Below are 60,948 nucleotides of genomic sequence, written 5' to 3' on the forward strand. Positions count from 1 at the left end.
AGGGCTAAAACAAATTATTGTCTGACAGCAGAATTTTTTGAATGATATATAGGCTAAAGATGGCAAACATTTAAAGCATTCTTTATGCACTGTAAACATCTGACATTGTCTTTTTCAGTTTGCAGAATGAGTTTGGTGCCAGTCTAGACGGCGCCAAGATGGCGTCAGTCAAGACAGCGCCATCTTGGCTGACGCCATCTTGGATGGGGTATTGTTATGCTAATGTATATGCTAATGTTTATGGTGCCAGCTGAGGCGGCGCTGGCGCCATCTTGGCTGGCTGGAGAATATATCAGAATAAGAGAATGTATAAAGCTTTGATGTCTATTGTTATGCAAATGTATATGCTAATGAGTTTGGTACCAGTCTAGACGGCGCCAAGATGGCGCCAGCTGAGACGGCGCCTCCTTGGCTGACGCCATCTTGGATGGGGTATTGTTATGCTAATGTATATGCTAATGTGTATGGCGCCAGCCGAGGCGGCGCCGCCTTGGCTGGCGCCATCTTGGCTGGCTGGAGAATGTATAACGCTTTGATGTTATTGTTATGCAAATGTATATGGTAATGAGTTTGGTGCCAGTCTAGACGGCGCCGAGATGGCGCCAGCCGAGACGGCGCCATCTTGGCTGACGTCACCTCGGATGGGGTATTGTTATGCTACTGTATATGCTAATGTGTATGGCGCCAGCTGAGGCGGCGCCAGATGAGGCGGCACCATCTTAGCTGGCTGGCGCCATTTTGGCTGGCTGGCGCAATCTTGGATGAGGACATGTATGGGGCATGTATTATAGCTGCCAGGTGTTGGTGCACCTAATTTGACATTCAATATTTAGTGGGGTCCGTTCAATAGTTTGAGTTTGCGGGGTCATAATCGTCTCCAAGAGTCGAGTCGTTAAAGTGCCAGCATTTACTAGCTGAGAATAAGAGAATGTATAACGCTTTGATGTGAATAAGAGAATGTATGATGTTTTGATGTCTATTGTTATGCAAATGTATATGCTAATGACTTTGGTGCCAGTCTAGACAGCGCCATCTTGGATGGATGGATTGTTATGCTAATGTGTATGCTAACGTGTATAGCGCCAGCCGAGGCAGCGCCAGCCAAGGCGGCACCATCTTGGCTGGCTGGAGAATGTATAACGCTTTGATGTCTATTGTTATGAAAATGTGTATGCTAATGAGTTTGGTGCCAGTCTAGATGGTGCCAAGATGGCGCCAGCCGAGACGGCGCCATCTTGGCCATCTTGGATAGGGTATTGTTATGCTAATGTATATGCTAATGTGTATGGCGCCAGCCGAGGCGGCGCCAGCCGAGGCGGCGCCAGCCGAGGCGGCGCCAGCCGAGGCGGCGCCATCTTGGCTGGCTGGCACCATTTTGGCTGGCTGGCACCATCTTGGATCGGGACATGTATGGGGCATGTATTATAGCTGCCAGGTGTTGGTGCACCTAATTTGACATTCAATATTTAGTGGGGTCCGTTAAATAATTTGAGTTTGCGGGTTCGTAATCGTCTCCAAGAGTTGAGTCGTTAAAGCGCCAGCATTTACTGGCTCAGAGTCGTCTATGTATAATGTTTGTTGAAAAAAGGTATCTGAAGGAGACAGGCCATGTGTTGGTGCACCTAATTTGACATTCATTAGTCTGCGGGGGGTCGTAGTCGTCTCCAAGAGTCGAGTCGTTAAAGCGCCATCAGAATCATTGGCTTTAGCAGAGCGTTTTTGCGTCACATGACCCCATAGGCGTGGTCTTTTCTCCACCAAGTTTGAAGGACGGATGACCACCGATCATTTTGAGAAGACAAGCCAGCGCATGAGCTCTGATCAGCTGAGTCGGAGTGCACCAAATATTGTTTCGAGATGGTTAAAGGTAGGTAATGTTACTATTTTATCAGTATAATAATGATAATAATAATAATAATAATACATTAGGTTTATTATAATACACTAGGGTTAATTGTAAAACATGATGTAATGTTTATGTATTGTCATGCAGATATCGTTTTTGCTGATGCTCATGCACCCTTCGACGATGACTTCAGTGGCTTCTAATGCAATCAGACGACGGTGAGTCAGCCGTTCATCTATGGTAGCTAATATGAATGCTACTAATTTGTGATTTATTTTATGTATGTAACAGATCTCGTAGCCGCAGCCATTACGACAGAAGCTGATTTCAAAACACAGAGTCCAGTAGGTGTCTCTGGACGACATTTTGAATTACCAGAGCCAACCGCATCAGAGCCAGCGGAACCAATCGCATCAGAGTCACGTGCTACCATTGAGACCAATCAACTCATGCCCCACGCAGACCAACAGGAAGTTGTCACGAACATAGAGGTGGAGCCGGAAGCATTCACGGACACAGAATTGGGGCATGCTTTATCTGCATACGAAGGCGTGAACCACCCTTACGAGTCGGCAAACAAAGTTAGAGGTATTCCCTTCTAATTTTTCTCTTTCTATGTTATCATTCGACTAGCTATTTTTGGTAATATAACGGTTTAACTGATTTTAAATATCTACTTCCAGTTAAGCATCGTTACACGGGGCAAGGGATTCAAAGAGGAAGGAGGAGGAGGAGGGCAGCCGTATACAACACGAGCCATCCAACCACCAGGGGGCTTGAGCCGGCATGCGAGGGTCATCGTCATAAGAATAGGAGGCGTCCAGTAAAGTGCGGTGGTAATTGCATCTACAAAAGTCGATTACAAGAATGTTGTAGGGTCAAAGTCAAAGTCTCCTTTATTGTCAATTCCTCCGCATGTCAAGACACACAAAGAGATCGAAATTACGTTTCTCACTATCCCAGGGTGACAAGACAGAGTTCACAACGCACATACAAGTAAACAACACAGGAAAAATAACATAAGAAGTCAACATCAATGAACAATAAGCGTGATAGCACGCTAGCCGCTCCCGATGCACAGCAGAGTCCGGTAAGATGACAGTCAACCAGGCCACTGTGAACACGAGCACACAGCAGGCACGCACTGTCCGGTTCGTGGATCCTATCAGGCGAACGCAACCCATCTTGTCGTCCCGCGAACGAACGTACGCCAGGAGAATGGAAGGCACGGATGGGCGAGCTGGGTTGGCCGCAAGCCTGGCCCGACGTCTCCGCGCTGGCCCCTCTTCCGCTGCCTCGCAGACCCGCTGCCGACGCATCCCAACAATGCTCCAGGACGGAGCAGTCCGAGCTCAGGACGCAGTCCAACCGGGGGAGGAAGAGCAGGCCAGTCCGGCGTCGCTCCATGACGAAGCAGTCCGAGCGCTAACACCAGCAGCAAATCTCTCCACACCAAAGTCCAGAACGCCATAAAACCCACTTCCGCCGATGTTGAGCAGAACATGCCCGCCGCACTAGTAGCACGACGTATCACACGAGACGAATACACACAAAACTGCCAGACAAACACTCAGTAAACACTCACAAAACACCGAACGGGACAGAGAGTGGCCGCTGCGTGTGCACGCGCCGCCATCTTGAACGCATCCTGACAAATTTGGCTGAATCAAGATAGGTCTGTTTTTTTTGTTTTTGTTTTTTTTACTATTCAGTGTTGCTTCTGTTAGAGATTTGCTCACTCCAACTTATTTTGCAAGAACCACACGGGAGACAAGCAAGTCTTTAGACACCTGCAGGTGGAGAGTTCACTCGCTCAAGGAATGAAATCTGAAAGTGGACCAGCTCAGTGGCCTAGTAGTAGAGTGTCCGCCCTGAGATTGGAAGGTTGTGGGTTCAAACCCCGGCCGGGTCATACGAAAGACTATAAAAATGGAACCCATTGCCTCCCTGCTTGGCACTCAGCATTAAGGGTTGGAATTGGGCTAAGGGAGTCAACCCCTACAGAAAATCAATTTCCCCTTGGGTTGGTGTCAGGAAGGGCATCCGACTGTAAAAACCTTTGCTCCAAAAATATTCTCAGTATGGCATTTCACCCACTGGCCATGGACCACCTCCAGTGGAAGAAAGCCATATTGAGAATCCAGTCCTACCCAGCGGAATCTGGAAAGTGGACTTTAAAAAGAAGAGAAAAAAAAAGTCTCCTTCCTGCATACTTATTAGGAGGAACAGAGTGGGGGTGAGAGTGGACAGGTTTGGTGAACCCCCGGCCTCTGATAAGATCAGAGCAGGGGGTGTTTTATACTGTTGTGGGAAACAGAACAACTTTGATTGCTTCCTCTGCAGCTGGTCACTCAAGCAGAGGAAGCAACCACTTCATTTTACTGCATTGTGAGAGCAAGACAAGATTGGTTAATCATTATAGTCTACATTCCAACATAATCCTACGATAAAGATAACCTGGAAAACCCTAACATCTCCCTCCTGTTTTATCGTATGATTATGTCACCCCAAACAACAAAGACAAGTAAGAAAAAACATATATATATGTATAATGAAAAAAGAAGAATAGTAAAAATAAAGAACAACAAACAATGATAGCAACACTTTCCAGTGAAGATGAGGCATTACCTCAATACCCCAGGTCAAACTTATTGTGTAAGCGAAAAACCTGCCGGACAGATGTTATTAGCAGGAAAATTCTTACATGGTCCCTCTGCCTTAGGCGACCAGAATGCTATCAATAAAAAATAAAAAGAAAAACACAGAAACAGTACGTCATTGTATCCATCACTTGCGAAGCATTTTCGATGGTCAAATCAACAAGTTTCTGTAATACATGCTCAACAGAACAGCATCTACGCAATCCACGTTTCATTATCATTATCACATCTATCACGTCTAAGAAGTTGTGTATATGTGCTCGTGTTTTCATCAGCTGATGATGTTCTAGTCTGTAGGTGTGTTCTGTCACACACACTGGCGCACACACTCGTGTCCAGTTGGCAGGCAGCATCGGACAACTCCGGTGACCACAAAACCACAATCCGTTCTGAACAGGCACGTGCACTCATAGGATGCAGGTGAGGCAGTGCCTCTGAACTTCCGGATGAAGTAGCCCCCGTCCGATGGTGCAGCCATGTTGGTAGTAGAGCCCTTACACCTTGAAAACGGCCCTCTCATCCTGGCACACAGCGGTGATGTCCAAAGCTCCCATCCAGTTTCCTCCTGGAAAGCAGTTGTCGTTAATGCATTTGTGGGTCCTGCTACCTTGGATGTAACATGTGTAATTCACTCCAGCTGGTCTCTCCGTGTAGACCACGTGTGGTATTGTTCATCCTCTAACAGTCACATTGAGATTTGCCAAGAAATTTTCATCATAGGCACCGTCTGCAAGTCCAGAGTGGGATGGGTCGGCATCACTGATTGTGACTGCTCGGCGTTGATATCCAATTCCTCCCATGGATGCCATACGTTTCGCTTCAGTGACATTCATTGCTCTGGCCTCCAAGCGACCTAGTGTGGAGGAAGAGGGGAGTTTCGAACACACATAACACCCCTCCCGTCGTGGCTGGCCCATTTCCTTCTTTTGATGACCTCGATGTAGACCCAGTCTCCTGGATTGATGGGGTTGTCGACCTGTGAGGAGGAAAGATCAAGCGGCAGTAAATTTGTCTTTGACACAGTTTGAGCGTCCTGATCATATAATCTGCCAAGGACTGCTCTTCATCTGTTGTTTGCAACTCTCGTAGTCAATTGTAGTGCCCATTTAACTGGCAAATAGGAATGTTTGCGGGAAGAGTTTGAACACTTCCTAATGATTCCCTTTAACCAAAAACTATTTATGACAGGGGCGTTCCCATTTATTGCCTCCTGGTGTAAAAGAGATTGTCTTATCCATGCCTTCTTTCTCCTCACACGCTCGCACCCACACAGGGTGTGAACACACACACACACACACACACACACACATCTGCACGCACACATACACAAAACGGCATACAAAGTTCAGACGAACGACAACAATTTTACAGAGATTACTCACAAACAGAACACACAGACAAAGAGATTCTAATCCATCTCTCATGTAGCTTCTTTTGATAGAATCTCCTATCGGTAACTGTATAGCAGACGTTTTAGCATATAATCCCATACTCTGCTCTCTCGCTTCTACTTTTTCATGTCGGTGCAGTCGTAGGTGGGCCCTATTGCAGTCATTGTCTTGTTAACTGTCGCCGTGTGGCTCCTATGCATGATTGTGTGAATGTCAAAAATTGAACGTACCTAACTTTCTGACCATCCAACCTCCACTGTGGTGCAAAAAAAACTTACTATTGTATTGAGTAGGTACATTGAGCAACCTAGCTTCCTCCTGACTGCCAAATGTCCTGTTCTAAAATTTATATAACTCGACCTCTACGTCTTAAGCTTGATGAGCCAAAATATAAGATCTTGCTCTTGTTTCCTACCGTTTTAGCCTATTTGTTTTATCCAAATCCGTTCAATCTCTGATTATAATCTGTAGCTCTACGTATTTTTCAAATTTTTATTTATTTATTTATCAAATCTCCTCAGTTCTGTCAAACTCAGTGCACAATGAACCTCCCTTCCACTTTGAACCAAGCTCCACCAAATTTGGTAACGCTAAGGAGTGCGATTTGGTTGTCGGACACTCCAAGTCCATATCTTTTTGCCGCACTTCACCCTATCAAGTTGGTGTTCTTTTGTTGTTGCTTCAGAGCGACCCCATCCATCACTCTTGAATGAGTCCATTGTTCAAATGAGTCAATTTTCATCATTGTGAGTTCCTCCGCTTTTCACTGTCTTTTCTCGTCCCCGAGGATGTTGTCTGTCCTCCGGAGTGTACTTGTCCTCCTCCAAGCACAACAGCAGTCTTTTCTTGTCCTTCGCCAAAGGTCAAAGGTGCTTCAGAGCCAGGCACCATTTTGTAGTTGTTCACGGCTGCAGGCGAAGACTCGGATTGGGTTTCAGGGGCCCTGACACTGAGAATGACAGGCTGGGACGTCAAACTTGTAAGACTATCTCCAAATGTAGCTGCGCCATCAATTTGCTGGTAACATTGTTTACCAAACTTCAAATTCTCCTAATAACAGCGGTCTCGTTTTTATATCGTAAATCCTGCAACTCATCCTATTTTTTTGAGCTACATTTTATCTATAGTTCCAATTTAATCGGACATTATGTTGTCTTCAGTATCATTATTGAAAATCAACTCATCGAGGTCTGCTTTCCACATCAAGCCCTGATCTGTATGTCTTGACCTCTCACATGTTATTGTCATGCTTGCTCAAAAATGTGACTTAGAGTATGGTGCTGTGAATTCTCAATCTCCCCAATGAAATTGGATCCCACCTCGTAGTTCTTATCGTTCTCATGTTCCTGTTAGCCTACAATTGTCCAAATCAAAAATGTTTTCTTTTAACTGTCTTTCTTTTGAACCTCTAAATCTCTCGTGTTGCTAACCTATCTACACAAGAACAAAAAATTTACCACAATATAACACCAAATGTATTCGAAAATTCATTGTCATAAAGTGTTGTATTATTACTATCTTCCACTATCTGTCCTACTCACTCCCCCCCTTTTGAGGCTTGGCAACGCCCATGCCTCACACCTTGACAAACTTTTTGGGAGAATGCGTTCTTTACTACATACGATTCCATCATCATTTAATTTGACTTTCTTTCCAAAACGCTTCTCAATTTCTCAGTTCACACATCTTCTACATGTGTTACTGGTTCTCCAGTTTTTCTCTAGTTAATTATCAATCCAAAAGCTATGTGTTTCTTTCTAACATTCAACCTGCTCAAAATCACTCTTTCATCAAAGTCGCTCTACTAATTTTCTATAGTAGTCGCCAACAACTTCAACCATTCAACCTGTAATTTCTTTTCATTCAGGCTATCATTCATCAATGTTCATTTGCATCTCACACGCAGTCTCCAAAAAGGAGTCTTTCTATCACATTGGTCCCAATTCATCCAAGCTCACCACACAACATTCATATATCATTTTCAACTCAGGTTTCCTGGTAGAACAATCCACCAATCTAAAAAAACTTAACTAAAACAAACAATTGGCAAATTAATCTAAATTTTTTCTTTGTTTTTAAATTTGAAGAACTCAATCTCTCAGATTTAGCTTGCATTTAGAATTTTATATAATCTTATAACACAACCAATCAATTATTCCTATTAAATGTAGCATTGCAAAATCTTAAATTCACAATTTAGCTTCTTCCAATTCCTGAAAGCATGTTCCGTCGTTTTTTTTTTTTCTCATGTGGGCTCGACACTTAACATGCACTAGTGTGGATTAGTTTCTGCTCGCAAACAAATTTCTCTCTTTTTCCTCTCATTTTTATCTTTCAAAATCATTTCTGTTCTGCGGTGCAAATTGGATAGACCACAGTCTAGCAAAAAAAAATTTATACTAAAACTTTAGCCAATGTTCATCATTTTAACATATACGCACACATATGCACAGCTCTCGCATGCAAAAGGTAGGTCTCAGCAACAATGATTCGTCACAGGCTGGCCATTTCCTGTGGTCGATCATGAGCTGGTCCCTCCCATGCACACGAGGACAGCACATTCTAATTTTATTTATTTATCTTCTAGAAGCAAGTTGCATTCCTTTACCACTTGATTTGCATATTTTAACTTTAGTGTAACACAATTTGAGCTCTAGTCATTTGTAATTTGGGCATACAAACAGCATTGTCATACTTCTTGGATGGACAGGACTTCTAATAATCTAAAAAAAATTCTAATAATCTGACAATGACATGTTTTGCTGTCATATGGGCATCTATTCTTTCTTTCTCTGTATGAGCATAAGCGGTCAAAGAGGAGGAAGCTTGTCATGCTAAAAATTTGGCTTTTCCTCTGCTCCTTCCTCCACCCTTTGATATTGTTTTGCAAAACGACACACTCTTGCATAGTGGCATAGTGTCCTCGTCTCCCACAGTTCCAACAGTTGTCTGAATCTGATAGGGGTTTTGATCTGAATGGTGGCTTGCGACCTTGTTGGTATCTAACTCTTCCTCTGCCCCTTTGGGAACTTTGGAAGAAGATCGTTGTATCTTCATTTAGCTCATTATCATCATCTAGATGAAACACATCAGAACTTTTGCCTTTCTCAAACCCTTTATCAGCGTCTCCGGGCCACTGCATGTTTTTTGTAAACCAAGCAGTGTCCGCTTCCACCAAGTGTTTCCTCACCCAACTGACCAAGTCAGGGGGGAAACCAGTGAGGAGCGCAATTTTAAGATGTTGCTGATAAGAACTGTCATCTGCATCATTGAATGGGATGCCACTATGTACCCAGAATTCTTTTTCAAATCTCAATTGAATGGCGGCTTCATCACTCTTCAACTTTCTATCTTTTGGATTTGTTCTCTTCTTTCTTGTGAAGCTTTCAACCACATTTTAGCACAATCCAATTCACTCGCTCTTCTTTTCTTTTTCAGTCCATTTTTCTTTCTATCCACACTCTCTTCTAAAACATCAACTACTATCTTCCACACTTCAACTCTCAACTTCCCTTCTACTCCATACTTTTTCTTCCACTTTGGCATATATTGCATACAATTAAGAAATCTACTCGCCATGTACTTCTCATCTCCGTCAAGATGTAGAGATTTACCGTTTTTATTTCCCATCTTAATTCTAGTATTTTTAGGTTTTACAATCTCTTTGTCTCAAAAATATTATTATTATTATTATTACTATTATTACTTATTTATTTCTTTGAGGATCCTCAATGCAGTTTTAAATTGACCTTTCAACAAATTACTAGCCTGTATTATTGCCGTGGATCAATGCTAGAACTGCTTTTTTTTTGTCAATTTATCCTACCAGTCACACTCTCAACCACACAAACTCAAGCGCTTTTTATTTTTAGGCCTATTCAGGATGGGTATAAAACCCTTCCAAACAGCTTAGAAAAACGGACAAAAAAAAGAATCTACGCCCTTCTTCAATTAGGAAAAAGAAGCTCTTTTTTTTCTTAGCCCGTTTCTTCCACTGGGACTAGAATCCCAACTGTTTCATGGCTTGGAAAAACCAAAGCCGTATTCTCATAGCTCGGACAAACCAAAGCCGTATCTCATCTCATAGCCCGGACAAACCAAAGCCGTATTCTCATAGCTCGGACAAACCAAAGCCGTATCTTTAGCGCTTTAACTTACTTGTCCCCTGGTTCGTTGCACTGCCGGATCCCGTCAATCCACCTCTGTCAGACGAAGGCAGACCTAAGATGCTGGCCCAGCGAAGAATTCTCTTCCCAGGACTTTCTTTTCCAGGTCCTCCTAATGGACGCTGGCTTGTCGACAATGCAGCACGTCCTCCTTCGCCGGTCAGATGGTGGGTATGAGGATCCCGTGTTTCGGCACCAAAATGTTAGAGTTGTGCACACTCCAACTTATTTTGCAAGAACCAAACAGGAGACAAGTAAGTCCTCTTAAGCACCTGCAGGTGGAGAGTCCATTCGTCGCTGTCTGAACAGCGATGATCAAATGAAGTCTAACTCAGGCCTCTTGCAGGAGCATTTTTATTGAGAGAAACAGAGTGGGGGTATGGGTAGGCTGGCTAAAGCCCTTGTCCTCTAGTCTAAACATGTCAGGGGATGTTTTACGACCTTGTGATAAGGAGGACAAGGTAAGGTATTTATTACCTGTTGCATTCCAACATAATCCTACGATAAAGATAACCTGGAAAACCCTAACGTGTTTTATATATATATATCTCCGACAAAATCTCCGCCAGCCCCCCAGGGCTGCGTGCTCAGTCCATTGCTCTTCACCCTGCTGACGCATGACTGCACTACGACCTACAGCGACAACCGCATAGTGAAGTTTGCTGAGGACACGACTCTGGTGGGTCTCATCACGAAGGGCGACGAGACTCGGTACAGGTCGGAAGTTGACCTTCTGACCACGTGGTGCAGGGACAACAACCTCCTGCTGAACGTCGACAAGACCAAGGAAATCGTTGACTTCCGGAAGGGTCACACAAAACACCTGCCGCTGATCATCGATGGTGCTGTGGTGGAGAGGGTAAGCTGCACCAAGTTCCTGGGGGTGCACATCAGTGAGGACCTCTCCTGGTCCGCAAACACCTCGTCACTGGCAAAGAAAGCTCAGCGCCGCCTGTACTTCCTGCGGAAGATCAGGCGTGCATGTACTCCTCAGGCAGTCCTGTCTACATTCTACCGTGGCACCATTGAGAGCGTCCTCACCAGTTGCATCGCTGTCTGGGGTGGTAACTGCACTGAACAGAACTTGAAGGCCCTGCAGCGCATAGTGAATACGGCTGGTAAGATTATTGGTGCTTCGCTCCCCTCCCTGAAGGACATTTGCACCTCCCATCTCGCCCGCAGGGCAACCTCGATCGCGAGAGATGTGAGTCACCCGGCTCACTCTTTGTTTGACCTTCTGCCCTCTGGGAAGAGGTACAGGAGCCTGCGCTCCCGCACCACCAGACTCGCCAACAGCTTCTTTCTCCAGGGTGTTAGGACCCTGAACTCACTACCCCCTTCTGCGTAGCGTGCGGCACTGTTGCGCTATTTTCTGGTATGTCTGCTGTACGCTCACTTGCTCCTTATTTTTTGTTTTTGCTCCTCTTATTTATTTATTTGTTGTGTTATTTATTCATTATTTATTCAGCACGCTGTTGTTATACTTGTTTACTTGTTTGTCTGTTGTGGGCCATTTCTTGTCACCGTGGGATAGGGGGGAACGAAATTTCGGTTTCTTTGTGTGTCTTTGGCATGTGGAGAAATTGACAATAAAGCTGACTGTTAGATAAATTGTATATATATGTTATCATGCGTTCCCTAATGAGTACTTATTAATAAAGTTATTGCACAGAATGCTTGCTGTTTCGCCTTGCAGACTTCCACCAGTCCATAACAAGTCAAACGATGCTGTCTGGAGCTTCCTGACCTACATCTCTGGGAATCCAAGAAAGCTGTTGATAGCTCAAACTATTTTGTTGATGTCTGTGACTTCTTATTTCACGCTCAAAAAGGAGTAGGAAGAAGCATAGCTTTTTAGATTCCTACCCCTTTCTCACTTTATCCATTAAACCAATGATTCAACATATACTGTAATTCTACAACAGACCACAAGTAGATACACTTTCACACTTATTTTTCTGTTTCATTTTAACTTGTGTGTAGCTCTTTGGCACTTTTAGCCTTTGTACCCGCTAAACAACATATTTTTGTACATTCTTTTAAACTGGTGGATATTTGGACTTTGCTTGAGTTCCTCACTTAGATTGTTCCATAGTTTGACCCCAGTTATAGTGATGCAGAAACTTTTTAAGGTTGTTCTTATGTTTAAGATTTTGAAGTTGTGATTCCCCCTTAACTTATAACCTCCCTCCCGATTCCTAAATAAGTTTTGGATATTTTCTGGTAGTTGTTTTGCTTACTTGCTATACATGATGATTGCTGTTTGGTAAGATACTATGTCAGTGGATTTCAATAGTTTGGATTGTATGAAAAGTGGATTTGTGTGTTCCAAGTAGTTGACTTTATGAATAGTCCTTATTGCTCTTTTCTGCAGAATGACAAGTGGCTGTAGTGAAGTTTTATAAGTATTCCCCCAAAACCTCAGCACAGGGCAAGACAAGAGAACAATAAAGTGTACGAAGTGAATGATAATCCAGTAATTCTTTTGCTTTGTATATGACTGCCATGCTTCTTGAAATTTTAGACTTTACGTTTTTGATGTGTGGCCGCAACGGATGCTAACTGTCGTCAACCGTCATACCATCAGAGAAGAAGAAGGGGTGGCCTGTCCTTTTCGTCGTCCTTTTGTCGGTTACGGTGAGTCTCTGCGTTGCTCTCTTTCTGGAACCACCTTAAACGAGCACATGCGGTGATATTACCGTGTATTTTACCGACGTTTATCGTCGTTAAACAGATAGCGTTACTGTGTGTGTTTGTTTAGAGGACAAAAAGTTAAAATGCAGTTTAATTGGCAGTTTCCACGCCGGTACGCGTGGACGTTCCACATGTTAGTTGCTATGCTAAGAGTCTTCTGGTCAGTTTTACACCCCCACGCATTGGCACATTGCATTCCACGAGATTGCGATTTAGCCGAGAAAGGGGTTGGGGTGGCACGGTGACGCACTAGTTAGCACGTCCGTTTCGCAGTGCAGACGTTCTGGGTTTAATTCTGGCTTTAACGGTTCGACTCGCTTCCAGGTAACACTGCGATCAAGCCAGTCGCACGGGAAGCGTGCCCATATTATAGGCTTTACGTTAAAAGAGAGCGAAGGGAAAGCATTGCATTACGATAGCATGTAAATGCCGTTAAAGAGATCGAAGGGAAAGCATAGTGTGATAACATGTAAACGCGTCCGGTTTTTTTCCAAATGATAAATGTGTAAATCTCATCAGTGTATATCAAATTAACAAATTCTTAAAAAAATCTGAGGAGCATTCAACATGGGACTATCATCCTGCAATTTTTGCGTTCAAAACGTTACATGACCTGAGCTATTGAGTTAAAATGCTCATTTACAGTAATAAATCGGATAAAATAATAAGCATTCAACTGAAAATATGTATATCTCAACCAGGCCATGTGGGACGACCATCCTGCAATGTCACGGGCCATTAGGTCACATGACTCAGGAGCTATTGAGGAAAAATGCAAATATTTACAGTTATAAATTCATTTAAAATATTTGAAGCATTGGAATAAAGTTCTAAGTGGTGTATCACAACCAGCCCATGTGGGACTATCATCCAACAGTTTGGGGTCAATAGGTCACATGATCTGGGAGCTATTGAGGTAAAATTCTATTTCCAGTAATAAATTCAATTTTAAAACAAGCAGGCATTCAAATGAAATTCTAGGAGGTGTATCTCAACCAGCCCATTTGGGACTATTGTCCTCCACTGTTTTGGGTCAATACATGACCTGGAAGCTATTGAGCTAAAATTCTAATATTTACAGTAATAAATTCATTAAAAATATTTGAACCATTGGAATGAAATTCTAAGAGGCTGAATAGTTCCCAGGTCATGTGACCTATTGACTTCAAACTGAAGGATAATAGCCCCACATGGTCTGGTTGAGATGCACCTCTTAGAATTTCATTCCAAAGCTACGAATATTTTGAGTGAATTCATGACTGTAAATATTAGCGGTGTAGCTCAATAGCTCTCAGGTCATGTGACCTATTAACCCCCAACTGTGCAGGATGATAGTCCACATAGGCTGGTTGAGATACATCTCATAATATCATTCGAATGCTTCAAATATTTTTTGTGAATTTATGACTATAAATGTTAGCGCTTTAGCTCAATAGCTCCAGGTCATGTGATTTTTTGACCCCAAACTGTGAAGGATGATAGTTCCAAATAGGCTCTATGTGATGAATGCTTAAATTCTTTTCAATGAATTAATACTGTTAATAGCGTTTTTGCTCAATAGCTCCCAGGTCATGTGAGCCAATTATATTAAAACGCACTGCTGTGGCTATTTTGAATGTGTGCATCAAGATGGATGGATGAATGGAAGTATTGGAGTGTGTAGTGAAATTGTTGACATAAAATATTCTCTGCAGCTTTGCTTTGCAGACGACCTGCTAATCAACATGCAGAATGACGCTGGTGAATTTGTGGACCTCTACGTCCCTCGTAAATGGTGAGCAAATGTAATGGTTGTGGTACTTAAAATGCGCTTGTCGAACGTCAATCCTTGAAGGGGACAATGGTTGAGATATTTGGAGGCCAGGGTGGAAAGACTGGCTTCACACAATTGGCACACTGTCAACCCCCACGGACTAGCAATTTGCCCCGTTGACATATTTATGTGTGTGTGCCAGGGTTGTCACGATACCAGAATTTCAGTCGTCGGTACCAATACCTGTGATTTTCCACAATTCTCGATACTAATTTGGTATCATGGTAAAAAACAGAATCGACTTACTTTTAAAATCACTAATCCATCTGCTATAGCCAGGAAGACTTGCGCACATACCTTCAACATGTGCCCAAACGTAATTTTGCATATTTGAGCCTTTGTATGCGCACTTTGTCTATGTGTTTGACATTAACTACATCTGGCAACCAAATCACCCCAGCTGACTCATGCCAAAATGACGGCATTTAGGCATATTTGGGTTAACGTATTTATAACGTAACATGGCACAACAGTGATAGTAAACGGATGAATCTATAATTGCTCCGGTTGCATCCCCCTTGAATGAAAAAATTTTCCACACACGACTCTTTGAGCGACCTGGCTTCTCAACGACCCGCCATGTTGGACTTCCACTGCCACTTGCTGAAGCCATTATTATGAAAGACCGAAAGTTTTCTTCTTTTCAGCGCCGCTGACTGCTGCTCGCGTGCGTATACTGTCCTTTTCAGTTCCGGCAAGAATCCACAACTTGCAGAGTGAAAAGTTAAATATTCAGTTCTGACGGTACCACAAAAAGCAGGTATCGACGTAGTTTTTGCGTGTTGGTACCAAATTGGTACCGGAAGTATTGGTTCTTGTGACAAGCCTAGTGTGTGCCGCAATATTACCATATTTTCCATACTACAAGTCGGTCTGGAGTACAAGTTGCACCGGCTGTAAAATGCATAATAAAGTAGAAGGGAAAAAAAAGTGTCGCACCGGAGTACAAGTCACATTTTTGGGGTAACTTTATTGGACAAAATCCAACACCAAGAACAGACAGGCTAAATAATACACGCTATGCTAACGTTACATAAATACAAATGAGGAGCTGAGAACAAGCCTGCCGTAACATATTACAGGGATGAGAATTTTCCGCGGATCCGCAGATTTCCGTGTTTTTTTCCGTCGAAAGTAAGTAATCGTTTAAGTGAATCGTGAAATCCATTGGGAAAATGTTGTTTATATATGGGGGCAGATTAGATGCGGCCAGGCAACGTTAGCCTCGGCGACTCGCGAGCATTCGCCCGCCTGCCGCGACGGCATCTTACGGAAATCGGCTTTCCTCTCTAAACCTAACTGACTGGCAGCAGTATGCAACAACATCCGCCTTATTTTTGGCAGCATTTTGGCGCTACTTTCGTCACATCATTTCTGTTTGTTAACTTACGCGGAGAACTAAGTGTTTTTACACCGCCTCAATGTGAACTTGCGATTGGGTTTTCATCTCTTGTAGACGAGTTATTTAGTTAGATAGCTCTAGGGATATACATATCATCGGCCCGCCCCAGACCGGCTACTTTTCAGTGTTTTTTCACATTTGGCATTCTCATCCCCGTTTGATAAGCTATGTGGTTGTCGATGTATGATGCAAAAAAATGAACAGTTTTCATTAAAAGGAAAAACTCCAGAATTGATTGTGCCATTTTGATGTATTATATTCACCTTGGTAGCCAACCAAGCAGGAATATTTTTTTAACAAAACTGTTGAAATTGAGTGATAAAATTAATGGTTTTGGGGTTGCTATACTGGCAAAATCCAGGAGCTTTGCCCCCCTGGGCCCCCCTGGGCCCCCTCCGGGGCGCTGCCCCTGGCCCCCTGCGGCCCCCTAATGGGGGCATACGGCCCCCAGACACTGGCTACTTTTCAGTGTTTTTTCACATTTTCCGTTCTCATCCCTGATATTAACAGTTATTCAAGTAAGTATAAAATAAATAACACGTTTATTTATTAACACGTTATTTGTTCTTGTCACAAGCCTAGTGTGTGCTGCAATATTACCGTATTTTCCAGACTACAAGTAGCTCTGGAGTACAGGTTGCACCAGCTGTAAAAATGCATAATAAAGAAGAAGCAAAAACATGTCGCACCGGAGTACAAGTCGCATTTTTGGGAGTACAGACATGAATAGGCATCCCCTGATCTTAAGCTCCCAAAAGGGCAAGGAAAAACTCAAAAAAACCCTGCCAGGGGAAAATGAGAAACCTTGAGAAAGGACCACAGATGGAAGGATCCCCCTTTCAGGATCACCAGGTTTTGAATGAGAAAGGTCTCCTCTGCAAAACATGCAGTGAAGGCAAAGTGGCGGGCGAGTTTACGGAGGGAGAAATATGGAAGGAACGGAAGTTGGACTACCTCAAGCGTCACATTCAGCAGAAATGTCATTTGAAAGCTGTTGGAATTGTACAAAGACTCAAGATGGCACATTACTTTATTGCTTTATTGCGAGAGAGCGCAAAAGACAGACAGAAAAGGAACGAACTGTCACACAAAACAAAACCCGACCCCGAGCAAGTTAAAGTTCTCATTGACAATCCAGTCAAAACTCGGTTTTCGACCACAATCCGTTCCAGAAGGCGGTTCGAGAAGTGAATCGGTCGAATCCCGATCTATTTTTCCCATTACAAATAATGGAAAAAAAAATAATCTGTTCCAAGACTAAAAAAAACCCGCCCTTTTTAAGCATTTTTTTCATTTGCGCATTTTTGTCCGATCGCGCAACTCCAGCGCAACCATAGCGCGCCGCCGACCACGCAACTGCACCGCGCTGGTCGCAATATTGTGACAGAGCCGTCGCTGAAATCTATAAAATATTTGATGTAGTTTCCAAAATTTAAGTGGACCTCAGTGCGCAGGGATCTTAATTTGGTCCGATCGCGCAATCGCAGCGCGCCGGGCGCTCACTGTCGCATTGCTTTAAGAGCGTCTTTGTGTTTTAGGATGGCTTTACTGCTCCCACTTGTTTTCTTTGGAGGCATGATTAGGGGTGAATACAATCCTCAAAGTAACTAAAATACAATAGCTAACGGATTCAGTCGGCATCCAGGCCGCGCAGTCGGGTTTTCTCGGGTCCTTTCAGCTTATCTCGTGAGGTTCGACCTACGAATTTTGTTTGACAACCGAAGCAAAAAAAATCTCGAATTTTTTGTTCGAATTCCGATTTGTTCGAGAACCGGGACGTTCGAAAACGGAGGTTTGACTGTATTTTATTTATTTATTTAACCTGGTGTTGCATACAGTGGTCCACAGTGTGCACAGGGAGCTTGTGTTTGCACAGACACTTGAAAAATTAGAGCGAACACTGATGGTCATGTAAACAATGTTGGGTCTTCGTACAGTCCAACAGGAGAAAAATGAACTAAGCAAAAAGTAAAAACATACCAAGGATGCCAAGTTCCTCACTCAAAAGACCTGCAAGCCCACTCCGGTTGTGTTTTATCCCAGTATAGATACAGAGAAGCATTACACAGCTAGGGATGAGGACGGACGGCGATGATGATCATTTTCTCGATTTCATTGTTTTCCCCAAATCAAAGGCTCGGCATTCCATTGCACATAATGTTACGACACATTCCCGAAGCTATTTGGCTGACATGAGGCGTAGAGCAGTGTTTCCCAACCTTTTTTCATTCACGGCACACCTTTTCATTGGAAAAAAAATCTCGCGGCACACCGCCAACAAAAATCTGTTAAGCTTCTACATTAAAATCAGTTATATTACAACGAAAGACGTGAAGTCCTATTCCTATATATGTATGGAGAGTCGAATAACTTAATAGAAATAAATACTAAGTATTCTTTAACTTGTATTCCTTTTTTAAAATAAAAGTGACAGTTTTTTTTAAAACTTTAAATTTTAAAGTGATTGTGATTAAAATAAAAGAATCAACGTGATTTTGTTTACCGTTTTATACTAGGTCTATAAATATTGCAACAATAAGAAAAAAGTCACTTGCTGTTCTGACAGCAGCTCAGTGGCTATCATCACAGTCGAGGTGTCTCAACTTGACTGTTTATTTTATGTATGTGAAAAATAACCAATCCAGGTTCTCCGGATGAACTGTGTGCTCTGATTTCCATTGGACCACAAACGCACCACAACCGTCATAGTTGTCTGTCACTGTCAGCAAAAGCACACAGCATAAACTGAATATGTGCTGATGCAATACAATCAGACGGAGACAATATGAAATCTCAAGATTCTCCGATTCTCGATTAGCAAGTGGCTGACCAGGCCTTGCGCGAACTGACGAGTGGTTTGGCGATCCTGTTTACAATGCGCTCCGTAATTAATATTGGACAATCCCACGGCACAGCTGAACGTCTCTCACGGCACACCAGTGTGCCGCGGCACAGTGGTTGGGAAACACCGGCGTAGAGAATCAAAAGTTAATTTGAAGAGAAGCGTAAGCCTTTTTACATTGCGTGTTGACGAGTCCCAAGCAGATAAGTAACGCGCCACATTTCATGTTTAGAAACGGTAACGGCGTTATAACAATTACTAGATTAATTGAGATTATCCGGCACTGGAAAAGTATAATGGCGTTATAAACGTTGTTACCTCTCACGTCGTTAGTCCTAACACTTGTCTAAAACACGTTCAAACGTATTTGCGAGTACGCTCAAACTTGGACTTCCCATAATGCCTCATTGCATTGTGCATGCGTGAGTAAAAAGCTACTTTAAGCATTTTACATACCATTACCGTAATTTCCGGTATATAAACCACACCGGTGTATAAGCCGCACCAGCTAAAATTCGGGGATATTTTAGTTTTTTTCTTACATAAGCCGCACCGGACTATAAGCCACACGTGCACATGAGTTTTTTACAAAGAAAGACAGTACACAGAAAGCCGTTTAAATGTTTGAATAACATGCTTTAATATGTCTTTCTAAACATTGCCTGTGACGCAGCAGTAGTACCGCAGCAACACGGAAGTGTGCACGCGAGTTATTAACAAAGAAATACTGGACACAGAAAGCTTTTTTAAAGTTTTAATAACATACCTTAACATTTCTTTCCAAACACTGCCTGTGATGCGGCAGTAATACCGCAGCAACACGGAAGTAACACAGCACTAATGGGGTTTGATTAAATCAAACATACCGGTAAAAGTCACTGAGACGCGGCGGTAACATAGCAGCAACACGATAGCACAGCACTCACAGGGCTGGTTAAAGTAAAAGTAAAAAAAAGAGCTTCATCGTCTTCATCTTCCTCCTGTGCACTGAAACCATCAAAGTCTTCCTCCTCAATTACCGATTGGAATAGCGTTAGCTATCCTTCGCCACACACTTTCTCAGTATCTCTTTCATCATCGTTTTTATCCATTTCTTCTAGCATTTTCCATGATGAGGGTCTGTTCATGCTAATCTTATTCATGCACGAAGCGCTAAATTACATTAAACTAGCGAGCGACACGTATAGCTCCAGAGTAGACGGGACCACGAAATAAAGAAAAGGGTGCCGCAACACAATGTCATCAACATCGACTGCCTTTAGCTTAAAAGCGGCATCATATGCATTTCTTTTGTCCCCCATAATGACGGTTTGTGTATAAAAGCTTCCTTTCAGTAATGTCCGTCTGGATCGCGTTCTGCGTGATGCGCGGAATGTTGTAAACACAAACTAGCAAGTGTTCTTCGGCGCATTATCTCTTCTTCGTCTGTCTCGCTCTTGCTTCCTGCTAGAGCGCCCCCTGGAGGCCGGAGGCTGTAAAACTCCATAAGTACGCCGCGCCGCCATTTAAGCCTCAGGGTTCAAAGTAACCTTCTGAATAAAATGCATTAAAAGTTCACATTCATTACAACTTGTTTTTGATGAGCAAAATATCATAAGAATTGAATTTAAATGCTGATTGATTAGGTTTTAATACAATGCAGATGGTCCAAACAGCGCCACTGTTTTGTGTAATCTCTGAGTCACATGGCAGAGTAAGAGAAAGGGTTCAGAGCACAGGTGTCAAACTCAAGGCCCGGGGGCCAGATACGGCCCGCCACATCATTCTATGTGGCCCGCGAAGACAAATTGTGCATCAAATTCATGTGTCATTAATAGAATAGCAAATTGTCTTCACTTTTAATATCTTTTTTAAAAAATATTTGACCAGTTTTTACTCGTCTGATTTGAAAACGACTTATTTGTCAGTTTGTTTTGTAGCTTTTACTGTATATAATAGTGTTAAGAGTAAAAGTGATCAAGTCATCACAAAAATCACGAAAAAAATCTTATATAAGACGCACCTGACTATAAGCCGCAGGGTTCAAAATTTTGGAAAAAAGTCGCGGCTTGTACACCGGAAATTACGGTATGTGTTGGAAATGATATACTTTTTATCATTGGATTCTATGTATCTATTTTTGTGTGCAAGATTCTCCGCAGTATGTGACCATCTAGCCTTGTGAAAATGACTTGGGGGCATATGGCCGGCTAATGACTGGAGTCATTAGCCGCGCTATACAATAAGCCCCATAGTTAGCTAGACATGTTCAGATCATGATTGTCATGGGATGGGTGAAGCAGACAGAGGTCTTATTTAAGTTGAAGTCATGAGTACGGCACAGGGATGTATTCCCAGGGCCACTAAGACTAGGTCTTTGTTAAGCTAATAGTCATGAGACGTCCATACTGCTCCGTCCATAAGAGTATCCCATTTGTTCTGTGGTAATGAGATAACTATGGAATGTACTTCCTGCCTGGGAACCTACCCGATCATGTACACTTGCCCCTTTCTTTCTCTCTCAATAAAAGGCACGGCTAAATTCGAGCAGAGCGCGGATCTCAGCCACACTTGTTGCGTGTGTTTGGGGTGCGCCCTTCTGCGCAGAAGAAAACGCTAAGCCAAAAAGACCTACCGCCTCTGAGATTGATTTCAGATAAATGTTGTCAACCCAACAGTATGTACTACAATTAACCCAGTAAAACTTTTTATTTGGCAGCATGGTGGAGCACTGGTTAGCATGTTTGCCTTACAATGCAAAGGTTGTGGGTCCGATTTCGGCTACGGACTTTCTGAGTGGAGCTCGCATGTTCTCCCCATGCCTGCCTGGGTTTCCTCCTGGTATTCCAATGTTCTCCAATGTTGAATAGACGTGCATGGTAGGCCGACTGACGACTATAAATTGTCTGTAGGTTTGAGTGTTAATGGTTATTCGTCTATGTGTGTCCCGCGATTTGGTGACAACCAGTTCAGGGTGTCCATGACTACTGCCCAGAGTGCGAGGATGTGCTCCAGCAAAGTAGCACTACTCTGTGAGTAGGCATGTTCAGAGAGCAAGAGTGCGCTCCACTCCTATTAAAGGGTAACTCAACCCAACATTTTCTTTAAAATATGTTATATATGCCCACAGGAGCCGAAATACATCATTCTTATCAATATTGCGTCCTTGGAATGAGATAAGTAACAAAATTCACTCGTTCTTATCCATCACAGGGGGGCAACCATATTGCCACTCGCTGACGACTAAAAATGACATCACAGTTGCCAGGTCTCAAGTCAAAAACAATCGCAGTTCAGCTTTAGAAAACTGGTGAGCAAAATAGCCACCCGTTCAGATGGTGAAAAACAGGTGGATTTTAACTGTTACGTTCATATTCAACAAGTGAAAAAACATCCCTGCGTTTCAACTACTTGGGCAGCTGAGTCACGCCGAAAGTTACGTCATGCATCCTAAAAAACGGCCTTCGGAGAACGCACCCTGTGAATTTGGACACAGCTCCCGACTCCCAGCTGGCCTGGGAACTCCTTGGGATACATCGGGAAGAGCTAGAAGAAGTGGCTGGAGATAAGGAAGTCTGGGCTTTCTTGCTGAAAATGCTGCCTCTACGGCCCAACCTCCAGATAATCGGTAGATGATGTATGTACGGATGACAGGACAAAAATTCAGTATTTTTACTGGGATAATTATTCACTTTGTATTTGTAATCTAATGGACTTTAAAAAACAAACAAAACAAATGTGCTCTATGCGCTAAAAAAAATAAAATAAAATAAAAACCAGGACCAATAAAGCATTTGGATTTTGTTACATTTTATTTTAAAGATATCACTCAGATGTTCCTATGGAGAGAAAAATGCACATTATAACACAAGATACGTGCTGATGACAAAAATGTCATCTTACTTGGCAACAACACCATCATTCTTTGCCAGCCTGAGGATGGAATCATCAGACTCCCCCTGTTTTGCATTTAGGAGAGAACACGCACATGTAAAAAACCACAAGCATTTGAACCATTGACCACAATCCAGGATGACTCACCATTCTGCGGATGGCGCCACAGATGGCATAGGTCTTGAACTGACAGTTGAAACGACCCGTGACCTTGTCCACCTGTAGCAGACATAGTTGAATGAATGACTTTATTTCATACATAGAAATACGTCCACATTACATATAATACAGAACGTACATAGAGCTTGAAAAAGGACAAACTATATACAGTGTCTGACAGAAGTTCTGTCGCTTGTCCATGTTGTAGAAACAATGGCTTATAACCTGACTTTGACTCACCCAAATGAGGTGTAATGTATGAAAATAAATTTGCTTCACTGCAGAAATATTGATCTTTTAATGAACACAGAAAGGTCAGAGTTTGGCAAAACAAGTTTTGTCGCCTTGTCATACAATACACCCAATCCTAGCAAAACCTTTGCAAGTTAGAAGGCAATATCAACGTACTAAAATGTCAAGAAATATTAGCTACCTCTTCCCAATTGTTATGGTTTTTCAGATTATCCTTATCGTATGATTATGTTGGAATGCAACCGGTAATAAATAACCTACCTTGTCTCATCCTACACAAGGTCGTAAAAGTTCCCCCTGATATGGTTTGGGCTTCCTATTCAGTCTACACCAGCCCCCACTCTTTCTCTTAATAAATATGTCCTTGCAGTTGGGAGGGTTTTCAGACTTCATTCCTGAGCGAGTGAACTCTCCACCTGCAGGTGTCTAAAAGAACTTGCTTGTCTCCCGTGTGGTTCTTGCAAAATAAGTGTGAGTGAGCAAATCTCTAACACCAATCATAAAAGGTGTTAGAGTTGTGCTCACTCTAACTTATTTTGCAAGAACCACACGGGAGACAAGCAAGTCCTTTTAGACACCTGCAGGTGGAGATTTCACCCGTTGAAGGAATGAAGTCTGAACCCTCCTTCCTGCAAGGGCATATTTATTAAGAGAAACAGAGTGGGGGTATGAGTAGGCTGAATAGAACGCCCTTGTTCTAGATCAAGGTGCTCCAGTACTGGCCAGCCCAGTCACCAGACACGAACATCATTGAGCATGTTTGGGGTAGAATGATGGCGGACGCTTGGAAGACAAAACCAAAAAATCTTGAACTCTTGAGAGGCACGCAAGACTGCATTCTTTCCTGATGATTTCATCAATATGAATCATTGTCGAACCGCATGGATGCAGTCTTTCAAGCTCAAGGACATCAATTCAGCTACAGCTTTTCAATTGCCTGTGATGGGTGAGTCGAGTGACGTGACCGATATCGAACAGACACCGCTGCTATGCAAGTACGTGAACTCTAATGGGCCGCAAGAAGAAGTGATCAAATTGACACCACTATTTTTCTTTAGATTATTTTAATAGTAGGCATACAACTTATGTATTGACACTATGTTGCATTATAAAAGGCTCTTAGATTTTTAAGGCTCCAGACAGGTATGTTTTTTGTTTTTTTTGGGCCGATATGGCCCTTTGAACATTTTGGGTTGCCGAACCCTGGCATAGACAAAGAGACGTGCTTACGAGCAGTGTTCCCTCTAAGCTGCGCAATTGCGGACTGGTCGTGCAGTCTTGGCGCACATGAAGTTACATGCTGCGCACAAAATACAATTCAGCATAAACTGATTAAGATCTACTGTTAGACGTACTCTAATCTAATTAAGTGGATGAATGATTTTCTTTCTGTGCCTTTTTGTAGTGTAAATCAGTAATTGACAGTTGTCCAGCCAATGATGTTTCACTTAGGCTACATAGTATATGTTAGGGTTTTCCAGGTTATCTTTATCGTAGGATTATGTTGGAGTGCAACAGGTAATAAATACCTTACCTTGTCCTCCTTATCACAAGGTCATAAAACATCCCCTTACATGTTTAGACTAGAGGGCAAGGGCTTTAGCCAGCCTACCCATACCCCCACTCTGTTTTTCTTAATAAATATCCACGTGCAGGAAGGAGGGCAGATTTCATTCCTGTAGCGAGTGATCTCTCCACCTGCAGGTGTCTAAAAGAACTTGCCTTGTCTTCTGTGTGGTTCTTGCAAAATAAGTTGGAGTGAGCAAATCTCTAACATTTTGGTGCCGAAACCCGGGACCCTCATACCCATCATCTGGCTGACGGAGGACGACGCGCTGTACACCGTCGACGGGCCAGCGTCCATTAGCCGGACCTGGTAAAGAAAGACCTGGGAAGGAAATTCTTCGCTGGGCCAGCATCTTAGGTCTGCCTTCGTCTGACAGAGGTGGATTGACGGGACCCGGCAGTGCAACGAACCAGGGGACAAGTAAGTTAAAGGCCTGAAGTTGTCTGATTGTGTTGTGTTTGTGAAACGCGTAAAAAACCACAGGTGCACGAGAGATACGGCTTTGGTTTGTCCGAGCTATGAGATATGGCTTTGGTTTGTCCGAGCTATGAGATACGGCTTTGGTTTGTCCGAGCTATGAGATACGGCTTTGGTTTGTCCGAGCTATGAGATACGGCTTTGGTTTATCTGAGCTATGAGATACGGCTTTGGTTTGTCCGAGCCATGAGGCCTAAAAAAGCGCTGGAGTTACTGTGATTGAGTGTGTGACTGGTAGGATAAATTGACTAAATAGCAGTTCTAGCATTGATACAGGCTAGTAATTTGTTGAAAGGTCGATTTAAACCTGCATTGAGGATCCTCAAAGAGTCAAATAAATAATAATAATAATAATAATAATAATAATATTTTTGAGAAAAATAAATGGTATAACCTAAAATTACTAGAATTAAGATGGGAAATAAAAACGGTAAATCTCTACCTCTTGACGGAGATGAGAAGTACATGGCGAGTAGATTTCTTAATTGTATGCAATATATGCCGAAGTGGAAGAAAAAGTATGGAGTAGAAGGGAAGTTGAGAGTTGAAGTGTGGAAGATAGTACCGTAATTGCCGGACTATAAGCCGCACCAGCTAATATTCATGGATATTTCAGTTTTTTCCTTACATAAGCCGCACCGGTCTATAAGCCGCACGTGCACACGAGTTTTTTACAAAGAAAGACAGTACATAGAAAGCCTTTTTAACGTTTTAATAACATACTTGAACATGTCTTTCTAAACATTGCCTGTGACGCAGCAGTAGTACCGCAGCAACGCGGAAGTGTGCACGCGAGTTATTAGCAAAGAAAGACTGGACACAGAAAGTTTTTTTAAAGCTTTAATAACATACCTTAACATTTCTTTCCAAACACTGCCTGTGACGCGGCAGTAATACCGCAGCAACACGGACGTAACACAGCAAAGTCAGAGACGCGGCGGTAACGCAGCAGCAAAACGGTAGCACAGCACTAACAGGGCTGGTTAAAAAAAAACGTAAAAGTAAAAAAGAGCCGTCTTCATCTTCCTCCTGTGCACTGAAACCATCAAAGTCTTCCTTGTTAGTGTCCGATTGGAATAGCGTTTGATATCCTTCGCCTCACTTTCTCAGTCTCTCTTTCGTCGTCGCTTTTATGCATTGCTTCGAGTTCTTCATGCTTATCTTATTCATGCACGAAGCGCTAAATTACATTAAACTAGCGATATAACGTATAACTTAAAAGCGGCATCATGCATTTCTTTTGTCCCCCATAATGACGGTTTGTGTATAAAAGCTTCCTTTCAGTAATGTCCGTGTTCATCTCATTATGTATCTTCTTTGTGAGTGTGAGTGTGTGCGTGATGCGCGAGAAGATCAAAACACAAGCGAGCACGTCTTCTTCGGCGCATTATCTCTTCTTCGTCTGTCTCGCTCTTGCTTCCTGCTCGAGCGCTCCTTGGAGGCCGTAAAAATCCATAAATACGCTCCAGAGTAGACACAACACAATGACATCAACATCGACTGCCTTTGGCTTAAAAGCGGCATCATATGCATTTCTTTTGTCCCCCATAATGACGGTTTGTGTATAAAGGCTTCTTTTCAGTAATGTTCGTCTTGATCTCGTTCTGTCTCTTATTTGAGTGAATTATACTGCACTATTCGCCTGGCGGATGGACATGCGATCAACGCACCACTTTTCTCCCCAGTGACGTGTATAAAAGCAGGTGTCCACGTTGTAACATGAGATATTTACACAGAAAGATGATACACAGAATTTTTTTTTACAGTAATTTTTAATTACTGTAATTATATGCATTTTTTCCAAAAAGTGCACGGCAGTAACAGCAGCAACAAGGCAGTACAACGACAGTAAAACTGCAGTAACACATCTGGTTAAAAAAATAACCAGCCTACCAGAAAAGTAATCGATCGCTTACTGTAAATAAATGTCTTTTTCCAAAAAGTGCCTGTAACACGGCAACAACACAGCAATAACACAGCAGTACAACGGCAGTAACACCGCTGGTTAAAAAAAATAACCAGCCTACCAGAAAAGTCATTGATCGCTATCTTCATCTTCCTCCTGTGCACTAAAACCACTGAAGTTGTCTTCTTCAGTGTCAGACTTGAACAGACTCAGGATGACTTCGTCAGACACTTTTACACCGTCTCTCTCTTTTTCGTTGTCGCTGTCACTGTCACTTTCGTCTCGAGGCGAAGATGTGCTCGCACCGTTCTCTTCCTCACGCAGCAGTCCAGCCTTTCGAAAGCCGTTGGTGATCGTGGATTTTTTCACACTGCCCCACTCAGTCAGGATCCACTGGCAGACTTGAGCAAAAGTTGCTCTTCGCATGCGGCCAGTTTTGGTGAATGATTTCTCGCCGCTGGTCATCCACGCCTCCCACTCAACTCGGAGTGCCACTTTAAATGCACGATTCACACTGATATCGAGTGGCTGCAAATACTTTGTTGTTCCCCCAGGAATCACAGCTGGAATTGAGTTTGTCCTCTTGATGGCAGCTTTCACAGAATCTGTGATATGGGCCCTCATGCTGTCCAAAACGAGCAGTGTTTTTTTTCTGTGAAAAAATCCTTCTGGTCGCTTGACGTAGCACTCCGCCAGCCATTCCTTCATTAGGCTTTCCATCATCCACCCTTTCGTGTTTACTTTCACGACGATGCCTTTCGGGAGGTTTTCTTTTGGCATAGTCATTCGCTTAAAAATCACCATTGGTGGGAGCTTTTGTCCGGATGCTGTGCAGCTCAGAACACAAGTGAAATGCGTTCTCTCATGGCCAGTTGTTTTCAGCGTGACGGAGGATTCACCTTTCCTGTTTACAGTCCTAGTGAGAGGTAAGTCAAACGTCAAAGGCACTTCATCCATATTTATGATCTCGTCCGGTCCGATGGAATTCTCAGCTATCTTTGTTTGTGTGAATTTGTGGAAGTTTGTAACTTTTTCCTCGTAGTCGGGAGGGAGTTGCTGACACACAGTCGTGCGTGCCCTGATTGACAGGCCCTTTCGTCTCATAAATCTGAGACACCACGATGGTCCACCTTTAAAATCTTCAATCTTCTTTTCGGTGGCGATTGTTTTGGCTTTCAGTCGGATCTGCACGGTGGAAACACCTCGGCCGTCTGCTCTCTGTGTGTTCACCCAGTCTTCAAGAATGTTTTCAACTTCGGGCCATCTGCCTTTGTTGCCTCTGAAAGCTTTTGTCGTCTTTTTGCATTGTGTCAGTTCTTCACTCTGCCGTCTCCAACGTCTCACCATCGATTCATTGATGCCAAGCTTACGTGCCGCCGCTCTATTTCCGTCTTTGACAGCCAAATTGATTGCTTTTAATTTAAAAGCTGCATCAAATGAATTTCTTCGCGTGCTTTCCATGGTGAGGGTGTGTGCGTGATGCGCAAACTAGCACGTTTTCTTTGTCTGTCTCGCTCTTGCTTCCTGCTAGAGCGCCCCCTGGAGGCCGTAAAATCCATAAATACGCCGCGCCGCCATTTAAACCTCAGGGTTCAAAGTAACTTTCTGAATAAAATGCATTAAAAGTTCACATTCATTACTTGTTTTTGGTGAGCAAAATGTCAGAAGAATTGAATTCAAATGCTGATTGATTGGGTTTTAATACAATGCAGATGGTCCAAACAGCGCCACTGCTTTGTGTAATCTCTGAGTCACATGGCAGTGTAAGAGAAAGGGTTTAGAGCACAGGTGTCGAACTCAAGGCCCCACATCATTGTATGTGGCCCGCGAAGACAAATTGTGCATCAAATTCGTTGTTCATTACTAGAATTGCAAATTGTCTTCACTTTTAATAATAGCTTTTTTTTTTAAATATTTGACCAGTTTTTACTCGTCTAATTTGAAAACGAGTTATTTGTCAGTTTGTTTTCTAGCTTTTACTGTATATAATAGTGTTAAGAGTAAAACTGATCAAGTCATCACAAAAATCACGAAAAAAATCTTATATAAGCCGCACCTGACTATAAGCCGCAGGGTCCAAAATTTTGGAAAAAAGCCGCGGCTTATAGTCCGGCAATTACGGTAGTTGATGTTTTAGAAGAGAGTGTGGATAAAAAGAAAAATGGACTGAAAAAGAAAAGAAAAGAAAGAGAATTGGATTGTGCTAAAGTGTGGTTGAAAGCTTCACAAGAGAGAAAAGAACAAATCCAAAAGACAAAAGATAGAAAGATGAAAGGTGATGAGGCTGAGACTATGTTTGTCAGGCCGGAAGACAATGAGGCCGCAGTGCGCAGGCGCACTGCCGCGGCCACGGCGCCAGCCGACGCTGAAGGGGCAGCTCGAGCAGAGGCGCAAGAGGGGCCTTCCGCTCGTACGCAAAACTTGTATCCAAGCTTAACAAACCTGCAGCCCCCCCAGCAACAGCAAAAGAAGTCAGGGTCACATTACTAGAAGTCCTGTACAAACAAGAAGTTTGACCACTGCTGCTAGATTTTCTCAAAATTTAGACAAGGTTGATGTGTGCCCAATGATACAGGTGCCAAACCCTATTGTAGGCGAAGGCCAACCCCCACATACATATGTTTTCCGGCCATGGACTTTGGAAGAGGCAAGAAAAGCAGTTGAAGGGGTTACCCCTGTTGCTGAAGACCCAGCTATATGGGCAGAGGACATGGCTGGAATTATACATTCCTATAGACTGAATGGACATGAGGCAGGAGAAGCTGCAATGTCCTCCTTGGGAAAAGACTGGGCAAAGGTTAGAGGAAATTATACAGGTAGAAATAATCAAGGGCCTTTTCCCTATCCCATTGAGGGAAATCAATTGGGAGGGGAGTATGCAGCACAATGGAATGGTCTTGTGCAAAGAGTGCAAACTATATTTCAAAGACGAGCGAATTATGGTCATTTGGCAGGAATAAAACAGAAGCCTGGCGAAGATACTGATGATTTTCGTTTGAGATTTGAAAAAGAATTCAGGGTGCATAGTGGCATCCCATTCAATGATACAGCTGAGAGTGCTTATCAACAACAGCTTAAAAATGCGCTCCTCACTAATTTCCGCCCTGAAATAGGCAACTGGGTGAGGAAACATTTGGTGGAAGTGGATGTTGCAAGTGTGACAACAACTATGCAATGGGCCAGACATGCTGAAAAAGTGATAAAAAAAGGCAAAAGTTCTGATGTATTTCATCTAGATAATGATGATGATGAACTAGATGAAGATACAACAGTCTTCTTCCAAGGGTCCCAGCAAGGCAGAGGAGGAGGTAGAGGCCAACAAGGTCACAGGCCGCCATATAAATCAAAACCCCCATCAGATACAAACTGTTGGAACTGTGGGAAACGAGGACACTTTGCAAGGGAGTGTCGTTCTGCAAAACAATATCAATCAAAGGGTGCAGGGAGGGGCAGAGGAAAGGCCAAATTCTCAGCATGACTAGACCCCCCCCCCCCCCCCCTTTGACCCCTGGTGCTCCTATAGAGGAAGAAATAGTAGATGTCCATACAGCATGGGACATTCTGAGTGCATTAAAAGAAAAACCATATGTTACTCTAAACATTGGAGGCAGTGATGTCGAGTTTTTGTGCGATACTGGGGCTTGTAAAACCGTGATAAAAACTAAAGTCCCAAATCTAAAGGCCTCCCAAAATACTATTTGGGTAAAATCTGCTGATGGGCAGGTACACAAGGAGAGTATCTCTAATCCAGTTGAAGTGAGAGATAAGGAAACTGGAAGCATGGCTTCAGTTTCGATTGTCCTATCTCCAAAATGTCCCATAAACCTGCTGGGACGAGATCTGATGACTCGGTTGGGAATTGCAATAATTCCAGTAAAGGATGGCATGCGAGCATGTAGAGTGAGAGATGTGGACTCATATGCTGCACAGGCAGGTGAACAGATTTGCTGCTCCTATGCCATCCCTCCTGAACGAAATCCTAAACTCCCAAGCAGATTGCTGGCTGAAGCTCGAAAACAATTGTCCCAACCTGAATCAGAAATGACTTGTACTGAATTACATGTCACCATGAATATTCTCACTGATCCACAAGATGACTATATTGGAAGTTTTCTCAGCGACACAGAAGTAACTTTAACAATCACTGCTCTGTACACTGATCGCAGGTCATTTGCGGCTGCTGCTGTACTCTTGCCCGCTCCTCAGAAAGACAGATACAAATTGTCGGCTGTACCCCACATCTCATTGTTTAAACCTCACAGTATAACGTGGGCAGATGTGGGTTCCCGAATTAAACTTGCTGGATCTGTGACTGATTATGAGGACAAAGGTGATGGGTGGAGCTACAGTACCAGTTGTGACGTGTGGAAGCAAACAGTGTGTGAAGTGGCTGTAGGCAGAGCAGGCGCTTGTGCGCTTCCCTGACTAGTTGACATTTGTTTGAGTGAAAAGGAGGAGGGGGAATTGGCTGGGCTTCCTGAAAAACTGTGGACCAAGGGCCCATCTGATGTAGGACTTTTAAAATCCATTTCCCCAGTACAGATCAAACCAAGATCAGAGTGGCGTCCAAGAGTTAAACAATATCCTTTAAAACAGGAGGCAATGAACGGGATTGCCCCTGTTATAAATGATCTTTTGACAGGAGGAATCATAAGGGAGTGCTCGGATTCTCCTTGCAACACTCCCATTTTTCCAGTCCAAAAGGCCGACAAAATTAATTGGCGAATGATACAAGATTTACGAGCAGTGAATGATGCAGTGCAAACAAGAGCACCCAATGTGCCTGACCCACACACACTTCTGAACACTTTGAAACCTAATCAGAAGTTTTTCACAGTAATTGATCTCAGCAATGCATTATTCTCAGTGCCAATTCACCCAGACTCACAGTTTTGGTTCGCTTTTACCTTTGAAGGACAAAGCTATACATACACCAGATTGCCACAAGGATTTGCTGATAGTCCAACTATTTTCGTTCAAGCTATCATGGCCTGTTTGGCTGATTTTCAGATGTCAAACAAAAGCCAACTTCTAGTTTATGTAGATGATCTCCTGGTAGCCTCTGAAACTGAAGCTGCTTGCAAGGCAGACTCCTTAGCATTGTTACACTATCTCTGCAAAACAGGGAATAAAGTGAACAATAATAAGTTACAATGGGTCAGACAGGAAGTGAACTATTTAGGTCACACTTTGTCGGCTTCTGGAAGACAGATACAAAGAACCAGAAAGCAGATTATTTCAGATACACCGAAACCTGAAACAAAAAAACAAATGATGTCATTTTTGGGGCTCTGCAATTACTGCAGGGCATGGATCCCATATTATGCGGAAAAAACACAACCGCTGCTGGATATTGTGCATGGAGTTCCCATGACAATGACAGAAAAAATCATGTGGACACCAGCAGCGGATGATGCTTTTGTAGTGCTGAAACAGGCTCTGATAGAAACCACAACTCTTATCTTGCCAGACTACAATAAAACCTTTGTGCAAACAGCAGACTGCAGGAATGGTTTTATGACCTGTGTTACTGCAGAGTCATGGCAGCAAACTAAGACCAATTGCATTTTATTCAAAAAAACTGGATCCAGTGGCTCTGTCTTTGCCAGACTGTGTCCAAGCAGTATGCGCGGCGGCGCTTGCAGTGAGACAATCTGCAGATGTGGTGCTCTTTCACAAAATGGAGCTGCTGGTTCCACATGCTGTAGATGTGTTGCTGCTGCAAAGCAAAATGAACTTTTTGTCACCAGCCAGACATCTGTCCTACACTGCTATACTTCTGTCACAACCACACATTGTGATAAAGAGGTGCACAATCCTTAACCCAGCAACGTTGATCCCGTTGCCAGGGGATGGAACACCACATAACTGTTTGGATGCTACAGAACATCTACAGCTGCCCAGAGAAGATTTAAGTGACACGCCACTTGACAAGGGGGAAAAGTGGTTTGTGGATGGATCATGTTCAAAGGATCCTAAAGGAAACAATCAAAGTGGTTATGCAATTGTGAAATTGCCAAACCAGATTGTTGAAGCAGAGAAGCTTCCATACACCAGGTCGGCACAGGCTGCTGAGCTGATTGCTCTAACAAGAGCTTGTCAATTAGCGGAAGATAAGGAAGTCACTGTATACACAGACAGTCAGTATGCGTTTTCTACTCTGTTCTATTTTGCGAAACAATGGGAGCGCAGAGGGATGACAACATCAACCGGTAAGCCGGTTACCCATGCCTCCTTGTTAAAAGACTTGTTACAGGCCATTCTTTTACCTGCTAAACTAGCTGTGTGTAAATGTGCTGCTCACACCACTGGCAGAGATGAAGTCTCAAATGGAAACAGATTAGCAGACAACATTGCAAAAGAAGCAGCTGCGGGGAGACATGGCCATGAAATTTTTTTAATGGGTTCAGAGGACACACAACTCATAGATAAGACTGTACTGACAGATATGCAGGGCAATGCTCCAATGGTGGAAAAACGAATGTGGACGACAAAAGGTGCAATAGTGGATACAGATAATATCCACCGCATCAATGACAAACCTGTTTTACCAAAATCACTTTTTAAGGCAGCAGCGCTTGCGACACATGGGCCTTGCCATGTGTCGACAGGAGGGATGAAGTCCATCATAGATCAACAATTCACTACCTTTGGTTTAGATGCTTACTTAAATTTTTTTTGTAAAGCATGTCCTGTTTGTGTGAAACATAATCCACAAGGAAACATGAGACCTAAGAGAGGCTCATTTCCAAAACCCTCTTATCCATTTCAAATCATGCATATGGATTTTATTGAACTCACACAAAGTGGACCTTACAAATACTGCCTAGTGATGATTGATGCATTTTCAAAATGGGTGGAAGTAGTTCCATCTAAACGCGCAGATGCCTTAACAGTGGCAAAAGCTATCTGCAAAACCATCATACCAACTCATGGCATCCCCCAAACCATTTACAGTGACAATGGTCCACACTTTGTGAACCAAGTTGTGCAGAACATGGCTGTACACCTTGGAATAACGTTAAAAAACCACTGTGCTTGGCATCCTTCGAGCGCAGGCCTGGTTGAACGGGCAAACTTTACCATCAAAAGCAGGTTGAAAAAATGCATGGAAACAACAGGCAGACCTTGGCCAGAGTGCCTCGAATTAGTGAAGCTCTATATGAGAATTACTCCCACTTCAGAAGGACTAACACCTTTTGAAATCATACATGGGAGACCATATAGACTACCAGTGTTCCCTGCAGATTTGCAAAAAGCAGATGAAGAACAGACCTTGGCAGATTATCTAATCAGGACGCTCAAACTGAAAGATGTGTCCAATGCAAATTTACTGCCGCCTGATCTCTCCCCCTCACAGGTGGACAACCCCATCAATCCAGGAGACTGGGTCTACATCAAGGTCATCAAAAGAAAGAACTGGGCCAGCCCGCGGTGGGAGGGACCGTTCCAAGTTTTGCTTGCTACTCCCACGGCGGTAAAAATTTCTCAACGGCCCAGCTGGATTCACCTCAGCCACTGCAAGTTGCAGAGAGTGCTGGACCCCTAATTCGGAGTGGTGGGGAAGGCTGACTACAAAGGGGCCCCGTCGTTTAGGGTGAGGCGTCTCAATGTTGGTGAAGAATTCATCGATCCCCACTCCGCTAGGCGAGGGGATGTCCCAGTGTCTCTGCCATCCTAGTAGCAATGGGGCTCCATATGCCAGATGGATCCTCTGCTGCGTTGTGGTTGGAGCGTGCTATGGTCTATTGACTCATCTGAACAGACCAAATGACAATGTTGCCCGTGGTAAACGATGGTCACATGATGAGAACTTTGAGGACTGGTCATTGGACCCCAGAAACCCATACGAAACCAACACTTGGTACCGGTATGTCAGGTTCACTGTGAGAGCTCACACACAGGAGGGATGCTATGTGTGTTCGAAACTCCCCCCTTCCTCCACGCAAGTTCGCTTGGAGGCCAGAGCAATGAATGTCACTGAAGCAAAATGTATGGCATCCATGGGAGGAGTTGGATATCAGCACCGTGCCGTCGCAGTCAAAGATGCCGACCCTTACCGCCCTGGACTTGCTGACGGTGCCTGTGATCAGCTGTTCTGGACAAATCTCAATGTGACTGTTAGAGGACGAACAATACCACAAGTGGCCTACACAGAGAGACCAGCTGGAGTGAATTACACATGTTACATCCAAGGTAACAAGACCCACGTCTGCATTAACGACGACTGCTCTCCAGGAGGAAACTGGATGGGAGCTCTGGACATCACCGATGAGTGTCAAGATAAGAGAGCCATTTCAGGTGGGGAGGGCTCTCCAACCAACATGGCTACACCATCGAACGGAACATACTTCATACAGAATGGCTGGTGGCTTTGTGGTCACAAGGTTTATCCGATGCTGCCCGCCAACTGGACAGGAGTGTGTGCACCAGTGTGGGTGACAGACCACACCTACAGGATACGACATCATCTGCTGACAGGAGCACACAACTCTTCTGGACGTCGACGCAGAGCAGTTGCAACCTTTGACCCTCATGACCCTGTCTGGGGTGCGAACGTTCCAGAGGACCATAAAGTATGGTCTGCCGGAGACAAAGTTGTCCTTGCGCTCTTCCCTCAGATTGGGGTTGGGAAACTATCGCTCTTCATCGAGACACTGAACTATCGTTTTCAATCCTTTGTGAATCTCTCACTGCAAGTCAACGATGGACAAAATAGAGAGATTCAGGCTATTAGACTGATGGTCTTGCAAAACAGGATGGTTCTGGACTTGTTGACGGCAGCACAAGGTGGTGTGTGCCACATCATTGGGACTTCCTGTTGCACATACATACCAGGAGAAAATGACACCCACATAAACGACGCCATGAATTCGCTGAAGAACTTACAGCAGGCCATGTCTAAAGACAAGGTCCCACATCAGTTTGATTTCTTTTCATGGCTATTCTCTGGCAACTGGTGGCAACTGCTGTTGAAATTGCTGTCTCCTGTGCTTGTTGTGCTGATGGTGTTGTGCTTGTTTACGACCTGCGTTATCCCATGTTTGAAGTCTGCTGTGTCAAAGTTTGTGTCCTCTACTGTAGCCCAGGTTCATATACAACTCCTTAGAGATGACGGATGTGATGACGATGATGAAACATGGATTCCGTAGATGCTGTTCTGTTGAGCATGTTTTACAGAAACTTGATGATTTGACCATCGAAAATGCTTCAAAAGTGATGGATACAATGATGTACTGTTTCTGTGTTTTTCTTTTTATTTTTTATTATTCATAGCATTCTGGTCGCCTGTGGCAACGGGGCCGTGTAAGAATTTTCCTGCTAATAACATCTGGCCAGCAGGTTTTTCGCTTACACAATAAGTTTGAGGTAATGCCTCATCTTCACTGGAATGTGTTGCTATCATTGTTTGTTGTTTTTATGTTTACCATTCTACTTTCTTCATTATTCGTATATATGTTTTTTTTTTCTTGCTTGTCTTTGTTGTTTGGGGTGGCATAATCATATGATAAATCAGGAGGGAGATGTTAGGGTTTTCCAGGTTATCTTTATCGTAGGATTATGTTGGAGTGCAACAGGTAATAAATACCTTACCTTGTCCTCCTTATCACAAGGTCATAAAACATCCCCTGACATGTTTAGACTAGAGGGCAAGGGCTTTAGCCAGCCTACCCATACCCCCACTCTGTTTTTCTTAATAAATATCCACGTGCAGGAAGGAGGGCAGATTTCATTCCTGTAGCGAGTGATCTCTCCACCTGCAGGTGTCTAAAAGAACTTGCCTTGTCTTCTGTGTGGTTCTTGCAAAATAAGTTGGAGTGAGCAAATCTCTAACAGTATATGTATGACACATATGTGTCCTGCCTATCCATGCAGTGCGGCAGAGTCACGCGATGCAAATGCTAAATTAGCTAATCATGGCGAAACGAATGAGCAGCGACACATCCACTCGCCAAGCCAAAATAAATAAGAGATGCTTCTTTTAAGTTTGGATGGCTGTCGGAGTGTGTGCAACTACAAGAGGAAACAGTGAAACTGGGTGAGATTTTCTCTTTTTGAATGAGAAAGGTCTCCTCTGCAAAACATGCAGTGAAGCCAAAGTGGCGGGCGAGTTTACGGAGGGAAAAATACGGAAGAAATGGAAGTTGGACTACCTCGCGCGTCACATTCAGCAGAAATGTCATTTGAAAGCTGTTGGAATTGTACAAAGACTCAAGATGGGAGAGCGGATCGGTACGTTATTGCAAAGAACGCAAAAGATCGACAGAAAAGGAACGAGCTGTCACACAAAACAAAATCCGACCCCGAGCAAGTTAAAGTTCTCATTGACAATATTTATTTATTTATTTATTTGTTCATTCATTCATTCATTCTGGTGTTGCACACAGTGGTCCACAGTGTGCACAGGGAGCCTGTGTGTTTGCACAGTCACTTGAAAAATTAGAGGGAACACTGCTTACAAGGCACAATTAGAGCTTTCTGGAAAGCCAGGATCATTGCAGAAGAGCAACGTGACGACAAGACAATATGGAACTTGGCATGTTTCATGGCAAACTTGCCCAATTGTTTAATTTGGATACAGAAGTCATGGACTTGGACGGATTTGCATATAAATATCTATTAACAATAATGTGAGTACATAGAGTACATGGTTAAACAGTAGAATAAAGTGCAACCAATCTCAGTGTCTTGGTCCTATAACTTTTTGTTTACCATAAGTCATGCCATAAATAGGCCCGATAATGCGCTCTATGTGTGGATTAAATACAAAACAGACCCTGCAATTGTGCCTTTTAACCCCAAGTGCCTTATTGTGCCAAAAATACGGTAAGTTGGAAAAAGATTACCTCTGCTATGTTGATCTGTACGGAAGCGTGGTCCTTGGCTCCGATGATCCGGTTGCTCACAGAGCTTTAAAAAGAAAATAAAAATAATAATTTAAAAAACAGTGTTTCCATTGATTAATAAAAATACAGTCAAACCTCGGTTTTCAACCACAATCCGTTTCAGAAGGTGGTTCGAGAAGTTAATCGGTCGAATTCCGAATCTATTTTTCCCATTACAAATAATGGGAAAAAAATGTATCCGTTCCAAGACTAAAAAAACCCCGTCTTTTCTAAGCATTTTTTCATTTGCGCATTTTTGTCCGAACACGCAACTGCAGCGCACTGCCGAACGCGCAACCGTAGCGCGCCGCCAACCGCGCAACTGCACCACGCAACTGCACCACGCAACTGCACCGCGCAACTGCACCGCGCTGGTCGCATTATTGTGACAGAGCCGTCGCTGAAATTTAGAAAATATTTATACTGTCCTGATGTACTTTCCAAAATTTAAGTTGACCTCAGTGCGCAGGGAGCTTAATTTGGTCCGATCGCGCAACCTCAGCGCGCCGGGCGCTCACTGTCGCATTGCTTTAAGAGCGTCTGTGTTTTAGGATGGCTTTACTGCTCCCACTTGCTTTCTTTGGAGGCATGATTAGGGCTTAATACAATCTTCAAAGTAACCCAAAATACAATAGCGAACGGAGTCAGTCGGCATCGGGGTCGCGCGGTCGGGTTTTCTCGGGTTCTTTTGGCTCATCTCGCGAGGTTCGGCCTCCGCATTTTTACAAATTGACCAACTAAAAGTGTTGAAAATGTCATGCTTTCATGGACAATTACATTTTAATGGCTCAACAAACATGCCTTTTTGGGGCTTGGAGGGTTCAGAAGTGATGTTTTTTTTTTTTTTTTTTTACGTAAGACTTCCACCAAGTATAACCGCCCCAGAACCTCAACCTAAAAGGACAGTCTACTAGGAAATTTTCTAAATCAATATGTTCTATGTGGCCACACTAGTCTAAACACAGTATTCTGAGTACCGTATATTCCGGACTATAAATTGTAGTTTTTTTTTTCATAGTTTGGCCGGGTGTGCGACTTATAATCAGGAGCAAATAATATGCGAAATTATTAACACACTATTACTTGGTCATTAACACATTACTTACTGACTATAGTATAGTTGATCACGTTATTTTCACTTTTAACCGCATGAGGGCACACTCGGCCTGTGGAATAATTGGAGCCGCAACTGACAATGAGTCTTACGTCAGTGCCACATGTGCTTCCAGAGTCAGCAGCAACGTTGCTTATAAGTGATACGGAGGACGAAGAATTCGATGGATTTAATGATTTGGAGTGACACGGATGGTTTGATACAATTTTTATTTATGTTAGTTATTTGATATATAGTTTATATATAGTTATATAGGCCTGTGGAATAACTGGAACCGCAACTGACAAGTCTGACGCCAGCGCTGCATGTACTTCCGGAGTCAGCAGCTGCGTTGTTTAGAAGTGAACACAAAGGACGAAGATTTCGATGGATTTAATGATTTGGAGTGACACGGATGGTGAAGGAATGGGGTCATAATACAAAAAGTCCTGCCTAGCTACAAAAACAGATGTGCTCAAACCTCATTGAATAAAGTACATAAGCAGACAAGTATATTCACATATTAAATCAATAAAAGAAACATTTTAAGCATATAATTATACCTACACACCAAATCAATAAAGACATAACTAGACATTTTTAATAAGTGGTAATGAGAAAGGTTTTTATAAACTTTATGATCTGATATATATTTCTGAGAACTTTGAAATAACAAATGTCTTTTGATATATTGCCTAAATAGCTTAATGACCCTTAAGGAAGTGTGTAATGCATGCCTGATGTTTTACTCTAAATCATGGACACGGCCAGAGTCGTCTTGACCGTTCAGTACTTGATTGTATCTTATGTTTTGACTAATGCTAGACGCCAGTTTTTTATTACTACTGAACGCTCTGCACAGAGGGAAATATTTTGCCTAACAAAGAAAGAATGAGGTACGACAGTGTATGTCCAAGATTGTAGAAGAATGTTCACAGGAAAGTCACGTGGAGATAAAACCAGCAGGTGCCAGAGGGAGCCAGCAAAGGACTCAGCCAAAGATGATCGCCAAGGCCGAAAGACGGGACGGAAGACAACAGCCCCCACACACACCGAATCGCCCATAAAACAGAAAACAGAGCTTTTTGAACAAGAATTGTGATTGAGCTCAACCAACTTGTGTAAGTCTAATTTGTGCTTCAGTGTCTTAGCATTTTCCTAAATCTGAAGAAATCAAACGAGCACGCAGTGAGTAAATTGGATAACAGGTGATTGGCAATGGCTTTAGCCGGGAGGCGCAGATAACGCGCTCCCTAAATTGTGGACAAAATCCAACAATGGTTTGATAAACGTGTTATTTATTTTATACTTATTTGAATAACTGTTAATATGTTACGCCAGGCTTGTTCTCAGCTCATTTGTGTTCATGTAACGTTAGCATAGCGTATTGTTTAGCCTGTTGTTGCCTATTCATGTCTGTACTCCCAAAAATGCGACTTGTACTCCGGTGCGACATGTTTTTTGCTTCTTCTTTATTATGCATTTTTACAGCTGGTGCAACCTGTACTCCAGAGCGACTTGTAGTCTGGAAAATACGGAAATATTGCAGCACACACTAGGCTTGTGACAAGAACCAATAATGTGTTAATAAATAAACGTGTTATTTATTTTATACTTACTTGAATAACTGTTAATATCAGGGATGAGAACGGAAAATGTGAAAAAATACTGAAAAGTAGCCAGTGTCTGGGGGCCGCAGGGGGCCAGGGGCAGCGCCCCGGAGGGGTCCCAGGGGGGCAAAGCTCCTGGATTTTGGCAGTATAGCAACCCCAAAACCATTAATTTTATCACTCAATTTCAACAGTTTTGTTAAAAAAATATTCCTGCTTGGTTGGCTACCAAGGTGAATATAATACATCAAAATGGCACAATCAATTCTGGAGTTTTTCCTTTTAATGAAAACTGTTCATTTTTTGCATCATACATCGACAACCACATAGCTTATCAAAAGGGGATGAGAATGCCAAATGTGAAAAAACACTGAAAAGTAGCCGGTCTGGGGCGGGCCGATGATATGTATATCCCTAGATCTATCTAACTAAATAACTCGTCTACAAGAGATGAAAACCCAATCGCAAGTTCACATTGAGGCAGTGTAAAAACACTTAGTTCTCCGCGTAAGTTAACAAATAGAAATGATGTGACGAAAGTAGCGCCAAAATGCTGCCAAAAATAAGGCGGATGTTGTTGCATACTGCTGCCAGTCAGTTAGGTTTAGAGAGGAAAGCCGATTTCCGTAAGATGCCGTCGCGGCAGACGGGCGAATGCTCGCGAGTCGCCGAGGCTAACGTTGCCTGGCCGCATCTAATCCGCCCCCATATATAAACAACATTTTCCCAATGGATTTCACGATTCACTTAAACGATTACTTACTTTCGACGGAAAAAAACACGGAAATCTGCGGATCCGCGGAAAATTCTCATCCCTGTAATATGTTACGGCAGGCTTGTTCTCAGCTCCTCATTTTTATTTATGTAACGTTAGCATAGCGTGTATTATTTAGCCTGTCTGTTCTTGGTGTTGGATTTTGTCCAATAAAGTTACCCCAAAAATGTGACTTGTACTCCGGTGCGACACTTTTTTTCCCTTCTACTTTATTATGCATTTTACAGCCGGTGCAACTTGTACTCCAGACCGACTTGTAGTATGGAAAATATGGTAATATTGCGGCACACACTAGGCTTGTCACAAGAACCAATACTTCCGGTACCAATTTGGTACCAACACGCAAAAACTACGTCGATACCTGCTTTTTGTGGTACCGTCAGAACTGAATATTTAACTTTTCACTCTGCAAGTTGTGGATTCTTGCCGGAACTGAAAAGGACAGTATACGCACGCGAGCAGCAGTCAGCGGCGCTGAAAAGAAGAAAACTTTCGGTCTTTCATAATAATGGCTTCAGCAAGTGGCAGTGGAAGTCCAACATGGCGGGTCGTTGAGAAGCCAGGTCGCTCAAAGAGTCGTGTGTGGAAAATTTTTTCATTCAAGGGGGATGCAACCGGAGCAATTATAGATTCGTCCGTTTACTATCACTGTTGTGCCATGTTACGTTATAAATACGTTAACCCAAATATGCCTAAATGCCGTCATTTTGGCATGAGTCAGCTGGGGTGATTTGGTTGCCAAATGTAGTTAATGTCAAACACATACAAAGTGCGCATACAAAGGCTCAAATATGCAAAATTCAAGTTCAAGTTCAAGTTTACTTTATTGTCAAAAATCCTATGTAACAGGGTTACCACAGAAGTTTGAAATTGCGTTTGACCAGTCTCCAATGTGCAGTTTAACTAAAAACATTTAAATAAGACATTGACATAAATCTCTTTCTTTCTCACACACACATACACACAACACACACACAGCTAACTTACTCATACTGAATTTACAATTTCTTTCTCTGACATATTCATTCACAACATAAACATAGACAATGCACACTTACACATTGCAGTCATTCAAACACTAACATGCTGATAAACATGTGCAGTACTATACAATAAAATACTCTCTCTCACATTCACACACACGCACACACACACACACGGTGTGTAATAAGAGTATTGACAATACAGACCCACACACACACACATACATACACAGCAGCAGAAGTACAATCAGTGGTCATAGAAGTAAAGTGAAAAAGTGTATAACTGTATATAAGGTGCAAGAATAAAGTGCCAAGTGGCATGGTGACTTTGGAATGTTCAAGTGGTTTTCCTCAGTGTGTTCATGAGTCTGATGGCTTGAGGAAAGAAGCTGTTACTCAGTCTGCTTGTGCGGGACCGCAGGTTGCGGTACCGCTTCCCTGATGGTAGAAGGGAGAACAGTCTGTGTGCAGGATGAGTAGTGTCTTTGATGATGTTCATTGCCCTCTTGGTACAGTGTGAAGTGTACAGTTCCTGAATGGCTGGAAGGGGTGACCTGATGATCTTTTCTGCTGTCCTCACCACCCTCTGCAGCGCCTTTTTGTCTGCAGCTAGGCAGCTGCCATGCCAAACAGAGACGGTGCTGGTCAGCATGCTCTCAATAGCACCTCTGTAGAAGGTGGTGAGAGCAGAGGTGGGGAGGTCGGCTCTTCTCATCCTTCTCAGGAAGTGGAGTCGTGTCTGCGCCTTCTTGACCAGCGCAGTGATGTTGGTAGTCCATGAGAGGTCATCAGTGATGTGCACTCCCAGGAACTTTGTGCTTTTCACAGACTCTACTCCACTGCCGTTGATGATGAGTGGGATGTGTGTTGGTTGTTTCTTTCTGAAGTCCACAGTGATTTCTTTTGTTTTGTTTACGTTGAGAAGCAGATTGTTCCTATCACACCAGGTGATGAGTTGCTGTACCTCCTCTCTGTATGCTGAGTCATCATTGTCTTTGATGAGGCCCACCACTGTTGTGTCATCTGCAAATTTGGTGATGTGATTCGTTTCAAATCTGGCAGAGCAGTCGTGGGTCATCAGCGTGAACAGCAGGGGGGATAGCACACATCCTTGCGGCACCCCGGTGTTTATGACGGTGGTCGCTGAGGAGTTGTTTCCCACTCTGACTGTCTGCGGTCTGTTCGTTAGAAAGTCCAGCAGCCAGTTGCACAGTGAAGTGCTGACGCCTATTGTACTCAGCTTATTCACCAGATGTTGGGGGATGACCGTGTTGAACGCAGAGCTGAAGTCAATGAACAGCATCCGCGCGTGACTGTTTTTGTTCTCCAGATGAGCCAGGCAGAGGTGGAGTGCTGTTGCTATGGCGTCATCAGTGGAGCGCTTGGGGCGGTAGGCAAATTGGTATGGGTCCAGAGTAGTGGGGAGGGTGGATGTTAAGTGGGCCTTCAGCAGTCTCTCAAAGCACTTCATCATGATGGAAGTGAGTGCTATGGGTCTGTAGTCATTCAGTGATGATGCTGGTGACTTCTTGGGTAGTGGTACGATGGTGGTAGCTTTGAAAATTGCTGGTATGATGGCTTGGTTCAGAGAGGTGTTGTAGATGTCTGTGAGGACGTCAGTGAGTGAGTCTGCACAGTCTCTGAGCACGCGCCCGGGTATGTTGTCTGGACCTGCAGCTTTCCTGGGGTTCACCTTGAGTAGGGTCCTCTTCACGTCCGCTGGGTCCAGTTGAAGTGTTGTGCTGTCTGGGTGTACTGGGGTTTTTGTGGGTGTTGTGGTGTTGTTTTCTTCAAACCGGCTGAAGAAGGTGTTGAGAGAGTTGAGGAAGTCTATGTTGTCCTCACACGGTGGGGGGGATGGTTTGTAGTCTGTGACTGACTGGATGCCTTGCCACAGGCGTCTTGGGTCTTTTGTGTCTGTGAAATGTGAGTTGATTTTTTGACCATATGCACGCTTGGCTACTCTCACGCCCCGGTGCAAGTTGGCCCTAGCAGTCTTGAGGGCCTCCTTGTCCCCAGACTTGAAAGCAGCGTTGCGTGCCCTCAGGAGCTCACGTACCTCCCTGGTGAACCAGGGTTTTTCATTTGCTCTCACTGTAATGTCTTTGGTGACGGTTACATCTTCCATGCACTTCGTTATGTATCCAGTTACAGAGTCTGTGTATTCGGTGAGGTTGACGTCCTGGTTGGTGGTGGCCGCCTCCCTGAAGACAGACCAGTCTGTGCGTTCAAAACAGTCCTGTAGAGCTGCTGTGGAGCCCTCTGGCCAGGCCCTGATCTGCTTCACAGTTGGTTTGCTTCTCGTCAACAGAGGTCTGTAGGCTGGAATTAGCATAACAGAGAGATGGTCTGATGAACCCAGGTGGGGGTGGGGACCCGCTCTGAAGGCCTGTCTGATGTTTGTGTAGACCTGGTCAAGTGTGTTTTCTCCCCTTGTTGCAAAGTTCACACACTTGTGGAAGTGTGGCATTACTGTTTTCAATTTGGCCTGGTTGAAATCGCCAGCGATTATGCAGACCAAGTCCGGGTGTGTGTTCTGTAGTGTACTCACAGACTTGTACAGTATGGAGAGTGCGTCCTTTGTGTTAGCGCTGGGGGGGACGTAAACAGCTGTGATGTTGACGGTATTGAATTCACGCAGTAGGTAGAATGTGTTAGGGTTTTCAGGTTAGTTTGATCCTATGATTATGTTGGAATGTAGACTGTAATGATTAAATCAATCTTGTCTTGCCCTCACAATGTAATGATTAAATCAATCACGTCTGGCCCTCACAATGCAGAGTAAGATGAAGTGGTTGCTTCCTCTGCTTGATTGACCAGCTGCAGGGGAAGCAATCAAAGTTGTTCTGTTTCCCACAATAGTGTAAAACACCCCCTGCTCTGATCTTATCAGAGGCCGGGGGTTCACCAAACCTGTCCACTCCCACCCCCACTCTGTTCCTCCTAATAAATATGCCCTTGCAGGGAGGAGACTTTTAGACTTCATTCGATAATCGCTGTTCAGACAGCGACGAATGGACTCTCCACCTGCAGGTGTCTAAAAGAACTTGCTTGTCTTCTGTTTGGTTCTTGCAAAATAAGTTGGAGTGAGCAAATCTCTAACATTTTGGTGCCGAAACCCGGGATCCTCATACCCACCATCTGACCGGCGAAGGAGGACGTGCTGCATTGTCGACAAGCCAGCGTGCATTAGGAGGACCTGGAAAAGAAAGTCCTGGGAAGAGAATTCTTCGCTGGGCCAGCATCTTAGGTCTGCCTTCGTCTGACAGAGGTGGATTGACGGGATCCGGCGGTGCAACGAACCAGGGGACAAGTAAGTTAAAGCGCTAAAGATACGGCTTTGGTTTGTCCGAGCTATGAGATACGGCTTTGGTTTGTCCGAGCTATGAGATACGGCTTTGGTTTGTCCGAGCTATGAGATACGGCTTTGGTTTGTCCGAGCTATGAGATACGGCTTTGGTTTGTCCGAGCTATGAGATACGGCTTTGGTTTGTCCGAGCTATGAGATACGGCTTTGGTTTATCCGAGCTATGAGATACGGCTTTGGTTTGTCCGAGCCATGAGGCCTAAAAAAGCGCTGGAGTTAGTGTGATTGAGTGTGTGACTGGTAGGATAAATTGACTAAAAAGCAGTTCTAGCGTTGATCCACGGCAATAAAACAGGCTAGTAATTTGTTGAAAGGTCAATTTAAACCTGCATTGAGGATCCTCAAAGAAAAAAAAAATTGAAAAAAATTGTAAAACCTTAAACTACTAAAATTAAGATGGGATATAAGAACGGTAAATCTCTTGCTCTGCTCTTCTTTAAAACGAGAAGTTCATGGCAAGTAGATTTCTTAATTGTATGCAATACATGCTGAAGTGGAAGAAAATGTATGATCAAAAAAGGCAAAAGTTCTGATGTATTTCATCTAGATAATGATGATGATGAACTAGATGAAGATACAACAGTCTTCTTCCAAGGGTCCCAGCAGGGAGAGGTAGAGGCCAACAAGGTCGCAGGCCGCCATATAATTCAAAACCCCCACGAGATTCTGACAACTGTTGGAACTGTGGGAGACGAGGACACTTCGCACGAGAGTGTCGTTTTGCAAAACAATATCAATCAAAGGGTGGAGGAAGGAAAAGAGGAAAAGCCTCATTTTTAGCATGACAAGCTTCCTCCTCTTTGACCGCTTATGCTCATACAGAGAAAGAAAGAATAGATGCCCATATGACAGCAAAACATGTCATTGTCAGATTATTAGAATTTTTTTTTAGATTTTTAGAAGTCCTGTCCATCCAAGAAGTATGACAATGCTGTTTGTATGGCCAAATTACAAATGACTAGAGCTCAAATTGTGTTACACTGAAGTTAAAATATGCAAATCAAGTGGTAAAGAAATGCAACTTGCTTCTAGAAGATAAATAAATAAAATTAGAATGTGCTGTCCTCGTGTGCATGGGAGGGACCAGCTCATGATCGACCACAGGAAATGGCCAGCCTGTGACGAATCATTGGTGCTGGGAACTACCTTTTGTGTGCGAGAGCTGTGCATCTGTGTGCGTATATGTTAAAATGATGAACATTGGCTAAAGTTTTAGTATAAAAAAATTTTTTGCTAGACTGTGGTCTATCCAATTTGCACCGCAGAACAGAAATGATTTTGAAAGATAAAAATGAGAGGAAAAAGAGAGAAATCTGTTTGCAAGCAGAAACTAATCCACACTAGTGCATGTTAAGTGTCGAGCCCACATGAGAAATTCGAAGAAAAAAAAAAAAAAATGACAGAACATGCTTTCAGGAATTGGAAGAAGCTAAATTGTGAATTTAAGATTTTGCAATGCTACATTTAATAGGAATAATTGATTGGTTGTGTTATAAGATTATGCAAAATTCTAATTGCAAGCTAAATCTGAGAGATTGAGTTCTTCAAATTTAAAAACAAAGAAAAAATTCAGATTAATTTGCCAATTGTTTGTTTTAGTTAAGTTTTTTTTTTGAATTGGTGGATTGTTCTACCAGGAAACCTGAGTTGAAAGTGATATATGAGTGTTGTGTGGTGAGCTTGGATGAATTGGGACCGATGTGATAGGAAGACTCCTTTTTGGAGACTGTGTGAGATACATATGATGAGCATTGATGAATGGTTGCCTGAATGAAAGGTTGAATGGTTGAAGTCCTTGGCGACTACTATGGAAAATTAGAGCGACTTTGATGAAAGAGTGATTTTGAGCAGGTTGAATGTTAGAAAGAAACACGTAGCTTTTGGATTGATAATTAACTAGAGAAAAAAAATGGAGAACCAGTAACACATGTAGAAGATGTGTGAACTGAGAAATTAAGAAGCGTTTTGGAAAGAAAGTCAAACTAAATGATGATGAAATCATATGTAGTACTACAAAACTTTACTACGTATGGATTCTCTAAATCATACAATTGAGTAAAATAAAACATACGTTTTGATTTGTATTCAAATTTCTAAGATTCTTGTGATAAACAATGAGAAAACGATTGAAAAGTAACTAAAGAAACTACAACAAAGGGAAAATGTCTAATCATTTGCTAGCTGAGTCGCTCCCCATTCGGGGAGGCCATCCATTTACTTGCTAAGCTAGTTGTCAAAACAGGGGCAAGATTAGAGAATGGCATCTATAAATAACCTACCCTACCAAAGAACCTATGCAAATGGGCAGCAATATTGAGCCATGGTGCGCGTCACATGGCTCAAGAGGAGGGATAGTGGGGCAGGTCAGTCAGCTTTATACAACATATGGATTTGATTCATATTCAAAACATTTTCAAAACAAAACAAACATTTTTTTTTTTTTGTAGAGCTTGTTTCAAAAAAAAAAAAAAAACTCCTATTTGCCAGTTAAATGGGCACTACAATTGACTACGAGAGTTGCAAGCAACAGATGAAGAGCAGTCCTGGGCAGATTATCTAATCAGGACGCTCAAACTGAAAGATGTGTCCAATGCAAATTTACTGCCGCCTGATCTCTCCCCCTCACAGGTGGACAACCCTCAGGTTCACTGTGAGAGCTCACACACAGGAGGCGTGCTATGTGTGTTCGAAACTCCCGCCTTCCTCCACGCAAGTTCGCTTGGAGGCCAGAGCAATGAATGTCACTGAAGCGAAACACGGTGCCTATGATGAACACTTCTGGGCAAATCTCAATGTGACTGTTAAAGGACGAACAATACCACAAGTGGCCTACACAGAGAGACCAGCTGGAGTGAATTACACATGTTACATCCAAGGTAACAAGACCCACGTCTGCATTAACGACGACTGCTCTCCAGGAGGAAACTGGATGGGAGCTCTGGACATCACCGATGAGTGTCAAGATAAGAGAGCCATTTCAGGTGGTTTATCCGATGCTGCCCGCCAACTGGACAGGAGTGTGTGCACCAGTGTGGGTGACAGACCACACCTACAGGATATGACATCATCAGCTGACAGGAGCACACAACTCTTCTGGACTCGACGCAGAGCAGATGCAACCTTTGACCTTCATGACCCTGTCTGGGGTGCGAACGTTCCAGATGACCATAAAGTATGGTCCGTCGGAGACAAAGTTGTCCTTGCGCTCTTCCCTAAGATGTACTGTTTCTGTGTTTTTCTTTTTGTTTTTATTGATAGCATTCTGGTCGCCTGTGGCAACGGGGCCGTGTAAGAATTTTCCTGCTAATGACATCTGGCCAGCAGGTTTTTCGCTTACACAATAAGTTTGATCTGGGGTGTTGAGGTAATGCCTCATCTTCACTGGAAAGTGTTGCTATCATTGTTTGTTGTTTTTATTTTTACCATTCTACTTTCTTCATTATACGTATATATGTTTTTTTTCTTGCTTATCGTTGTTGTTTGGGGTGGCATAATCATATGATAAATCAGGAGGGAGATGTTAGGGTTTTCAGGTTAGTTTGATCCTATGATTATGTTGGAATGTAGACTGTAATGATTAAATCAATCTTGTCTTGCCCTCACAATGTAATGATTAAATCAATCACGTCTGGCCCTCACAATGCAGAGTAAGATGAAGTGGTTGCTTCCTCTGCTTGATTGACCAGCTGCAGGGGAAGCAATCAAAGTTGTTCTGTTTCCCACAATAGTGTAAAACACCCCCTGCTCTGATCTTATCAGAGGCCGGGGGTTCACCAAACCTGTCCACTCCCACCCCCACTCTGTTCCTCCTAATAAATATGCCCTTGCAGGGAGGAGACTTTTAGACTTCATTCGATAATCGCTGTTCAGACAGCGACGAATGGACTCTCCACCTGCAGGTGTCTAAAAGAACTTGCTTGTCTTCTGTTTGGTTCTTGCAAAATAAGTTGGAGTGAGCAAATCTCTAACAGAATGGACGGCAGTTGAGGGTTAAAAACTCAATGTTCTCTGAGCAGTGACTTGTAGTAACTACAGCGTTTGTACACCAGTTGTTGTTAATGTAAATGCACACACCACCTCCTCGAGATTTACCCGTGCTGGCGTGGTTTCTGTCCGTGCGGAAAGTTGTAAACCCATCCAGTTTAATGGCGCTGTCCGGAACGTTGTTGTGAAGCCACGTCTCTGTGAGGATGATCGCGTTGCATTCTCTCACCTTTCGTTCTGTAGTTAAGTCCAGCTTGAGATAGTCCATTTTATTTTCCAACGACCGCACGTTTGAAAGGAGAATAGATGGAAGTGCTGTTTTGTGAGGGTTTCTCTTCAGTCGGCGTGTGATGCCGGCTCGGGAACCTCGCCTTCTCCTCCGGCGTGTGCTCAGACTCCACCGCCGCTTCAGCTGCTTCCAGTGTCGGCTGGTGGGGGAGGGGGAGCCCGCTGCCTCGGAGGTTCCTTTGTCTCGGGACATTATTCCAAGACCGCGAAGAGTTTCGCGATCCATGGCAAAGTTAACTCCGGATATATCCTTTGTGCAGTTGTTGCTTCTAAGTCCCAATAGTGTACTTCTGTCGTATGCGATTCTCGGAGACGATTTGGACGGTACATTTAACACAAAACACACATTTTTATCGGGAGCCGGCTTGGCCGCAGCCTCACAGGGCGCCGCCATCTTGGAAAATTACGTTTGGGCACATGTTGAAGGTATGTGCGCAAGTCTTCCTGGCTATAGCAGATGGATTAGTGATTTTAAAAGTAAGTCGATTCTGTTTTTTACCATGATACCAAATTAGTATCGAGAATTGTGGAAAATCACAGGTATTGGTACCGACGACTGAAATTCTGGTATCGTGACAACCCTGGCACACACACATAAATATGTCAACGGGGCAAATTGCTAGTCCGTGGGGGTTGACAGTGTGCCAATTGTGTGAAGCCAGTCTTTCCACCCTGGCCTCCAAATATCTCAACCATTGTCCCCTTCAAGGATTGACGTTCGACAAGCGCATTTTAAGTACCACAACCATTACATTTGCTCACCATTTACGAGGGACGTAGAGGTCCACAAATTCACCAGCGTCATTCTGCATGTTGATTAGCAGGTCGTCTGCAAAGCAAAGCTGCAGAGAATATTTTATGTCAACAATTTCACTACACACTCCAATACTTCCATCCATCTTGATGCACACATTCAAAATAGCCACAGCAGTGCGTTTTAATATAATTGGCTCACATGACCTGGGAGCTATTGAGCAAAAACGCTATTAACAGTATTAATTCATTGAAAAGAATTTAAGCATTCATCACATAGAGCCTATTTGGAACTATCATCCTTCACAGTTTGGGGTCAAAAAGTCACATGACCTGGAGCTATTGAGCTAAAGCGCTAACATTTATAGTCATAAATTCACAAAAAATATTTGAAGCATTCGAATGATATTATGAGGTGTATCTCAACCAGCCTATGTGGACTATCATCCTGCACAGTTGGGGGTTAATAGGTCACATGACCTGAGAGCTATTGAGCTACACCGCTAATATTTACAGTCATGAATTCACTCAAAATATTCGTAGCTTTGGAATGAAATTCTAAGAGGTGCATCTCAACCAGACCATGTGGGGCTATTATCCTTCAGTTTGAAGTCAATAGGTCACATGACCTGGGAGCTATTCAGCCTCTTAGAATTTCATTCCAATGGTTCAAATATTTTTAATGAATTTATTACTGTAAATATTAGAATTTTAGCTCAATAGCTTCCAGGTCATGTTACCTATTGACCCAAAACAGTGGAGGACAATAGTCCCAAATGGGCTGGTTGAGATACACCTCCTAGAATTTCATTTGAATGCCTGCTTGTTTTAAAATTGAATTTATTACTGGAAATAGAATTTTACCTCAATAGCTCCCAGATCATGTGACCTATTGACCCCAAACTGTTGGATGATAGTCCCACATGGGCTGGTTGTGATACACCACTTAGAACTTTATTCCAATGCTTCAAATATTTTAAATGAATTTATAACTGTAAATATTTGCATTTTTCCTCAATAGCTCCTGAGTCATGTGACCTAATGGCCCGTGACATTGCAGGATGGTCGTCCCACATGGCCTGGTTGAGATATACATATTTTCAGTTGAATGCTTATTATTTTATCCGATTTATTACTGTAAATGAGCATTTTAACTCAATAGCTCACAGGTTATGTAACGTTTTGACCGCAAAAATTGCAGGATGATAGTCCCATGTTGAATGCTCCTCAGATTTTTTTAAGAATTTGTTAATTTGATATACACTGATGAGATTTACACATTTATCATTTGGAAAAAAAACGGACGCGTTTACATGTTATCACACTATGCTTTCCCTTCGATCTCTTTAACGGCATTTACATGCTATCGTAATGCAATGCTTTCCCTTCGCTCTCTATACCGGCGCTTACATACTATAGCACTGCCCTGCTTTTCCTTCGCTCTCTTTTAACGTAAAGCCTATAATATGGGCACGCTTCCCGTGCGACTGGCTTGATTGCAGTGTTACCTGGAAGCGAGTCGAACCGTTAAAGCCAGAATTAAACCCAGAACGTCTGCACTGCGAAACGGACGTGCTAACTAGTGCGTCACCGTGCCACCCCAACCCCTTTCTCGGCTAAATCGCAATCTCGTGGAATGCAATGTGCCAATGCGTGGGGGTGTAAAACTGACCAGAAGACTCTTAGCATAGCAACTAACATGTGGAACGTCCACGCGTACCGGCGTGGAAACTGCCAATTAAACTGCATTTTAACTTTTTGTCCTCTAAACAAACACACACAGTAACGCTATCTGTTTAACGACGATAAACGTCGGTAAAATACACGGTAATATCACCGCATGTGCTCGTTTAAGGTGGTTCCAGAAAGAGAGCAACGCAGAGACTCACCGTAACCGACAAAAGGACGACGAAAAGGACAGGCCACCCCTTCTTCTTCTCTGATGGTATGACGGTTGACGACAGTTAGCATCCGTTGCGGCCACACATCAAAAACGTAAAGTCTAAAATTTCAAGAAGCATGGCAGTCATATACAAAGCAAAAGAATTACTGGATTATCATTCACTTCGTACACTTTATTGTTCTCTTGTCTTGCCCTGTGCTGAGGTTTTGGGGGAATACTTATAAAACTTCACTACAGCCACTTGTCATTCTGCAGAAAAGAGCAATAAGGACTATTCATAAAGTCAACTACTTGGAACACACAAATCCACTTTTCATACAATCCAAACTATTGAAATCCACTGACATAGTATCTTACCAAACAGCAATCATCATGTATAGCAAGTAAGCAAAACAACTACCAGAAAATATCCAAAACTTATTTAGGAATCGGGAGGGAGGTTATAAGTTAAGGGGGAATCACAACTTCAAAATCTTAAACATAAGAACAACCTTAAAAAGTTTCTGCATCACTATAACTGGGGTCAAACTATGGAACAATCTAAGTGAGGAACTCAAGCAAAGTCCAAATATCCACCAGTTTAAAAGAATGTACAAAAATATGTTGTTTAGCGGGTACAAAGGCTAAAAGTGCCAAAGAGCTACACACAAGTTAAAATGAAACAGAAAAATAAGTGTGAAAGTGTATCTACTTGTGGTCTGTTGTAGAATTACAGTATATGTTGAATCATTGGTTTAATGGATAAAGTGAGAAAGGGGTAGGAATCTAAAAAGCTATGCTTCTTCCTACTCCTTTTTGAGCGTGAAATAAGAAGTCACAGACATCAACAAAATAGTTTGAGCTATCAACAGCTTTCTTGGATTCCCAGAGATGTAGGTCAGGAAGCTCCAGACAGCATCGTTTGACTTGTTATGGACTGGTGGAAGTCTGCAAGGCGAAACAGCAAGCATTCTGTGCAATAACTTTATTAATAAGTACTCATTAGGGAACGCATGATAACATATATATACAATTTATCTAACAGTCAGCTTTATTGTCAATTTCTCCACATGCCAAAGACACACAAAGAAACCGAAATTTCGTTCCCCCCTATCCCACGGTGACAAGAAATGGCCCACAACAGACAAACAAGTAAACAAGTATAACAACAGCGTGCTGAATAAATAATGAATAAATAACACAACAAATAAATAAATAAGAGGAGCAAAAACAAAAAATAAGGAGCAAGTGAGCGTACAGCAGACATACCAGAAAATAGCGCAACAGTGCCGCACGCTACGCAGAAGGGGGTAGTGAGTTCAGGGTCCTAACACCCTGGAGAAAGAAGCTGTTGGCGAGTCTGGTGGTGCGGGAGCGCAGGCTCCTGTACCTCTTCCCAGAGGGCAGAAGGTCAAACAAAGAGTGAGCCGGGTGACTCACATCTCTCGCGATCGAGGTTGCCCTGCGGGCGAGATGGGAGGTGCAAATGTCCTTCAGGGAGGGGAGCGAAGCACCAATAATCTTACCAGCCGTATTCACTATGCGCTGCAGGGCCTTCAAGTTCTGTTCAGTGCAGTTACCACCCCAGACAGCGATGCAACTGGTGAGGACGCTCTCAATGGTGCCACGGTAGAATGTAGACAGGACTGCCTGAGGAGCACATGCACGCCTGATCTTCCGCAGGAAGTACAGGCGGCGCTGAGCTTTCTTTGCCAGTGACGAGGTGTTTGCGGACCAGGAGAGGTCCTCACTGATGTGCACCCCCAGGAACTTGGTGCAGCTCACCCTCTCCACCACAGCACCATCGATGATCAGCGGCAGGTGTTTTGTGTGACCCTTCCGGAAGTCAACAACGATTTCCTTGGTCTTGTCGACGTTCAGCAGGAGGTTGTTGTCCCTGCACCACGTGGTCAGAAGGTCAACTTCCGACCTGCACCGAGTCTCGTCGCCCTTCATGATGAGACCCACCAGAGTCGGGTCCTCAGCAAACTTCACTATGCGGTTGTCGCTGTAGGTCGTAGTGCAGTCATGCGTCAGCAGGGTGAAGAGCAATGGACTGAGCACGCAGCCCTGGGGGGCCCCCATGCTCAGCGTGATGCTGGCGGAGATTTTGTCGGAGATATATATATATAAAACACACACATACTGTTAGAGATTTGCTCACTCCAACTTATTTTGCAAGAACCAAACAGAAGACAAGCAAGTTCTTTTAGACACCTGCAGGTGGAGAGTTCACTCGTTGAAGGAATGAAGTCTAAAAGTCTCCTCCCTGCAAGGGCATATTTATTAGGAGGAACAGAGTGGGGGTGGGAGTTGACAGGTTTGGTGAACCCCCGGCCTCTGATAAGATCAGAGCAGGGGGTGTTTTACACTATTGTGGGAAACAGACTCTGCATTGTGAGGGCCAGACGTGATTGATTTAATTATCACATTGTGAGGGCCAGACGTGGTTGATTCAATTATTACAGTCTACATTCCAACATAATCATAGGATCAAACTAACCTGAAAACCCTAACATCTCCCTCCTGATTTATCATATGATTATGCCACCCCAAACAACAACGATAAGCAAGAAGAAAAAAAAAAAAAACAAACATATATACGTATAATGAAGAAAGTAGAATGGTAAAAATAAAAACAACAAACAATGATAGCAACACTTTCCAGTGAAGATGAGGCATTACCTCAACACCCCAGATCAAACTTATTGTGTAAGCGAAAAACCTGCTGGCCAGATGTTATTAGCAGGAAAATTCTTACACGGCCCCGTTGCCACAGGCGGCCAGAATGCTATGAATAACAAAAAATAAAAAGAAAAACACAGAAACAGTACATCATTGTATCCATCACTTGCGAAGCATTTTCGATGGTCAAATCATCAAGTTTCTGTAAAACATGCTCAACAGAACAGCATCTACGCAATCCATGTTTCATCATCGTCATCACATCCGTCATTTCTAAGGAGTTGTATATGAACCTGGGCTACAGTAGAGGACACAAACTTCGACACAGCAGACTTCAAACATGGGATAACGCAGGTCGTAAACGAGCACAACACCACCAGCACAACAAGCACAGGAGACAGCAATTTCAAAAGCAGTTGCCACCAGTTGCCAGAGAAAAACCACGAAAAGAAATCAAACTGATGTGGGACCTTGTCATTAGACATGGCCTGCTGTAAGTTCTTCAGTGAATTCATGGCGTCGTTGATGTGGGTGTCATTTTCTCCTGGTATGTATGTGCAACAGGAAGTCCCAATGATGTGGCACACACCACCTTGTGCTGCCGTCAACAAGTCCAGAACCATCCTGTTTTGCAAGACCATCAGTCTGATAGCCTGAATCGCTCTATTTTGTCCATCGTTGACTTGCAGCGAGAGATTCACAAAGGATTGAAAACGATAGTTCAGTGTCTCGATGAAGAGCGATAGTTTCCCAACCCCAATCTGAGGGAAGAGCGCAAGGACAACTTTGTCTCCGGCAGACCATACTTTATGGTCCTCTGGAACGTTCACACCCCAGACAGGGTCATGAGGGTCAAAGGTTGTAACTGCTCTGCGTCGACGTCCAGTAGAGTTACGTGCTCCTGTCAACAAATGGTGTCGTATCCTGTAGGTGTGGTCTGTCACCCACACTGGTGCACACACTCCTGTCCAGTTGGCGGGCAGCATCGGATAAACCTTGTGACCACAAAGCCACCAGCCATTCTGTATGAAGTATGTTCCGTTCGATGGTGTAGCCATGTTGGTTGGAGAGCCCTCCCCACCTGAAATGGCTCTCTTATCTTGACACTCATCGGTGATGTCCAGAGCTCCCATCCAGTTTCCTCCTGGAGAGCAGTCGTCGTTAATGCAGACGTGGGTCTTGTTACCTTGGATGTAACATGTGTAATTCACTCCAGCTGGTTTCTCTGTGTAGGCCACTTGTGGTATTGTTCGTCCTTTAACAGTCACATTGAGATTTGCCCAGAAGTGTTCATCATAGGCACCGTGTTTCGCTTCAGTGACATTCATTGCTCTGGCCTCCAAGCGAACTTGCGTGGAGGAAGGGGGGAGTTTCGAACACACATAGCACGCCTCCTGTGTGTGAGCTCTCACAGTGAACCTGAGGGTTGTCCACCTGTGAGGGGGAGAGATCAGGCGGCAGTAAATTTGCATTGGACACATCTTTCAGTTTGAGCGTCCTGATTAGATAATCTGCCCAGGACTGCTCTTCATCTGTTGCTTGCAACTCTCGTAGTCAATTGTAGTGCCCATTTAACTGGCAAATAGGAGTTTTTTTTTTTTTTTTTGAAACAAGCTCTACAAAAAAAAAATGTTTGTTTTGTTTTGAAAATGTTTTGAATATGAATCAAATCCATATGTTGTATAAAGCTGACTGACCTGCCCCACTATCCCTCCTCTTGAGCCATGTGACGCGCACCATGGCTCAATATTGCAGCCCATTTGCATCGGTTCTTTGGTAGGGTAGGTCATTTATAGATGCCATTCTCTAATCTTGCCCCTGTTTTGACAACTAGCTTAGCAAGTAAATGGATGGCCTCCCCGAATGGGGAGCGACTCAGCTAGCAAATGATTAGACATTTTCACTTTGTTGTAGTTTCTTTAGTTACTTTTCAATCGTTTTCTCATTGTTTATCACAAGAATCTTAGAAATTTGAATACAAATCAAAACGTATGTTTTATTTTACTCAATTGTATGATTTAGAGAATCCATATGTAGTAAAGTTTTGTAGTACTACATATGATTTCATCATCATTTAGTTTGACTTTCTTTCCAAAACGCTTCTTAATTTGTCAGTTCACACATCTTCTACATGTGTTACTGGTTCTCCATTTTTTTCTAGTTAGTTATCAATCCAAAAGCTACGTGTTTCTTTCTAACATTCAACCTGCTCAAAATCACTCTTTCATCAAAGTCGCTCTAATTTTCCATAGTAGTCGCCAACGACTTCAACCATTCAACCTTTCATTCAGGCAATCATTCATCAATGCTCATCATATGTATCTCACACAGTCTCCAAAAAGGAGTCTTCCTATCACATCGGTCCCAATTCATCCAAGCTCACCACACAACACTCATATCACTTTCAACTCAGGTTTCCTGGTAGAACAATCCACCAATTCAAAAAAAAAACTTAACTAAAACAAACAATTGGCAAATTAATCTGAATTTTTTCTTTGTTTTTAAATTTGAAGAACTCAATCTCTCAGATTTAGCTTGCATTTAGAATTTTGTATAATCTTATAACACAACCAATCAATTATTCCTATTAAATGTAGCATTGCAAAATCTTAAATTCACAATTTTGCTTCTTCCAATTCCTGAAAGCATGTTCTGTCATTTTTTTTTTTCTTCGAATTTCTCATGTGGGCTCGACACTTAACATGCACTAATGTGGATTAGTTTCTGCTTGCAAACAGATTTCTCTCTTTTTCCTCTCATTTTTATCTTTCAAAATCATTTCTGTTCTGCGGTGCAAATTGGATAGACCACAGTCTAGCAAAAAAAATTTTTTTATTTTTTTTTTATTTTTATACTAAAACTTTAGCCAATGTTCATCATTTTAACATACGCACACACATGCACAGCTCTCGCACGCAAAAGGTAGTTCCCAGCACCAATGATTCGTCACAGGCTGGCCATTTCCTGTGGTCGATCATGAGCTGGTCCCTCCCATGCACACGAGGACAGCACATTCTAATTTTATTTATTTATCTTCTAGAAGCAAGTTGCATTTCTTTACCACGTGAACTCTCAACTTCCTTTCTACTCCATACTTTCTCTTCCACTTCGGCATATATTGCATACAATTAAGAAATCTACTTGCCATGAACTTCTCGTTTTAAAGAAGAGCAGAGCAAGAGATTTACCGTTTTTATTTCCCATATTAATTCTAGTAGTTTTAGGTTATACAATCTCTTTGTCTCAAAAATATTATTATTATTATTATTACTATTATTACTTATTTATTTAATTATGTCTTTGAGGATCCTCAATGCAGGTTTAAATTGACCTTTCAACAAATTACTAGCCTGTATTATTGCCGTGGATCAATGCTAGAACTGCTATTTAGTCAATTTTATCCTACCAGTCACACTCTCAATCACACAACTCCAGCGCTTTTTTAGGCCTATCCAGGGATGGGTGTAAAACCCTCCCAAACAGCTTTGGAAAAACGGACAAAAGAAAAAATCTACGCCCTTCTTCAATTAAGAAAAAGAAGCTCTGTTTTTCTTAGCCCGTTTCTTCCACTGGGACTTGAACCCAAGCTATTCTTTGGCTTGGAAAAACATACAAAGAAAAATCTACGCCCTTCTTTGATTAACAAAAAAGAAGCTCCGTGTTTCTTAGCACGTTCCTTCCACTGGGACTTTAACCCAAGCCAGATCCCTCAGCTCGGAAAAACAGACAAAGAAGAGTCTACACACTTCTTCGATGAACGAAAAAGAAGCTCTGCCTTTCTTAGCCTGTTTCTTCCACTGGGACTTGAACCCAAGCTATCTCCCGTGCACCTCTATGTGTTACGCGTTTAACAACACAACACAATTTCAAGCCTTTAACTTACTTGTCCCCTGGTTCGTTGCACTGCCGGGTCCCGTCAATCCACCTCTGTCAGACGAAGGCAGACCTAAGATGCTGGCCCAGCGAAGAATTTCCTTCCCAGGTCTTTCTTTACCAGGTCCGGCTAGTGGACGCTGGCCCGTCGACGGTGTACAGCGCGTCGTCCTCCGTCAGCCAGATGATGGGTATGAGGGTCCCGGGTTTCGGCACCAAAATGTTAGAGATTTGCTCACTCCAACTTATTTTGCAAGAACCAAACAGAAGACAAGCAAGTTCTTTTAGACACCTGCAGGTGGAGAGTTCACTCGTTGAAGGAATGAAGTCTAAAAGTCTCCTCCCTGCAAGGGCATATTTATTAGGAGGAACAGAGTGGGGGTGGGAGTTGACAGGTTTGGTGAACCCCCGGCCTCTGATAAGATCAGAGCAGGGGGTGTTTTACACTATTGTGGGAAACAGACTCTGCATTGTGAGGGCCAGACGTGATTGATTTAATTATCACATTGTGAGGGCCAGACGTGGTTGATTCAATTATTACAGTCTACATTCCAACATAATCATAGGATCAAACTAACCTGAAAACCCTAACACATACTGTTATACATACCTGTCGCCATGGACAGTTGGTGTCCCCATAGTCGTACACAATTTCTTCTCCTTTGTTTATTTTTGTGATTGCAAAAGCACACAGATGTGTTTTTTTCTGTTTATCCAGTATCATCAGTATCATATAAGTAGGAATTACAGTCATTAACAGTATTTTTTCTGTCTGACGGTTTCAACAGTGTGTACATATATATTGTTACTTACTATTCTAATTTTGCTGTTTGGCTTTATGTGATCGTCATTTATGAATCTTCCAAGTCTTGCTGTGTCCTTGCTGCCATCCACGCTGTATAGGGGATTTATTGCACTTATTTAGTCTTTGTTGCATTTCAGCGATATTATTAAACATAGCTGAAGCATCTATAACTAAATGATTCATTCAATTGTTCTTACCAGAAAATCTGTCCCTGGAAAGAGTAAAAATACAGAAATGCTGCATCTGTATCTAAGTATTGTTTGAACAGGGCTTCTCCTTCTGAACTTGTCACGTGCCTTCCAACGTATTCAAGCAAGAACTCACCTGCCTCCATGTTTTTGGTGGCAATTATTCCATAACCTGAAAAATGTGAGTATTTACATTTAATTATAGTATGATAAAAAAAAAAAAATGCAATAGGGCTCAGGCACGGTGATGTCACAGTTTTGCATAGCAGACCCGTAGGAGAGCCTTAAATTCTAATGTGATAACATACCTTTCTCTTTGTTGATTATTCTTTTTTGAAATGTGGGTTTATTGTCACGGTCGGGGGTGGAGCATGGAGCAGGACGACCAAGTGCAGCTTGGACCAGGGTTTATTGGCGGAACTCAAAATACAGACTCGGTAAACTGACATGACTTAACAAAACAAAATGACTTCCCAACCAAAACATACCGTATTTGCCGGTGTACAGGTCGACTCGGTGTATAAGTCGACCCCCTAAAATTCGACGGAAATTTACGATTTTATGATATATCCTTTGTATAAGTCGAGCTCAATTGTTGCATTATATTAAACTTCAAAATTCAATATGCGAAATTTATTGACGAAATGTGTTCAAATTCCGGGAGGCCGTGCGCATGCAGCTGTTTATAAGCACCGTGGAGGAGATCGCGGAGCCTCATTCGACTTCCA

General features: G+C 43.0%; 1 protein-coding gene and 1 long non-coding RNA gene across 2 annotated transcripts; one reads left to right on the forward strand and one right to left on the reverse strand.

The window, feature by feature from the left end:
• Positions 1-22,586: 22,586 nt before the first annotated feature.
• On the reverse strand, positions 22,587-52,747 carry LOC137839652 (small ribosomal subunit protein eS21-like). Its single transcript, XM_068648770.1, has 6 exons — positions 52,677-52,747; positions 50,797-50,876; positions 37,896-37,959; positions 22,835-22,906; positions 22,697-22,752; positions 22,587-22,632 (listed from the first exon to the last, which is right to left on the reverse strand). The coding sequence occupies exons 2-6, from the start codon at positions 50,844-50,846 to the stop codon at positions 22,623-22,625; spliced, it is 252 nt and encodes an 83-aa protein (XP_068504871.1). The 5' UTR covers positions 50,847-50,876; positions 52,677-52,747; the 3' UTR covers positions 22,587-22,622.
• Positions 46,257-49,674, forward strand: LOC125985970 (uncharacterized). The gene is made up of 2 exons (XR_011085690.1): positions 46,257-48,638; positions 48,744-49,674. It is a non-coding gene; the product is annotated as an uncharacterized lncRNA (long non-coding RNA).
• Positions 52,748-60,948: the final 8,201 nt, after the last annotated feature.

This window comes from Syngnathus scovelli, chromosome 18 (genome assembly GCF_024217435.2).
Source record: "Syngnathus scovelli strain Florida chromosome 18, RoL_Ssco_1.2, whole genome shotgun sequence".
Classification (NCBI taxonomy): domain Eukaryota; kingdom Metazoa; phylum Chordata; class Actinopteri; order Syngnathiformes; family Syngnathidae; genus Syngnathus; species Syngnathus scovelli.

Excerpts from the sequence above, each read along its gene's own strand:
- LOC137839652 (XM_068648770.1), bottom strand. The coding sequence starts at position 50,846 with ATGCAGAATGACGCTGGTGAATTTGTGGACCTCTACGTCCCTCGTAAA. Across the intron at positions 37,960-50,796 it reads CTCTACGTCCCTCGTAAATG|CTCTGTGAGCAACCGGATCA; the intron begins GTGAGCAAATGT and ends TTCTTTTTAAAG. Across the intron at positions 22,907-37,895 it reads TACAGATCAACATAGCAGAG|GTGGACAAGGTCACGGGTCG; the intron begins GTAATCTTTTTC and ends TGTCTGCTACAG.